This window comes from Electrona antarctica (assembly GCF_951216825.1).
Source record: "Electrona antarctica genome assembly, contig: scaffold_25, whole genome shotgun sequence".
NCBI classification, from domain to species: domain Eukaryota; kingdom Metazoa; phylum Chordata; class Actinopteri; order Myctophiformes; family Myctophidae; genus Electrona; species Electrona antarctica.
Window position 1 is genome coordinate 3,317,020 of NW_027637034.1, and position 72,089 is coordinate 3,389,108.

Genomic DNA, 72,089 nt, shown 5'->3' on the forward strand with positions numbered 1-72,089 from the left:
TTTCACCCACTCTGTTTGCAAAGAAGCTTTGGTACCCATAACTGTCTCTCTGGATTGCTCCCAGGACTGTTTGACTGTCCAGCAGATGGAACCATCTCTCGATCTTCATTCGAGCATGCTTTTCCACATACTTCCTGATTCTGGCTGCGAAGACTGCGCCACAGATCTCAGCTTTTACAGCTTCTCCCTTTTGATCCAGAGGTGTCAGTTTGGCTTTTGATTCCACAAACCGAACTTCAATGCCATGACTTGTTTCCCACCTTAAGTACATCACAGCTCCAAAGGTTTTGTCACTTCCATCAGAGAATGTGATGCCCCAAGGGTTTCCTTTCCAGTCAGCTGGTGTGAGGCTTCTGTAGAATTTCACTTGACCAAGCTGCACATATTCTTCAAAAAGCTGTATGGCTTCTTCCCTGATGCTATCCGAGAGTGGTTGGTCCCAGGTTTCTTGGGTCAGCTTGCCACCTCCTCCCTCTTGGAATGCCTTTCTGACAAGAATTGCTCCCTTCTGTTTGACCGGTGCTACTAGGCCAATTGGGTCGTACAGCCCAGCTACTTGGCTTAAGAGAGCCCTTCTAGTCAGTGGATTTGGTGTTTCGGTTCTCACTTCTTCTTTGAGAAGATCTTTGCCAACTCTCATTTTTTTCTTCCTTTTGGAGAAGTTAACTGAGGTTAACATGTAGAGCTTGTCTTTGTCCACTTGGTAGCCGATGCCCAGTGCTTTGTTGTCTTCTTCCCTCATTTGATTTGGGAGAATGAAGGTTTTCCCTTGTTCCTCTTTTAGGACTTCTTTGTCTGTTCCTTTCCTCCCACTTTGCCCTGACCGGACCCATGGTTTGAGGAAGAAGCCTCCAGCTTCCAAAATCTCTTCAACTTTTGCAGTGATTTTGTTGAGTCGATCCAGGTCATTGTGGGCTTGCTGTTTCCCTCATAGCCAACTGAGCGATGCAACCAGCAGGTTTGTCCCCGATGTTGACTCTGGTGATTGCATATTCACTGATCTCCTCTTCTGGGCTGTCTCTCCAGAGGAATCTGTGTAGATGCATCTCACGCTGCTCCAGCCACACAGAGTTGTACATCTTCTTTATGTCTCCTAGAGATGCATGCACACCTTCTCTGAACCGTAGCAGTACAGCTCTAATAGGGTTGAGTACATCTGGTCCCTTAAGAAGGATATCATTCATGCTCACGCCTTTGTATTTCTGGCTGCTGTTCCATACAATACGAACTGGTGTTGTCACTGAATGAGGGTTTGGCGCCACCAGGTGGCTCACATACCACACTGGTCCATTCCACTTGTCAATGATTTCATTGGTGAGTTTTATGGCTGCTCCTCGTTCGACCATTTCATGGATCTGGTTTGCATATGCGACTTTCCAATCTGGCTCTTTGCTCAGTTGCTTTTCCATCCTTAAGAAACAAGCCTGGACTGCATTTTTGTTGTTGGGGAGAGAGGCAGGATCTACGGTCCAAGGATATTTTGCATCCCAGTGTGGTGATGGGGTGTGAGCATCCTCCTTCTTGTAGGTGAGGCCTCCTTTAATGATCTCATACTCTCTCTCCTCTGCCAGGGTCATTTATTTTCCTCCTGGTGGACAGTTTCCACATCGACATCCTCCACATCTTGGCTCACATGCAGCTCCGATGCTGTCCCAGTGCCACCACTCAAGGAACTCACGGTTACTGGCAACTGTGAATGTGGTCTGAGCATCATCCTTCCCTGGATCTGAGATCTCTTGATATTTGACTGCTGCTGTTCTCATGGAGCGAGCAAAGTGGGTTCTTGATCCGTATGCTTCCACGTCCACCTCTTCATGCAGATCAGGATGTGCTCCGCCCACTGTCTTCCCCAGTGGACTCTCCCACAAGACAAGGTCTCCAATTACTTTTACTCTCTGGGGAGCGAGTCTTCCCTCTCGGTGGCTTATGAGTAGCTCAACCTCTTTTGGCCTTTCCAGCTCTTCAAGCTTGACCTCCGGGAAGAATCTCTGCAACCTCTCTGGTTGAATCACTTGATGGACCTTGGCTATTTCATCCAAGCCATAGCAGACCAGTTCATGAGCTCTTTCAGTGCCTTTAGGAGTCTTCACTCTAACTTTGAGGAGGTATCTCTGAGTGTCCACCTTCATGGCCATTCCTCCGACCCCATGCACAACCAAGGTTATCTTCTCTCTTCTTAACCCCAGTCTTTCAGCAGCCTTATGAGTGATGTAGTTCGTATCTGACGCTAGGTCAATCAATGTCCCAATCTTCTGACCAGCATTTGCCGTGACTTTCATCAGCATCATGATGACAGGAATCTCGGAGAGACCATTTCCTTGCAGTAGTTCAGACTGGCCTGAGGTTTTGAGTGACACTGTGGTTTTGTTTGTAAAAGCCCTTCTGCCTCGATCTGCCATTACTGGGGAGAGTTCAGACAGGAACGACTCTTGTTCCTCTGTGAGTTTGCTTTTGTTGCCGTCTCTTCCACCTCTTCCCTCTTCTCCTCGTGGCTTGACTTCTCCTTTTGGGCAGAGGATATAATGGTGGTCTGCGGCATTTCCTCCCTTCTTACAGTCTGCATTTCTGCATAGGAAAGTGTCTCTGCAGTATGCATTTCCGTCATGGCATCCGAGGCATTTCCTGCATGCTCCCAGCTTCTTCAAGGCAGCCGTCTTTTCTGATAGCTTCAGTCCCTTGAACTTCCGGCAAAAGAACAATTTGTTGTTATGTCCACTGTCACCACAGACAACACATCCGTCAAGCTCTTGTCTCCTTGTGTTCTTTGTCGAGGCAAACTTTCTTTCACTCTTCTTGCCCGAGCGATCTGGCTTGTCGGTCTTCTCCACAATTCGGAGTTGTTCAAGCCTCTCCAGTATGTCTTCCTGGTTCTTCAAATACTTCAAGAGCATGTCAAAATGGTTCTCTGCTGTGACATCGTTCCTGGGATCTACCATGAACATCAACCAGTCTCTTTTGATAAAGTCAGGCAACTTGCTCTCAATCGATTTGATCACAAGTGGGTTATTTATGGCCCCAGAGTTCCCCAATTCAGTGAGATCTGACAGAGCCTTCTCCACAGTTTGTATGAGGTTGATGACCTCTCTTGGCAGGTGCCCTTTTGCATGTGGTATCTTGTCGAGCTCTTCTAGGATTTCGACAGTGATGCTTGATTTGTTGCCATGCCTGTTCTCTAAGACTCTGAATATGTCTTTGGCTGTAGTGTAGGTAGAAAGTCTAAGGTCTTTGGAGATTTTCTCCTCCACACTCTCCAAGAGCTGAATCTTTTTTACTTCAGGGGATCCGGATGGCTCTCCCTGCCTTTGCAGGCTTTCCCAATCTTTCCTCCATCGGTGATATTCTCTCTTTTCGCCAGAGAAGGTAGGTAGGGTGGTTGGCTTTATCCTCACCATTGGTGTTGTCGGATGGGGTGGTATGACTCTTGTGCCTTGCTCAGCAATCCTCAGGCTGCGTGCCTCTGCAAACTGAGGTTTCCTCATCTTCAACCTGAGAATGGTTTCTCCTAGGCCCTCGAGCCTCGCCTTCACTCCATCAATGCTTTCCACAGGTATCCATTTCTCCCACGTGGACATAGCAGAGATGGCCTCATCTCTCATCTCATCTGAGAGGGTCAGGTGCTCTTCATAGCACTCGAAAGATTCACTTCTTGCTGGCACATGTCCTGCTGCGTCACTTGCTCTCTCAGCTCTAGCAATAGCAGTTTCCAGCTCATATCTTCCATATTTGGACCACAGGGTTGACTGCACAATGTCTTTGATCTCTGCCATCTTTGTTTCGGCTTCTCTTGAAGTATTTTTGAGGTCGTCCTCTTGCTGCTCGTTTAGCTCTGCCTTTTCGTCCTCAGTTTTAACTTCAGCCTCCAGCCCAAGCCTGAAATCATAATTTGTCTCAAGCACTGCTCTATGACAGAGTGAGAGTGTGCTGAACTCATCAATCAGCTCGGATCGCAGCATGGCGTCTGCTCCCCTGGAAATGTGGTTGGCTTGTTTGGTGAAGCGGCTCTTTGCCGTGGTCCTCTCCTTCTTTAATTCTTTGACCGTCTCCACTTCAGCCATCTTTATCCTTCCGTGTCAGCAGTATCAGGTCGAAGCCGTTTATCCTCGTCCTCCAGCTGCTAGCACTTGGTTTTCAACTGTTAGGTCAACCCCAATTCCACTCCAAAATGACATGTAAGGAAACAACTCTAAGATCCAACTCAGGTCAACTTTTATTTTCCAACTTTTTTATCCACAGTTGCTTGTTTGTTGACTGGTTGGTATCTTCAATTAGGTTGAAAACCTTTGAAAACAAAGAAATAAGGTTTAACACCAATGTCAACCAATCAAGACAAACATCTTTTCAAAACAATAGGTTCTCTTTTAAACATGCTTGATTTTAAACATATTTTTAACTAATCACATGTCTTTAACTAAGTGTTTTTACAATAAAGTGTTTTTACACTAAATGTAATGTCTTAAATTAACTTATTGAAGTCAACATTTTAATCAAATTATTAAAGTAATTTTAATTTAAACATTTCAGGTTACTGCAACCTTTAAGCTTGAATAAATTAGGAAACAAGCATTTTAAATGTAATAAGTATTAAAGGGAAAAACTGAACTTTGAGCTTGTAGATCAGCTCTAAGCCAAATAGGCATTTAACATACCTTTAAACATGGTAAATTGTCAGTTTTAGTAGTTCAAGTATAAATAATGTAAATCATGTTAACATCTTTAACTACATTAAGTAAGTAAGTAAGCACAAAGTAAATAGAAGAAACATAACCGACCATTGGCGTCTTTGGAGGTAGAGCTCATGGGTAGACCTTCATCTTTGGTAGTCTGATATTTGTTTGACCACCACCAGCAGCCTTTAACAGGTGTTCAATCAGGCAAATGAGCACCAGCAGCCATCTTGCAGCTGATGCACTCTGGGAGATGTAGTTGTCTGAGAGGTCTGAGGTGTCTTGTAGAAGATCCAGCTCCATTTATGAGATTCATGCTCCATTTATGAGTTTTAACTCGACAAACACATAAAATACAAGGGGTGCTGTATATAGGCTACTTGTAAAAGACAAGATGTGAAGGCTTGTCTACTATTTATAAATATTGTTTGAAACAAATAGGCCTAACTGTTTTACTTCCGTTTTCTTGTTTTTAATAAATGTTTAAAGTCAAGATTTGTTTTTTATCTGTGGTTTGTAAGTGTTCCAAGATAAATTAAGATAAATGGGATGTAAATCACAGTATGAGCAGTTGTTTCTTCACCAGAGCTGGTTCTCCTTGGTTCTGATGTTACTGAAATAATGTGGAGAAATCCTCAAGATGAATGGCTCTGCTGCAGTAACAATTAATTCATATCCACTTATTCAATAGTTAGATTGTACATATTTATCCAGATACTGAGTAAGTCATTTTTGGATGAACTACTATACTGCTTTTTAAGGTTTATTATAAACCAGTAGTTGTTATGCACCACATGTGGAAGAACTCCCAGAAAACCGCAGGTATGCTGGCACTCTTATTTATTTTACATCACAATGAAATACTGTTCTGTTTCCCACTGCATTTGATTGAGTTTTTCTTTCTCTTCTGCACTGTAATGTTTTATGTATTTTTGTTTTAGTTATGATTTTATATATGTTTCCTGATGTGTGCAAAGCACATTGAAATGCCTTGTTGGAATTTGCTATACCAATAACGTTATTTTATATGTATGCTGGCTCCTGCTTTGACTTTAAGAAACTCCTCAATGGATCACTAGACTAGTAGACTAAATATTGTTCAACCAAAGTGGACTGTTATGTTCAAGTGGACTCTGTTTTCGACCATTGAATGGTTTTTCTCCAGATTAACTGGAAAACCAGTTCTTAAAGGGGCATTCCACTCATTTTCAACATTTTACTATGTCATTATATACCTTAGAGCTGTTGTGTGGAAATAATTTTAAAAAAGTCACCCCATTCTGTTTCCTAGAACTGGAGGTCTGAAAAAAACACCATTAACGTGGTGACATCTTGGTGATGTCATCAAGCTTTATTTAAAATCCAGCTTTTAGCAGTGCTTCAGTTGTGCCAATACAAATATTTGTAACAACAATAATAATAATACACAAAACCAAAACTAATAGACATCAACAACAACAGGGGACAACTAAGCTCTTTCATGTAGGCCAATGGGGGCCACGGCCCAATACCCCACCCCCCCCCCACCCCCTCCCTGCCTCCCCCTTCCCCTCAACAACAAACACCTTGTGAAAGGTGTTACCTGATTGGCCAGAGAGGGCCGTGCTACTCTGACCAACCAGGTTACAGCTTCACTAAGTACCCTGACTTGACTGCATATATAGTGTTGGTAAATCAGTGTTTTCTTCAGAGCAGATCATTTGAACCTACAGAAAGCAGCAGGAGAAAGATAGAGGACAAACACACCATGACTACATTAATGACCAGGAGACAACAGCAGAGCAAAGGATTAAAACTCAAAGTAGGAGGTCTGAAAAAGCATCGCTTTGAACCATACCAGCGCTCTTCAAGGACATGCACAGGTAAGCATCAACCACACAGTACACTTCTCGTCTTATCTTATCTTGAAATAAAATGTATTATGCAACTTGAGTAAATACATGTGAATTACACATGTTTCCATTTACCTGCAGTTTTATTTCTATATATTACTTACTGTCAAGGCTAATGTGAAACTATTAGCCTGCTAGTCAAACTTGTACATAATCGTAGCTTGATGAATTCATTGTGTTAGTGATACAATTAATGTGTAACTCAGCTCATGTATTTGTTGAGCCGAGCGTATCAATCACAGATTTAATAGTTCACAGCTTTAATTGATCATGTTTGGGGAGTATTATTTTGTGTATGATATTCCATGAGTCACTCACAAGGGTCTAAAATTATCTCTCTTCTCTCTGTAGGTGCTCAGAAGAAGCAGTTGCCTTTTCAAAAACCTTCCGTGGGCAAATCCGTCGAGGTCACCACCCCAATGGCCGACGTCCTGACTACGATCGTCCCCCGACACTCCATAATGTCCTTCCCCACTAGCTCTGATCCAGAGTGGGACAGAGTCGAGCAGGACGCAATGAACTGCTTGTTTAGCTCGGATCCAGAGGGGGGCAGAGTCAAGCTGGACGGCGTGTTCAACGCTGTTGATGTCCCGTCCCCAACACCACTGGTCATGGTGACCTCCAACTCCTCCCAACACTCGGACGGTCCAGAGAGTTACATGGTGTCTGAGATGGACCTGCTGGACAGAGGCCAGTACCTGGTCCAGAGCTTCATGGGGGAAGGAAGCTTTGGGACGGTGGCCAAAGCCATCAGCACGTTCACCGGTGACACAGTGGCCATCAAGATATTGAAGAATCGCCACAATCACGATGAATTGGCAGCACATGAGGTAAGCAATAGCATTGTTCTTGAAGATTTTAATATTTGGCTCTGATTTATCATTAAGTTATCTAATCTAAATCTTTCTTGTATTCCTAGATGGCTGTGTTGCAAATGATGAAAGTCCTGGACCCTGACACGTGTGGAACAGTGAGATTTTACGACAGCTTTGTGCATAAAGGATTGAGATGCATGGTGTTTGAGTCTCTGGATGTTAATCTCCTGGATTTCTTGAACGAGAGACATGCCCCTATGTCCATGATGGAGACGAGATGCATCATACAGCAGGTATGGCTTTGACAATTACATTTTGAAGTGATGGAAAAAATATTGATACAAAGATACTGAGTTGAATTTCTGAATTTCTGATCATGCTCTTTATTCTTGTCTTGCAGCTTGCCATTGCACTCCAGGCCCTGAAGGGAATCGGTCTGATCCACACAGACATCAAACTAGACAACATCATGCTGGTGAACCAACGACAACAACCCCTCAAAGTCAAACTCATTGACTTTGGTCTGGCCGTTCCTGTCTCTGAGACCAAGCAACGGAGGATCAGACCTCCTCTTGAGTATAGGTGAGCCTTATTATCTGCTTCACTGAAAGCTCAATGCAAACAAATATTAAAATGGAAAGTGTAACGAGTGCAATTGAGAACTTGAAGAAACTTGAAAGTTGCTAACATTATCCTTTTCTTTTACAACCCACAGATCACCAGAACTCTTCCTGGGCCTCCCGATCACAGAGGCACTTGACATGTGGTCACTGGGCTGTATGGTGGTTAATGGGATGCTGTTCCGTGATCTCTTTGGCGGGAAGACTGAATATGATGTGGTGAGTATTGTGCTGATGCACTGTACATTACTACATGCATCCTGACTGTACTCTTTAATCCATAGTTATAGCCTAACACTGTTAATGAAATATTCTCAATATGTGAAATATCCTGTGTTTTTTCTACAGGTTCAATCCATCCTCTTGACACTTGGTATGCCAGAGCAATCCCTCTTGGATGCTGGACAAACAACCTGCAGCTATTTCATTCAGGAAGACGATACATGGAGATTTAAGGTATGACTGCAACTAATATTGGAGTAACAACTTCATCTCTGAAATGTTCAAGAATAGGCTGTCTTTGCACGTCATTCAATCAGATCACTAAAAATGTTTTGTTTTGTGTTTTCCAGGAACCAGAGGAGTATTACACAGTGCAGGAGTTAAAGGCAGAACTGCTAATAGAGGATGTTATGTATACACTTACATGTGTGATTTGCTCACTGGAAGAAGTGTTCTCCTCCCTGCGTTGCGATGCTGATGAAACATCTTGTGACGTCTTCATGGACCTGTTGAAACGAATGCTTCATCTGGATCCAGAGGGGAGGATAACACCTGACCAGGTGTTGGACCATCCCTTCATCACCATGCCTCACCTATGACCGTCTCAAGGTGTTTGTGGGGTCAACCATTGCAAATGTAATGCACTCCCAGTTATTGGTATTGGATTTTGTGTACAGTACATGTTTGACAATGACAACGCCACAATATGGTGATGTCGGCCAACACTGATCCAGACAGGACACTATGCTACCTAAGACACTTCAGTCAACTGAAACTGAGATCATGTGTGACCCATGGGGTGTACCATTTGTGATCACAGTACTCTTAGTAGTTATACTGTAAGAACACATGCACTATCACTGACTGTTACTATATGACTATATACTATACACACTGCTGTTGCAGTGCTGCTAATAGATGATGGTATGTATACACTTACATGTGTGATATTATCTGCTGCTAAGTGTTGTCTCTCACCTGCACAACAGACTGTGATTCTATATTAGTATATTATATACATTTCATGTGTTTATTTTACATTTTGTATTTAATATTGCACTTGCAAGTTTATATTGTACATACCAGTACTGTATATGACATCACATCAAACTGCATTTGATTGAGTTTTTCTTTCTCTTCTGCACTGTAATGTTTTATGTATTTTTGTTTTAAAATAAGCATTTATAATTGTATGTATTATTCCCTTGCACATTATGTAGGCCTATATTAGACATGTTATATTAGACATTGTGTTATGTTCACATCATTGGCTGCATTCCAACTGAGAAGAAATTAGCACAATACATTTTGTAAATAATCGTTCTATTGATATATGTTTTAAGTTGTAAACATGGTTGAAATAAAACGTGTTACCTTGAAATATGCGTTGTGTACGTTCTTAAATATGGCCCAGAACAGGTTTTAAAACATTCATATTTTCCAGTTAACTTATATCTCTACATTTATTGATTGTATACTAGATAGAACGTCCTTGCGGTCATGTTTCCATCCATCCATGTCCTATATATGTATTAGTAAAGGCTATTAAATTAGTGTCTATTTGGGGGTCCTTGGCGTGACGTTTGGGAACCACTGATATACAGCAGGGTATAAAGCCTTTTAAAACAAACAGCAGCATGTTGTGCACTCACTGTAAGTAAACATTGCACTTTAACATTGTCACCACAATCAATAATAGCAATGATTGTTACAAGAACATATAGCCATTTTAACACACCTGAAACATTGCACACTAGAAAGCTGAAAGAGTGATAACAGTTCCATGTGATGATAGACCTATTACTGTAGTTCTGCTGAAACTCATCAGAGTCAAAGAGGTGTGAAATGGTCTCAGTTCATCCAAAATGTGATCATTAGCAGGTGATCTGTCCAATGCCAGACAACGAGTGACCATTAACACGTTAATCTCTGCATTTGAATGCATATAGTGAATGAAGCATCAGCCATCATCATTTAGCATGTGTACATTTTAACATGGGGAAAGAATGTGGGGTTTGTTCATTATTTAGCATTTGAAAAACATTGAATAAAAGTGCATTCATCACCACCATATTGAGAGAGAACCCTGCAAAAATGTATCAGCTTATGTTTTTGTCCAGTGTATTTTCATTCAATCCCTTCCAGTTTCACTATGACTTATATGACTGGATATGGAGACAGTAACCTCTGTTACTGAACAAACAAATAATTAATATAGGATATAATTGAATAAGTATAATGATATATCCTGATTTATCTTGACTTATCCTGATCATTTATTAATACTATGGACACATGTTTCTGCACACAGGCCTACACATTACACAATGGGATTTCACTGTAAATATAGATAAGAAATGAAATGAAACCAATAGCGCACAATAGGATATGAGACTTTGATTTGACAATATACTTATTTGCTGTTCCAGTCCTGTACAGAAACCAGACCACTGTCTTCTATACTAAAGTGGAAACAAATTGAACTACATTACAACCTAACACATAAAATACAAGGGGTGCTGTATATAGGCTACTTGTAAAAGACAAGATGTGAAGGCTTGTCTACTATTTATAAATATTGTTTGAAACAAATAGGCCTAACTGTTTTACTTCCGTTTTCTTGTTTTTAATAAATGTTTAAAGTCAAGATTTGTTTTTTATCTGTGGTTTGTAAGTGTTTGTAAGTTGAAGATTTTAATATTTGGCTCTGATTTATCATTAAGTTATCTAATCTAAATCTTTCTTGTATTCCTAGATGGCTGTGTTGCAAATGATGAAAGTCCTGGACCCTGACACGTGTGGAACAGTGAGATTTTACGACAGCTTTGTGCATAAAGGATTGAGATGCATGGTGTTTGAGTCTCTGGATGTTAATCTCCTGGATTTCTTGAACGAGAGACATGCCCCTATGTCCATGATGGAGACGAGATGCATCATACAGCAGGTATGGCTTTGACAATTACATTTTGAAGTGATGGAAAAAATATTGATACAAAGATACTGAGTTGAATTTCTGAATTTCTGATCATGCTCTTTATTCTTGTCTTGCAGCTTGCCATTGCACTCCAGGCCCTGAAGGGAATCGGTCTGATCCACACAGACATCAAACTAGACAACATCATGCTGGTGAACCAACGACAACAACCCCTCAAAGTCAAACTCATTGACTTTGGTCTGGCCGTTCCTGTCTCTGAGACCAAGCAACGGAGGATCAGACCTCCTCTTGAGTATAGGTGAGCCTTATTATCTGCTTCACTGAAAGCTCAATGCAAACAAATATTAAAATGGAAAGTGTAACGAGTGCAATTGAGAACTTGAAGAAACTTGAAAGTTGCTAACATTATCCTTTTCTTTTACAACCCACAGATCACCAGAACTCTTCCTGGGCCTCCCGATCACAGAGGCACTTGACATGTGGTCACTGGGCTGTATGGTGGTTAATGGGATGCTGTTCCGTGATCTCTTTGGCGGGAAGACTGAATATGATGTGGTGAGTATTGTGCTGATGCACTGTACATTACTACATGCATCCTGACTGTACTCTTTAATCCATAGTTATAGCCTAACACTGTTAATGAAATATTCTCAATATGTGAAATATCCTGTGTTTTTTCTACAGGTTCAATCCATCCTCTTGACACTTGGTATGCCAGAGCAATCCCTCTTGGATGCTGGACAAACAACCTGCAGCTATTTCATTCAGGAAGACGATACATGGAGATTTAAGGTATGACTGCAACTAATATTGGAGTAACAACTTCATCTCTGAAATGTTCAAGAATAGGCTGTCTTTGCACGTCATTCAATCAGATCACTAAAAATGTTTTGTTTTGTGTTTTCCAGGAACCAGAGGAGTATTACACAGTGCAGGAGTTAAAGGCAGAACTGCTAATAGAGGATGTTATGTATACACTTACATGTGTGATTTGCTCACTGGAAGAAGTGTTCTCCTCCCTGCGTTGCGATGCTGATGAAACATCTTGTGACGTCTTCATGGACCTGTTGAAACGAATGCTTCATCTGGATCCAGAGGGGAGGATAACACCTGACCAGGTGTTGGACCATCCCTTCATCACCATGCCTCACCTATGACCGTCTCAAGGTGTTTGTGGGGTCAACCATTGCAAATGTAATGCACTCCCAGTTATTGGTATTGGATTTTGTGTACAGTACATGTTTGACAATGACAACGCCACAATATGGTGATGTCGGCCAACACTGATCCAGACAGGACACTATGCTACCTAAGACACTTCAGTCAACTGAAACTGAGATCATGTGTGACCCATGGGGTGTACCATTTGTGATCACAGTACTCTTAGTAGTTATACTGTAAGAACACATGCACTATCACTGACTGTTACTATATGACTATATACTATACACACTGCTGTTGCAGTGCTGCTAATAGATGATGGTATGTATACACTTACATGTGTGATATTATCTGCTGCTAAGTGTTGTCTCTCACCTGCACAACAGACTGTGATTCTATATTAGTATATTATATACATTTCATGTGTTTATTTTACATTTTGTATTTAATATTGCACTTGCAAGTTTATATTGTACATACCAGTACTGTATATGACATCACATCAAACTGCATTTGATTGAGTTTTTCTTTCTCTTCTGCACTGTAATGTTTTATGTATTTTTGTTTTAAAATAAGCATTTATAATTGTATGTATTATTCCCTTGCACATTATGTAGGCCTATATTAGACATGTTATATTAGACATTGTGTTATGTTCACATCATTGGCTGCATTCCAACTGAGAAGAAATTAGCACAATACATTTTGTAAATAATCGTTCTATTGATATATGTTTTAAGTTGTAAACATGGTTGAAATAAAACGTGTTACCTTGAAATATGCGTTGTGTACGTTCTTAAATATGGCCCAGAACAGGTTTTAAAACATTCATATTTTCCAGTTAACTTATATCTCTACATTTATTGATTGTATACTAGATAGAACGTCCTTGCGGTCATGTTTCCATCCATCCATGTCCTATATATGTATTAGTAAAGGCTATTAAATTAGTGTCTATTTGGGGGTCCTTGGCGTGACGTTTGGGAACCACTGATATACAGCAGGGTATAAAGCCTTTTAAAACAAACAGCAGCATGTTGTGCACTCACTGTAAGTAAACATTGCACTTTAACATTGTCACCACAATCAATAATAGCAATGATTGTTACAAGAACATATAGCCATTTTAACACACCTGAAACATTGCACACTAGAAAGCTGAAAGAGTGATAACAGTTCCATGTGATGATAGACCTATTACTGTAGTTCTGCTGAAACTCATCAGAGTCAAAGAGGTGTGAAATGGTCTCAGTTCATCCAAAATGTGATCATTAGCAGGTGATCTGTCCAATGCCAGACAACGAGTGACCATTAACACGTTAATCTCTGCATTTGAATGCATATAGTGAATGAAGCATCAGCCATCATCATTTAGCATGTGTACATTTTAACATGGGGAAAGAATGTGGGGTTTGTTCATTATTTAGCATTTGAAAAACATTGAATAAAAGTGCATTCATCACCACCATATTGAGAGAGAACCCTGCAAAAATGTATCAGCTTATGTTTTTGTCCAGTGTATTTTCATTCAATCCCTTCCAGTTTCACTATGACTTATATGACTGGATATGGAGACAGTAACCTCTGTTACTGAACAAACAAATAATTAATATAGGATATAATTGAATAAGTATAATGATATATCCTGATTTATCTTGACTTATCCTGATCATTTATTAATACTATGGACACATGTTTCTGCACACAGGCCTACACATTACACAATGGGATTTCACTGTAAATATAGATAAGAAATGAAATGAAACCAATAGCGCACAATAGGATATGAGACTTTGATTTGACAATATACTTATTTGCTGTTCCAGTCCTGTACAGAAACCAGACCACTGTCTTCTATACTAAAGTGGAAACAAATTGAACTACATTACAACCTAACACATAAAATACAAGGGGTGCTGTATATAGGCTACTTGTAAAAGACAAGATGTGAAGGCTTGTCTACTATTTATAAATATTGTTTGAAACAAATAGGCCTAACTGTTTTACTTCCGTTTTCTTGTTTTTAATAAATGTTTAAAGTCAAGATTTGTTTTTTATCTGTGGTTTGTAAGTGTTTGTAAGTTGAAGATTTTAATATTTGGCTCTGATTTATCATTAAGTTATCTAATCTAAATCTTTCTTGTATTCCTAGATGGCTGTGTTGCAAATGATGAAAGTCCTGGACCCTGACACGTGTGGAACAGTGAGATTTTACGACAGCTTTGTGCATAAAGGATTGAGATGCATGGTGTTTGAGTCTCTGGATGTTAATCTCCTGGATTTCTTGAACGAGAGACATGTCCCTATGTCCATGATGGAGACGAGATGCATCATACAGCAGGTATGGCTTTGACAATTACATTTTAAAGTAATGGAAAAAATATTGATACAAAGATACTGAGTTGAATTTCTGAATTTCTGATCATGCTCTTTATTCTTGTCTTGCAGCTTGCCATTGCACTCCAGGCCCTGAAGGGAATCGGTCTGATCCACACAGACATCAAACTAGACAACATCATGCTGGTGAACCAACGACAACAACCCCTCAAAGTCAAACTCATTGACTTTGGTCTGGCCGTTCCTGTCTCTGAGACCAAGCAACGGAGGATCAGACCTCCTCTTCAGTATAGGTGAGCCTTATTATCTGCTTCACTGAAAGCTCAATGCAAACAAATATTAAAATGGAAAGTGTAACGAGTGCAATTGAGAACTTGAAGAAACTTGAAAGTTGCTAACATTATCCTTTTCTTTTACAACCCACAGATCACCAGAACTCTTCCTGGGCCTCCCGATCACAGAGGCACTTGAAATGTGGTCACTGGGCTGTATGGTGGTTAATGGGATGCTGTTCCGTGATCTCTTTGGCAGGAAGACTGAATATGATGTGGTGAGTATTGTGCTGATGCACTGTACATTACTACATGCATCCTGACTGTACTCTTTAATCCATAGTTATAGCCTAACACTGTTAATGAAATATTCTCAATATGTGAAATATCCTGTGTTTTTTCTACAGGTTCAATCCATCCTCTTGACACTTGGTATGCCAGAGCAATCCCTCTTGGATGCTGGACAAACAACCTGCAGCTATTTCATTCAGGAAGACGATACATGGAGATTTAAGGTATGACTGCAACTAATATTGGAGTAACAACTTCATCTCTGAAATGTTCAAGAATAGGCTGTCTTTGCACGTCATTCAATCAGATCACTAAAAATGTTTTGTTTTGTGTTTTCCAGGAACCAGAGGAGTATTACACAGTGCAGGAGTTAAAGGCAGAACTGCTAATAGAGGATGTTATGTATACACTTACATGTGTGATTTGCTCACTGGAAGAAGTGTTCTCCTCCCTGCGTTGCGATGCTGATGAAACATCTTGTGACGTCTTCATGGACCTGTTGAAACGAATGCTTCATCTGGATCCAGAGGGGAGGATAACCCCTGACCAGGTGTTGGACCATCCCTTCATCACCATGCCTCACCTATGACCGTCTCAAGGTGTTTGTGGGGTCAACCATTGCAAATGTAATGCACTCCCAGTTATTGGTATTGGATTTTGTGTACAGTACATGTTTGACTATGACAACGCCACAATATGGTGATGTCGGCCGACACTGATCCAGACAGGACACTATGCTACCTAAGACACTTCAGTCAACTGAAACTGAGATCATGTGTGACCCATGGGGTGTACCATTTGTGATCACAGTACTCTTAGTAGTTATACTGTAAGAACACATGCACTATCACTGACTGTTACTATATGACTATATACTATACACACTGCTGTTGCAGTGCTGCTAATAGATGATGTTATGTATACACTTACATGTGTGATATTATCTGCTGCTAAGTGTTGTCTCTCACCTGCACAACAGACTGTGATTCTATATTAGTATATTATATACATTTCATGTGTTTATTTTACATTTTTCTCTTCTGCACTGTAATGTTTTATGTATTTTTGTTTTAAAATAAGCATTTCTAATTGTATGTATTATTCCCTTGCACATTATGTAGGCCTATATTAGACATGTTATATTAGACATTGTGTTATGTTCACATCATTGGCTGCATTCCAACTGAGAAGAAATTAGCACAATACATTTTGTAAATAATTGTTCTATTGATATATGTTTTAAGTTGTAAACATGGTTGAAATAAAACGTGTTACCTTGAAATATGCGTTGTGTACGTTCTTAAATATGGCCCAGAACAGGTTTTAAAACATTCATATTTTCCAGTTAACTTATATCTCTACATTTATTGATTGTATACTAGATAGAACGTCCTTGCGGTCATGTTTCCATCCATCCATGTCCTATATATGTATTAGTAAAGGCTATTAAATTAGTGTCTATTTGGGGGTCCTTGGCGTGACGTTTGGGAACCACTGATATACAGCAGGGTATAAAGCCTTTTAAAACAAACAGCAGCATGTTGTGCACTCACTGTAAGTAAACATTGCACTTTAACATTGTCACCACAAACAATAATAGCAATGATTGTCACAAGAACATATAGCCATTTTAACACACCTGAAACATTGCACACTAGAAAGCTGAAAGAGTGATAACAGTTCCATGTGATGATAGACCTATTACTGTAGTTCTGCTGAAACTCATCAGAGTCAAAGAGGTGTGAAATGGTCTCAGTTCATCCAAAATGTGATCATTAGCAGGTGATCTGTCCAATGCCAGACAACGAGTGACCATTAACACGTTAATCTCTGCATTTGAATGCATATAGTGAATGAAGCATCAGCCATCATCATTTAGCATGTGTACATTTTAACATGGGGAAAGAATGTGGGGTTTGTTCATTATTTAGCATTTGAAAAACATTGAATAAAAGTGCATTCATCACCACCATATTGAGAGAGAACCCTGCAAAAATGTATCAGCTTATGTTTTTGTCCAGTGTATTTTCATTCAATCCCTTCCAGTTTCACTATGACTTATATGACTGGATATGGAGACAGTAACCTCTGTTACTGAACAAACAAATAATTAATATAGGATATAATTGAATAAGTATAATGATATATCCTGATTTATCTTGACTTATCCTGATCATTTATTAATACTATGGACACATGTTTCTGCACACAGGCCTACACATTACACAATGGGATTTCACTGTAAATATAGATAAGAAATGAAATGAAACCAATAGCGCACAATAGGATATGAGACTTTGATTTGACAATATACTTATTTGCTGTTCCAGTCCTGTACAGAAACCAGACCACTGTCTTCTATACTAAAGTGGAAACAAATTGAACTACATTACAACCTAACACATAAAATACAAGGGGTGCTGTATATAGGCTACTTGTAAAAGACAAGATGTGAAGGCTTGTCTACTATTTATAAATATTGTTTGAAACAAATAGGCCTAACTGTTTTACTTCCGTTTTCTTGTTTTTAATAAATGTTTAAAGTCAAGATTTGTTTTTTATCTGTGGTTTGTAAGTGTTTGTAAGTTGAAGATTTTAATATTTGGCTCTGATTTATCATTAAGTTATCTAATCTAAATCTTTCTTGTATTCCTAGATGGCTGTGTTGCAAATGATGAAAGTCCTGGACCCTGACACGTGTGGAACAGTGAGATTTTACGACAGCTTTGTGCATAAAGGATTGAGATGCATGGTGTTTGAGTCTCTGGATGTTAATCTCCTGGATTTCTTGAACGAGAGACATGTCCCTATGTCCATGATGGAGACGAGATGCATCATACAGCAGGTATGGCTTTGACAATTACATTTTAAAGTAATGGAAAAAATATTGATACAAAGATACTGAGTTGAATTTCTGAATTTCTGATCATGCTCTTTATTCTTGTCTTGCAGCTTGCCATTGCACTCCAGGCCCTGAAGGGAATCGGTCTGATCCACACAGACATCAAACTAGACAACATCATGCTGGTGAACCAACGACAACAACCCCTCAAAGTCAAACTCATTGACTTTGGTCTGGCCGTTCCTGTCTCTGAGACCAAGCAACGGAGGATCAGACCTCCTCTTCAGTATAGGTGAGCCTTATTATCTGCTTCACTGAAAGCTCAATGCAAACAAATATTAAAATGGAAAGTGTAACGAGTGCAATTGAGAACTTGAAGAAACTTGAAAGTTGCTAACATTATCCTTTTCTTTTACAACCCACAGATCACCAGAACTCTTCCTGGGCCTCCCGATCACAGAGGCACTTGAAATGTGGTCACTGGGCTGTATGGTGGTTAATGGGATGCTGTTCCGTGATCTCTTTGGCGGGAAGACTGAATATGATGTGGTGAGTATTGTGCTGATGCACTGTACATTACTACATGCATCCTGACTGTACTCTTTAATCCATAGTTATAGCCTAACACTGTTAATGAAATATTCTCAATATGTGAAATATCCTGTGTTTTTTCTACAGGTTCAATCCATCCTCTTGACACTTGGTATGCCAGAGCAATCCCTCTTGGATGCTGGACAAACAACCTGCAGCTATTTCATTCAGGAAGACGATACATGGAGATTTAAGGTATGACTGCAACTAATATTGGAGTAACAACTTCATCTCTGAAATGTTCAAGAATAGGCTGTCTTTGCACGTCATTCAATCAGATCACTAAAAATGTTTTGTTTTGTGTTTTCCAGGAACCAGAGGAGTATTACACAGTGCAGGAGTTAAAGGCAGAACTGCTAATAGAGGATGTTATGTATACACTTACATGTGTGATTTGCTCACTGGAAGAAGTGTTCTCCTCCCTGCGTTGCGATGCTGATGAAACATCTTGTGACGTCTTCATGGACCTGTTGAAACGAATGCTTCATCTGGATCCAGAGGGGAGGATAACCCCTGACCAGGTGTTGGACCATCCCTTCATCACCATGCCTCACCTATGACCGTCTCAAGGTGTTTGTGGGGTCAACCATTGCAAATGTAATGCACTCCCAGTTATTGGTATTGGATTTTGTGTACAGTACATGTTTGACTATGACAACGCCACAATATGGTGATGTCGGCCGACACTGATCCAGACAGGACACTATGCTACCTAAGACACTTCAGTCAACTGAAACTGAGATCATGTGTGACCCATGGGGTGTACCATTTGTGATCACAGTACTCTTAGTAGTTATACTGTAAGAACACATGCACTATCACTGACTGTTACTATATGACTATATACTATACACACTGCTGTTGCAGTGCTGCTAATAGATGATGTTATGTATACACTTACATGTGTGATATTATCTGCTGCTAAGTGTTGTCTCTCACCTGCACAACAGACTGTGATTCTATATTAGTATATTATATACATTTCATGTGTTTATTTTACATTTTTCTCTTCTGCACTGTAATGTTTTATGTATTTTTGTTTTAAAATAAGCATTTCTAATTGTATGTATTATTCCCTTGCACATTATGTAGGCCTATATTAGACATGTTATATTAGACATTGTGTTATGTTCACATCATTGGCTGCATTCCAACTGAGAAGAAATTAGCACAATACATTTTGTAAATAATTGTTCTATTGATATATGTTTTAAGTTGTAAACATGGTTGAAATAAAACGTGTTACCTTGAAATATGCGTTGTGTACGTTCTTAAATATGGCCCAGAACAGGTTTTAAAACATTCATATTTTCCAGTTAACTTATATCTCTACATTTATTGATTGTATACTAGATAGAACGTCCTTGCGGTCATGTTTCCATCCATCCATGTCCTATATATGTATTAGTAAAGGCTATTAAATTAGTGTCTATTTGGGGGTCCTTGGCGTGACGTTTGGGAACCACTGATATACAGCAGGGTATAAAGCCTTTTAAAACAAACAGCAGCATGTTGTGCACTCACTGTAAGTAAACATTGCACTTTAACATTGTCACCACAAACAATAATAGCAATGATTGTCACAAGAACATATAGCCATTTTAACACACCTGAAACATTGCACACTAGAAAGCTGAAAGAGTGATAACAGTTCCATGTGATGATAGACCTATTACTGTAGTTCTGCTGAAACTCATCAGAGTCAAAGAGGTGTGAAATGGTCTCAGTTCATCCAAAATGTGATCATTAGCAGGTGATCTGTCCAATGCCAGACAACGAGTGACCATTAACACGTTAATCTCTGCATTTGAATGCATATAGTGCAATAGTTAGATTGTACATATTTATCCAGATACTGAGTAAGTCATTTTTGGATGAACTACTATACTGCTTTTTAAGGTTTATTATAAACCAGCAGTTGTTATGCACCACATGTGGAAGAACTCCCAGAAAACAGCAGGTATGCTGGCACTCTTATTTATTTTACATCACAATGAAATACTGTTCTGTTTCCCACTGCATTTGATTGAGTTTTTCTTTCTCTTCTGCACTGTAATGTTTTATGTATTTTTGTTTTAGTTATGATTTTATATATGTTTCCTGATGTGTGCAAAGCACATTGAAATGCCTTGTTGGAATTTGCTATACCAATAACGTTATTTTATATTTATGCTGGCTCCTGCTTTGACTTTAAGAAACTCCTCAATGGATCACTAGACTAGTAGACTAAATATTGTTCAACCAAAGTGGACTGTTATGTTCAAGTGGACTCTGTTTTCGACCATTGAATGGTTTTTCTCCACATTAACTGGAAAACCAGTTCTTAAAGGGGCATTCCACTCATTTTCAACATTTTACTATGTCATTATATACCTTAGAGCTGCATTAAACATGCCAAAATATTAGACAAGTTGTTTTGATTTTGTACCAAAACTCCCCAGCCACATAGACAAAGCCAACACTCAATGGAAATCAGACTTTGAATAGGGGACACATTAGCACATTCCAAACCAGCCTGGGACAAGAAGCATAGAGGTGTCACTGACACCAAATGGGCCATTAGACACCGGGCTCAGGAAACAAAAGAGAAACACATTTTCTTTGTTGAAATGGAGCCATGGGGTGAATTAACCCCAATAAGGCTAAATAAACCAAAAGTCCTACAACAATAAGGTAAACTTAAACTCTTAAACTTAAACTGGAGATAATCTAAGAGTGATTGGATTAGGCTTCCTTCAAGTACATGGCGAATGCACTCATTCCTTGCAATGTACTTACATACACTTACATATGTTGCGACCTTCGGTCGCAACATATGTAGGTACATTGCACTGAAGTCCCCAGGTCCCCCCAGTCGAGCTTGTACCTGTAACTTGGGGGAAGTCTATTATAATTATTACTGATTCTCCAGTAAAGACATGTTGCCTCTACAAAAACCACACTACAAATGAAAGAAACCAGAACAAGAGAACACACACCCATTGATTCTGATTGGACGGAATGAAACAATGGCCAAGTAAACCACACCCATCAACAAAGCTAATTGGCCGAATGACTATGAGTCACGCCCACCATTAGGAACACATAAAACCAGGGCTCCAGCACAACTAATCATTCTCCTAACAGAATCTTGCCTGAGGAAGGACCAACCAGTCCGAAACGTCTACTTTTCCAGCTCTCCTTTATATTTGATTCCGTCGTGAGTGAAGCGCCACCGTCGAGTCATGAGAGGTATTCTGAAAAGAAAGTTTGAGGAGGTCGACGATGAAGACCATTCTACTCCTCACCTCCATCATCGTCCCTGCCTTCTCCTGCCTCCACGGAATGGGATTCTGATGGGGAGAGCAGCTCCTCAGAAAGCCAGGACTTTACAACTAATGGTTCTGCTTCACCTGCTGCCAGTCAACCCATCCAGTCTATTCTGAAGAGGCCAAAGCTGGAAGGGAGGCAGAGCAACGTGCGCTTTGATCTGGTGACGGTGTTCTACTTCCCACAATGCCAGGGTTTCACTAGCGTACCCCTTCGCGGGGGTGCCAGTCTGGGCATGTTGCACAGGCACAGCACTCTCCGCAGGTACACAATGGCAGAGCACGCCCTGGAACAACGGAGTTGGCGCAGAGAGAGACTACGAGAGAGACGGAGAGAGGAGAAGCTTGAGGCTTTGAGACACCAGTTGATGGCCAATGGTACCATTGACCAGAGAGAATCTGAGCGACTGACTGCAGACCAGGTCCCAGACGGAGACACTGACGTCCACATCACCGACGCCGAGCTGGAGGATGGGAACAGCTTCCTGCAGCCGTACTCCTACAAGCACAGACAGGCACTCCTGCGAGCAGCAGGTGTGAAGCACATTGACAAAGAGGAGAAGAGACAGCTGCATTCCCTGCGTGTCTTCAGGGAGGACTCTGGATGCAATTGCCAGGGTTTCTGTGAGCCAGAGACTTGTGAATGCAGTCTGGCAGGAATGAAGTGCCAGATGGACGCATGCCTCCCATGCTGCACTAAAGACGGCTGCGCAAACATTCAGGGACGCGTAGAGTTCAACTCCAGACGCGCGCAGACCCACTACATCGACACCGTCATGAGGCTAGAACTAGAGAGGCTACTACAAGATGATACGCCTGACCAACTGGACCACCAGAGCGCGGCTCCAGAAGATCTCCAGTTGGATGTGGACCAGGGACCCCCAGCAGGGGATGCCCCGGAAAAAAGCTGTCCCTTCGGGTTTTCCGCCGAGGACGAAGGGCTTCCTCTCACCATGCCCCCCACCCCTTCCTACCATTTCAGTCCAGAGCGCTCCGTGGTGGAGGAGAACAGCTGTAGCAGCGACATGACCGACTCCTCGTGCTCCCCTTCCCAAAGCGAAGACTCGGATGACGTCGGGGGAAGCCCGGGTCTGGTTGACATGGACGATGGAGCTGCAGGGCTGGCCCACGCCCTCAGCCTCTGTGACAATGACAATGACAATGACACATATAGGGCCTTGTTTGCAGACTGGAACGGCCAGACCAAAGTCAATGAGTTTGACTTTGAGGGGTTGTTGTCGTTGGTTCACCAGCATGATGTTGTCTAGTTTGATGTCTGTGTGGATCAGACCGATTCCCTTCAGGGCCTGGAGTGCAATGGCAAGCTGCAAGACAAGAATAAAGAGCATGATCAGAAATTCAGAAATTCAACTCAGTATCTTTGTATCAATATTTTTTCCATTACTTTAAAATGTAATTGTCAATAAAAATGTTTTGTTTTGTGTTTTCCAGGAACCAGAGGAGTATTACACAGTGCAGGAGTTAAAGGCAGAACTGCTAATAGAGGATGTTATGTATACACTTACATGTGTGATTTGCTCACAGGAAGAAGTGTTCTCCTCCCTGCGTTGCGATGCTGATGAAACATCTTGTGACGTCTTCATGGACCTGTTGAAACGAATGCTTCATCTGGATCCAGAGGGGAGGATAACACCTGACCAGGTGTTGGACCATCCCTTCATCACCATGCCTCACCTATGACCGTCTCAAGGTGTTTGTGGGGTCAACCATTGCAAATGTAATGCACTCCCAGTTATTGGTATTGGATTTTGTGTACAGTACATGTTTGACTATGACAACGCCACAATATGGTGATGTCGGCCAACACTGATCCAGACAGGACACTATGCTACCTAAGACACTTCAGTCAACTGAAACTGAGATCATGTGTGACCCATGGGGTGTACCATTTGTGATCACAGTACTCTTAGTAGTTATACTGTAAGAACACATGCACTATCACTGACTGTTACTATATGACTATATACTATACACACTGCTGTTGCAGTGCTGCTAATAGATGATGTTATGTATACACTTACATGTGTGATATTATCTGCTGCTAAGTGTTGTCTCTCACCTGCACAACAGACTGTGATTCTATATTAGTATATTATATACATTTCATGTGTTTATTTTACATTTTGTATTTAATATTGCACTTGCAAGTTTATATTGTACATACCAGTACTGTATATGACATCACATCAAACTGCATTTGATTGAGTTTTTATTTCTCTTCTGCACTGTAATGTTTTATGTATTTTTGTTTTAAAATAAGCATTTCTAATTGTATGTATTATTCCCTTGCACATTATGTAGGCCTATATTAGACATGTTATATTAGACATTGTGTTATGTTCACATCATTGGCTGCATTCCAACTGAGAAGAAATTAGCACAATACATTTTGTAAATAATTGTTCTATTGATATATGTTTTAAGTTGTAAACATGGTTGAAATAAAACGTGTTACCTTGAAATATGCGTTGTGTACGTTCTTAAATATGGCCCAGAACAGGTTTTAAAACATTCATATTTTCCAGTTAACTTATATCTCTACATTTATTGATTGTATACTAGATAGAACGTCCTTGCGGTCATGTTTCCATCCATCCATGTCCTATATATGTATTAGTAAAGGCTATTAAATTAGTGTCTATTTGGGGGTCCTTGGCGTGACGTTTGGGAACCACTGATATACAGCAGGGTATAAAGCCTTTTAAAACAAACAGCAGCATGTTGTGCACTCACTGTAAGTAAACATTGCACTTTAACATTGTCACCACAAACAATAATAGCAATGATTGTTACAAGAACATATAGCCATTTTAACACACCTGAAACATTGCACACTAGAAAGCTGAAAGAGTGATAACAGTTCCATGTGATGATAGACCTATTACTGTAGTTCTGCTGAAACTCATCAGAGTCAAAGAGGTGTGAAATGGTCTCAGTTCATCCAAAATGTGATCATTAGCAGGTGATCTGTCCAATGCCAGACAACGAGTGACCATTAACACGTTAATCTCTGCATTTGAATGCATATAGTGAATGAAGCATCAGCCATCATCATTTAGCATGTGTACATTTTAACATGGGGAAAGAATGTGGGGTTTGTTCATTATTTAGCATTTGAAAAACATTGAATAAAAGTGCATTCATCACCACCATATTGAGAGAGAACCCTGCAAAAATGTATCAGCTTATGTTTTTGTTCAGTGTATTTTCATTCAATCCCTTCCAGTTTCACTATGACTTATATGACTGGATATGGAGACAGTAACCTCTGTTACTGAACAAACAAATAATTAATATAGGATATAATTGAATAAGTATAATGATATATCCTGATTTATCTTGACTTATCCTGATCATTTATTAATACTATGGACACATGTTTCTGCACACAGGCCTACACATTACACAATGGGATTTCACTGTAAATATAGATAAGAAATTAAATGAAACCAATAGCGCACAATAGGATATGAGACTTTGATTTGACAATATACTTATTTGCTGTTCCAGTCCTGTACAGAAACCAGACCACTGTCTTCTATACTAAAGTGGAAACAAATTGAACCTACATTACAACCTAACACATAAAATACAAGGGGTGCTGTATATAGGCTACTTGTAAAAGACAAGATGTGAAGGCTTGTCTACTATTTATAAATATTGTTTGAAACAAATAGGCCTAACTGTTTTACTTCCGTTTTCTTGTTTTTAATAAATGTTTAAAGTCAAGATTTGTTTTTTATCTGTGGTTTGTAAGTGTTTGTAAGTTGAAGATTTTAATATTTGGCTCTGATTTATCATTAAGTTATCTAATCTAAATCTTTCTTGTATTCCTAGATGGCTGTGTTGCAAATGATGAAAGTCCTGGACCCTGACACGTGTGGAACAGTGAGATTTTACGACAGCTTTGTGCATAAAGGATTGAGATGCATGGTGTTTGAGTCTCTGGATGTTAATCTCCTGGATTTCTTGAACGAGAGACATGTCCCTATGTCCATGATGGAGACGAGATGCATCATACAGCAGGTATGGCTTTGACAATTACATTTTAAAGTAATGGAAAAAATATTGATACAAAGATACTGAGTTGAATTTCTGAATTTCTGATCATGCTCTTTATTCTTGTCTTGCAGCTTGCCATTGCACTCCAGGCCCTGAAGGGAATCGGTCTGATCCACACAGACATCAAACTAGACAACATCATGCTGGTGAACCAACGACAACAACCCCTCAAAGTCAAACTCATTGACTTTGGTCTGGCCGTTCCTGTCTCTGAGACCAAGCAACGGAGGATCAGACCTCCTCTTCAGTATAGGTGAGCCTTATTATCTGCTTCACTGAAAGCTCAATGCAAACAAATATTAAAATGGAAAGTGTAACGAGTGCAATTGAGAACTTGAAGAAACTTGAAAGTTGCTAACATTATCCTTTTCTTTTACAACCCACAGATCACCAGAACTCTTCCTGGGCCTCCCGATCACAGAGGCACTTGAAATGTGGTCACTGGGCTGTATGGTGGTTAATGGGATGCTGTTCCGTGATCTCTTTGGCGGGAAGACTGAATATGATGTGGTGAGTATTGTGCTGATGCACTGTACATTACTACATGCATCCTGACTGTACTCTTTAATCCATAGTTATAGCCTAACACTGTTAATGAAATATTCTCAATATGTGAAATATCCTGTGTTTTTTCTACAGGTTCAATCCATCCTCTTGACACTTGGTATGCCAGAGCAATCCCTCTTGGATGCTGGACAAACAACCTGCAGCTATTTCATTCAGGAAGACGATACATGGAGATTTAAGGTATGACTGCAACTAATATTGGAGTAACAACTTCATCTCTGAAATGTTCAAGAATAGGCTGTCTTTGCACGTCATTCAATCAGATCACTAAAAATGTTTTGTTTTGTGTTTTCCAGGAACCAGAGGAGTATTACACAGTGCAGGAGTTAAAGGCAGAACTGCTAATAGAGGATGTTATGTATACACTTACATGTGTGATTTGCTCACTGGAAGAAGTGTTCTCCTCCCTGCGTTGCGATGCTGATGAAACATCTTGTGACGTCTTCATGGACCTGTTGAAACGAATGCTTCATCTGGATCCAGAGGGGAGGATAACACCTGACCAGGTGTTGGACCATCCCTTCATCACCATGCCTCACCTATGACCGTCTCAAGGTGTTTGTGGGGTCAACCATTGCAAATGTAATGCACTCCCAGTTATTGGTATTGGATTTTGTGTACAGTACATGTTTGACTATGACAACGCCACAATATGGTGATGTCGGCCGACACTGATCCAGACAGGACACTATGCTACCTAAGACACTTCAGTCAACTGAAACTGAGATCATGTGTGACCCATGGGGTGTACCATTTGTGAACACAGTACTCTGCTGATATACAGCAGGGTATAAAGCCTTTTAAAACAAACAGCAGCATGTTGTGCACTCACTGTAAGTAAACATTGCACTTTAACATTGTCACCACAAACAATAATAGCAATGATTGTCACAAGAACATATAGCCATTTTAACACACCTGAAACATTGCACACTAGAAAGCTGAAAGAGTGATAACAGTTCCATGTGATGATAGACCTATTACTGTAGTTCTGCTGAAACTCATCAGAGTCAAAGAGGTGTGAAATGGTCTCAGTTCATCCAAAATGTGATCATTAGCAGGTGATCTGTCCAATGCCAGACAACGAGTGACCATTAACACGTTAATCTCTGCATTTGAATGCATATAGTGAATGAAGCATCAGCCATCATCATTTAGCATGTGTACATTTTAACATGGGGAAAGAATGTGGGGTTTGTTCATTATTTAGCATTTGAAAAACATTGAATAAAAGTGCATTCATCACCACCATATTGAGAGAGAACCCTGCAAAAATGTATCAGCTTATGTTTTTGTTCAGTGTATTTTCATTCAATCCCTTCCAGTTTCACTATGACTTATATGACTGGATATGGAGACAGTAACCTCTGTTACTGAACAAACAAATAATTAATATTGGATATAATTGAATAAGTATAATGATATATCCTGATTTATCTTGACTTATCCTGATCATTTATTAATACTATGGACACATGTTTCTGCACACAGGCCTACACATTACACAATGGGATTTCACTGTAAATATAGATAAGAAATTAAATGAAACCAATAGCGCACAATAGGATATGAGACTTTGATTTGACAATATACTTATTTGCTGTTCCAGTCCTGTACAAACCAGACCACTGTCTTCTATACTAAAGTGGAAAAAATTGAACCTACATTACAACCTAACACATAAAATACAAGGGGTGCTGTATATAGGCTACTTGTAAAAGACAATATGTGAAGGCTTGTCTACTATTTATAAATATTGTTTGAAACAAATAGGCCTAACTGTTTTACTTCCGTTTTCTTGTTTTTAATAAATGTTTAAAGTCAAGATTTGTTTTTTATCTGTGGTTTGTAAGTGTTCCAAGATAAATTAAGATAAATGGGATGTAAATCACAGTATGAGCAGTTGTTTCTTCACCAGAGCTGGTTCTCCTTGGTTCTGATGTTACTGAAATAATGTGGAGAAATCCTCAAGATGAATGGCTCTGCTGCAGTAACAATTAATTCATATCCACTTATTCAATAGTTAGATTGTACATATTTATCCAGATACTGAGTAAGTCATTTTTGGATGAACTACTATACTGCTTTTTAAAGGTTTATTATAAATCAGCAGTTGTTATGCACCACATGTGGAAGAACTCCCAGAAAACAGCAGGTATGCTGGCACTCTTATTTATTTTACATCACAATTAAATACTGTTCTGTTTCCCACTGCATTTGATTGAGTTTTTCTTTCTCTTCTGCACTGTAATGTTTTATGTATTTTTGTTTTAGTTATGATTTTATATATGTTTCCTGATGTGTGCAAAGCACATTGAAATGCCTTGTTGGAATTTGCTATACCAATAACGTTATTTTATATTTATGCTGGCTCCTGCTTTGACTTTAAGAAACTCCTCAATGGATCACTAGACTAGTAGACTAAATATTGTTCAACCAAGGTGGACTGTTATGTTCAAGTGGACTCTGTTTTCGACCATTGAATGGTTTTTCTCCAGATTAACTGGAAAACCAGTTCTTAAAGGGGCATAAATCAAGCTTTATTTAAAATCCAGCTTTTAGCAGTGCTTCAGTTGTGCCAATACAAATATTTGTAACAAAAATAATAATAATACACAAAACCAAAACTAATAGGACATCAACAACAACAGGGGACAACTAAGCTCTTTCATGTAGGCCAACGGGGGCCACGGCCCAATACCCCACCCCCCCCTCCCTGCCTCCCCCTTCCCCTCAACAACAAACACCTTGTGAAAGGTGTTACCTGATTGGCCAGAGAGGGCCGTGCTACTCTGACCAACCAGGTTACAGCTTCACTAAGTACCCTGACTAGACTGCACATATAGTGTTGGTAAATCAGTGTTTTCTTCAGAGCAGATCATTTGAACCTACAGAAAGCAGCAGGAGAAAGATAGAGGACAAACACACCATGACTACATTAATGACCAGGAGACAACAGGAGAGCAAAGGATTAAAACTCAAAGTAGGAGGTCTGAAAAAGCATCGCTTTGAACCATACCAGCGCTCTTCAAGGACATGTACAGGTAAGCATCAACCACACAGTACACTTCTCGTCTTATCTTATCTTGAAATAAAATGTATTATGCAACTTGAGTAAATACATGTGAATTACACATGTTTCCATTTACCTGCAGTTTTATTTCTATATATTACTTACTGTCAAGGCTAATGTGAAACTATTAGCCTGCTAGTCAAACTTGTACATAATCGTAGCTTGATGAATTCATTGTGTTAGTGATACAATTAATGTGTAACTCAGCTCATGTATTTGTTGAGCCGAGCGTATCAATCACAGATTTAATAGTTCACAGCTTTAATTGATCATGTTTGGGGAGTATTATGTTGTGTATGATATTCCATGAGTCACTCCCAAGGGTCTAAAATTATCTCTCTTCTCTCTGTAGGTGCTCAGAAGAAGCAGTTGCCTTTTCAAAAACCTCCCGTGGGCAAATCCGTCGAGGTCACCACCCCAATGGCCGACGTCCTGACTACGATCGTCCCCCGACACTCCATAATGTCCTTCCCCACTAGCTCTGATCCAGAGTGGGACAGAGTCGAGCAGGACGCAATGAACTGCTTGTTTAGCTCGGATCCAGAGGGGGGCAGAGTCAAGCTGGACGGCGTGTTCAACTCTGTTGATGTCCCGTCCCCAACACCACTGGTCATGGTGACCTCCAGCTCCTCCCAACACTCGGACGGTCCAGAGAGTTACATGGTGTCTGAGATGGACCTGCTGGACAGAGGCCAGTACCTGGTCCAGAGCTTCATGGGGGAAGGAAGCTTTGGGACGGTGGCCAAAGCCATCAGCACGTTCACCGGTGACACAGTGGCCATCAAGATATTGAAGAATCGCCACAATCACGATGAATTGCAATAGCATTGTTCATATTGTCATATTGTCATGTTTTTCATATTGTCATGTTTCATATTGTCATATTGTCATATTGTCATGTTTTTCATATTGTCATGTTTCATATTGTCATATTGTCATGTTTCATATTGTCATGTTTCATATTGTCATATTGTCATGTTTCATATTGTCATATTGTCATGTTTCATATTGTCATATTGTCATGTTTCATATTGTCATATTGTCATGTTTTTCATATTGTCATGTTTCATATTGTCATATTGTCATGTTTTTCATATTGTCATGTTTCATATTGTCATATTGTCATGTTTTTCATGACAATATGACAGAGAGAGAGAGAGAGAGAGAGAGAGAGAGAGAGAGAGAGAGAGAGAGAGAGAGATAGTGGACCAGTGTTTCTCAAAACAGAACACTTTGATACCATGTATAGAATGAATCAAAGTCAGTCTATACTTTGGATGCCAAAGGAGAGAGTTCGTCTTTTTGTCCTCACCTGCTTTGAATGCTATGCTATAATCACCAGTATGTTATTATCAACATTCGTCATATTGTCATGTTTCATATTGTCATATTGTCATGCACATATTGTCATGTTTCATATTGTCATGTTGTCATGTTTGTCATATTGTCATGTTTCATATTGTCATATTGTCATGTTTCATATTGTCATGTTGTCATGTTTTTCATATTGTCATGTTTCATATTGTCATATTGTCATGTTTTGACTGTACAGTCTTGCCGTCACTGAAGAAGCCCATCAACGTTGAGTCATCTGCATGGTCCCCGGCAGCAACTGCATCAGGAGAGGAGAGGTGTCACTGTCACAATCAAGGAGAAGACTTTTGGTTTCTCATCATGTAGGACTTACCTGTTAGAGCCGACTCATATGCCTGGCCAGTAATTCCTGCAGTGGAGGTGCAGGTGTCGGAGCAATGTTGGGTGGAAGATCTGGTTGAGGCTGATCAAGTGAGGATGTCGGGGCTTTGTACTGCACATCTGGGTCCTGACGGCGCTCATACACCATGTCCATGAGCCGGTGTCTGAAGTTGGTGGTGCGAGGCTTGTAAATCTTTTTTATGACCCATTTGCCTGAGCGCCTGCAAGCGACCCTCTTGTGACGCAGTGCACCTAAAATGAAGGAGAAAAAAGTTTTGAGAAGGACTCACCATTGAAATTATGCAGCAAGTGTAACAAATACAATGTTATATATCTGCTCCCAAAACACACCTGTAGTAGTAGTGGCTTGCCTCCTCTTTACAATATTTTCATTGTGCTCCATAATGGCAAGATGAGATCTCTCCTGCATCCCCATATAGGAGAAGTGTTGGCGCTTAGGCATGTACTTCAGAAGAGCACTGTGGAACACCTCCAGCTCACCTGTGTGTTGCAGCATGAAAGCACATAAACATCTAGGGCTCCATCTTGCGCCACCCTTATCCCTAAACTAATTTTCCATTTTTACTATTTTAAAAAAACCTTTTAAAATAGTTCAACTAGCCATCTACATTGAGACATTGTGAGCTTGTAGATCGGCTATTTGAACTATTTTAAAAGGTTTTTTTAAATAGTAAAATATGGCAAATTAGTTTAGAGATAAGGTGTTGCGCAAGATATAGCCCCTACTGTAAAACAGTATGTATCATTTGAAAATTGGAACTTACCAGTATGCATGAAGAGCCCCATTTGACCAAGGTCCTTCAGAAGCCTACCATCCTGTACCAGTGAGGCCAGCGTCCTGAAGGATGCAGAGTCACTCTTCAGCCACTTCGTCTTCCGCCGCTGATCTGCACTGAGTGGAAGATGACAGCACCGGTACGTGTTGCCATCCTCTATCCACGTGTGCTCATCACACACATGGTGAAGGACAGACAGCCAGCGCTGCTGCAGTAGCTACAGTAGTGTGAATATCAGTTACACTGCTTGGTAATGACTGGCACAATGGAAAGAAATTGCAACTGTCTGAGAACAATCCAGAATATTATAGATGCACAGATCCCTCACCTCTGTGTCACCCTCACAGGTTCCACAGGAAAACCACATGTGGTTATAAATGGACCTTTGAAGAACATACATCAAGAAAAAGTGATTAGACATCCCGAACAAATGGCATGTTTGAAATGTGTCTACTTTGACGAAACACTCACATTGTCCAACCGCGCAATAGCTCCATGCATTTTTTCTGGCTTCTGGATTTCAACTTTTTTAGGAAACCTGCAAAAACAACACACACACAGTGCACTGTATTGCATCACAGTATATAAGCATAATATGAGCTTAGTATATAAACAGCTTTGAACCAGAGACATTATTTTCTCACCGTTCTACACAACCAATACCCGCCATAAATAAAGCTAACCTTTAGCAGTATGCCATATATCAAACTCGTGTTTGATCTCGGGGTGTTCAATCCTCATCTTCCTGATTGAGGGAGAGCGGTCTGTGGCTATCACCTCCACATCTAGCCCCATACCAAGCAGCACTGCAAGTATGGAAATTTTATTTATGAAGTGCCTTTCAAAACATAGTTACAAGGTGCTGTACAATTATCAAAATGAAACAAACAAGGCAACATAACAGCAATAAAGCATAATGAGGACCTGTCAGTCCACGCTTGAAGCCCTTTGGTTCCATCATAACGGAGCTGGATGCTTCTGTGACGTGGAAGGAGGAGCAAGAAACAAAACGCAGCAGAACCGAAAGTTATTTCAATAACAGCATGCTACTACACTCGACGATCCTGCTGTGAACACAACATTTAAAAACCTAAAAATTACCAACATGAAGGAGTAATGGCAGTATTTTGCACTGAATCCAGGTGAGTCACATCTGGCATCACACAAGAGTTGGGGCAGTTGTTGGGGCCACATATCATCATCCTCTGGTGCCTGCTTCTGGAAGACTCGTGCCAGGAGTTCATTCCGCTGTTGCTGGTACAGTGCCTCAATGGCAGGGTGTAGATATGCCTTTTGGATTGCATGGAATGTTGTGGTACCAATCATATGCAACTTCATTGCCTTAGACCACTCTGAAAGCTCAGTGAAGGTGCCCCCCGTAAACAGAACAGAGGCAGCAGCTTGCAGGTTGACCTCTGGCATTCCCCTGACATCCGGCGATGACCTCCATGTGTCCTTGTGGCCGCCATTGCACTGCCACTTGACTTTCAGCTGTGCACCAGTATAGAACTTGTGCACATTTGTGTCAAGGATAGCTTCTCCACAGACCTGGCAGAACTTGAAGAGGGACATTATTCTCTCCTCATCCACAAGGACCTTCCCAGTAAATCTCACGTCGTCGTCGTCGTCCTCCTCCTCCTCCTCCCCAGATGAGGTTGTCTCGGGCTGGAAGCTGTCATCCCCTGGGTCATCAGCCTCCACACTGGTCTGAGAAGAACTCTCAAATTCACTGGAACGATATCCTGTGGTCTGAATGAAAAACAGAATTTGATAGCAATCTCTTTCATATGAAACTTTTAATTACATATGCAGCTAGAAATGGATGACAACCTATATTCTCAAGTGAGTTTTTTTTTTTTTTTTCAAACAGCAAGGCTAACTTACAGATTGACCTGGCCCTGCCACTGCCACTGGAACGCTGTACGACGGTTCCTCTGGCACTGCCACTGCCATTGGAACGATGTACGACGGTTCCTCTGCCACTACCACTGGAAGTTCTGGAACGCTGTGCACCGGTTCCTCTGGCACTGCCACTGCCACTGGAACACTGTGCGACGGTTCCTCTGTCTGGTTGAGAGTAGAAACAGTTACTACAAAACATTTCTACATCTGGACAGCTGTATGAGGCCTGGTGAGGAATGGTTTAGTCCAGGGTTAGACAAGGTTATATTTGTGTACAATCAAAATATGTTGGAATTATCTATGTGGTGTCATTAAAATTAACGTTGACAATTGACATGGCACACTGCCTATTTAGAAAATACAAACATGGCACTTTCTAAAAGGTTGTAGACCCCTGGTTTATTTAAAATAGTTTCTCAGACTTGTTGTCCAAGCAATATACACATTTGTTTTATTTTGGCATTATATAAATTTGACTCGTTTCTTTTCCTGACTAACACTAATCATGTGAGGAATATGAGAAGTGTAAGATCACAATAAATGGCATTACAGCAGTGCTGTGAAACATCTGGCCCAGTCTGTGACCAGTTTGGAGGGAGGGAGGCATTATTGAACTATATTTTCCAACGTTGAAAAGTGAATTTGAAAGGAACTGACATGTTCCTCCAAATGTTTACAGTTGTGGGTTTTGATAGCGAAAATACGTTTATTAAAACGCCAAACAAACAACAAAAAATATTGGGCCACCATGGCATGGCAGCCAAATGTATAGACCCACATTTATGCTATGTTATAGCCATGTTTTCTCAATGACTGAAGTCATGTTTCATACTGTATACTAAATACTACCACGATTCGATCAAAACAGTACTATGACAATTATTATGGCCACGCTACACCAGGCTTTTCTCGCACGTTTACCCTAAACGCGCGGCGAGCGTTTTGTGCGCGAAAAGCCTGGTGTAGCTTGGCCGTTACTGTAAATAACTTTATATGAGTACCTCTGTGCGACTCCTTTTCGCTGGCGGAGGTTCAACGGCCTCTGCTTGTTCCTCCAGGTTGATAGAAGGAACCGCGGTGGTCGACAGCACGGCTCCAGGCTTTCTACCACCCATAAGACGGTACCTCGTCATGTCGCCCCGTTCAAACTCCTCCGGTTGGAAGTGCAGACTACACACACGCTCATTCTGTAGCTCCATGAGTGGCGTGTTCTCGTTGTACTTCGGGTTCCTGATTGCTCTGACCCATTCCCTGCAACGCTCTGGGTCGTTGACTGGGAATTTGAAAGAGCTAACTTCACCAGGATGATCCCTCCGCTTCCGAGCTGTACAGTGTGGTACCGCGCAACGTCGACACACTGACATGATTACACTTCCAAAAAGTCGCAAATACAAATACTACTCAAGAAACAAATCTGATAACTCAAGACTGCTCTGAACTCCTACTCTACAAAGTGAATATGGCGCTCCCGAGATTTTATACCCAGCACCTGGGCGCTAAGCATGCCCAGCTGTGTTGACAGGTGTTGTGTGTATAGCCTGGTGATGTTATTGTCTATTCAACCTGGGTGCAACCAGCGTGGATCACAGGGTGGATGTGTTTGGGAACCGCGCCCCCTCGGGGAGGTTGGCTGCGCAAAGCATTCTGGTAGTTGACGTTATTAAGGAACACGGAAGAGTGTCTCTGACGTCAAAGCCACTTCGATAATATCAAATATCTAAAACCAGAGATTACACAAAAAATAACGCCAGGAAAGGGTTCTAAATCTTATAAAGGTCATTGATATATATTTTTTTGCTAAAAGGGTGAAGTGTCCCTTTAAAAGATCTCGCAGAGTACAACAATAATGCAAAAGACTGTGTAAAGAAATGGGAAACTGTCATCTAACCACATGCTTCAAAGACATGAAAAGAAGAAGAAGACCCCGAAAGTCCGGACATCTCACCCCTGGTGAGTAGTCTGGACGTTCAGGGTGAGATGTCCGGACAACTCACTTGGAGGGGCAAAAAGGGTGAGTTGTCTTTTTACCGATAGATTACCCATCGCCTGTGGAGGGCAGCATTACACTCGCCAGTGTATAGCCTGCCGGAAACCAAACAAAGAAGAAGAAAAAGAGTGTGTTGCTGCACAGACGAAAGGAAGTGAGACACAGTTGGAGGAGAGATGATGCAAGATATGGAACGAGTGAACAGTAATTCAGATAAACTGTGTTTTATATTATAAGGTTGCAGTACACAAACTGCATATTTTGTGTCTTAAGAGTGTTTACACAACAATCTGAGTGAGAGGACAATCTGCACGTTTGGAGCAACTGAATGTCTACACGAAATTCAGGGACTGTTTGGTTTGTGACATGCTAACGCTAGCTCAGTGAGTTTAGAGCCTGTTCATTGCACGTGGACAGATGTTTTCTAGACATAGTATAACTTCCACAGTTGGACTATTGATGTGGTAGTCTGTTTGTTTTCGACTGGAAGACACAAAGAGGACATTCCAGTTGGGAAGAGAAGATCGTGTCTGGACTCAGTGATGTAAATAGGTTTTCAATGTAATGGGTCCCGGGATGCACAGGTGATCATTCAAATGAGTCCCAAAAAATTCTTATGAGTCCCAAAAAAAATCACACCTGTGTGAAGTGAGTGGTGCAACTCCGTGTGGGGGTTCGCGGGGCGGGGGGAGGACGGGGATGTTCCAGACCCCCAGGAACACGCCCAGGGGGGCGGGCCGGTTCTGGCATGCCGCGTCGCGTCCGAAACGGTTGAGAATGACAGAATTACCGTGTGGCGGCCCCTCTACTGTACCCTCTACTGTACTGTAATGTACTGGCACCCCCGAAAGCATACAGTTAATACGTGCGTGTGTGTTTGTGTGTGCATTAGGTTGCGCACAGATGGTGAAAAACAACCATGCTGTTTTCGTGCTCATACCCAGACACCCAGACACCCAGCCACCCACCCACACACAGCTCCGTAAGGGAGTGGTTGCACCACTCAAAAATAATAATTAAAAAATATATATTTTATTTTATAAAAAAATATATATAAACATATCAAATAGGCCTATACAGTATATTTTTAATGTAGGCTAGTAGTATTAGCAAGCACAACTCAGTAAGAAATACTAATAGTGGGCAAGAGTGGATTTAACATAGCTTGCCTTAAACCAACCAAAAGTTGTTTGCAGTTGCAATTATTGTACTTAGTCAAAATATCGGCGTGTGTTACACAATGTGTGTTTCCCATTGAATCGGGTCTGCTTGTCACGCTAAAACATGTTCCCCTAAATATTTCTGTCGGAGGCAGCGCCGTTTAGTTGAGAGAGTTGCGACATCTCCATTCACTGCTTATTCGTGGGGCTGCATGCGTCACTGATCACTCCATTGTCGTCACTCTCTGTCTCTAAACAGCTCTAGTCTAGAGGCTGCGCTCAGTCAGAGCCAACATGGCGGCGCACAGCGCGCTGTGTTGACAATGTTGTTACAGACTAGTGGTTCTACAAGAACGATTCCTACGTGGATTTTATTTTTTATAACATAGGATGAGGTCGGATGCGGGCATGCAAAATGATCGTGTCCGTAGATTATTGTTTTACCACATTTTTTCCCCCCGCGATTTCTTTTTTTTCACGTGGATTGTTATTACTGTGTATGCTGAGTACAGTAGTCACTACTAGTCACTCTGCGTCCACGGGACGCAGAGGTTGAGCGGAGGTTGCGGCCCAAAACTATAAAGTGCGTTTTGGGACGCAAAACGCAGCCTATTTACATCACTGTGGACTGCACAACTGCTAGGCTGCTGCTGTACCTGCAACTGTGAGTTGCAGGTTGGAGCTACAGAAACATATCATCTTTTATTTTGCTCACCGAGGAGTGAAGGGGTCATTCTTGGTTTGAGGCCACAACGCACACAAGCAACGACCAGGCCTGCAACTTAAAGGTTTTGGGGAACTTAGAATAGTTTTGCCGGCTTTAAGGGACTGTCTTTGTGTGAGTGTGTGTGTGTGGGCCCACAACTTATAATAGGCGTCCTTAAGTGACTCAGAAAGAAAGAGTGTTTACATTTTGAGAAATATCTTTGAAAGGGTATTATTTATTTAATTTTGTATTTTACAATAAGAGTATTGTGTCATTACTGGTATTCCCGAACCTTTAAGACTTTAGACTTAATCCTACCATGTTTAATGTAGCAATACTGTTTAATGTGACAATACCGTTCTTGTCACTATTGCTCACAGCACAAGACGTCCATACTTAAAGGAGGTGCAACACATGTGGATGAGCTTTCTGTAATGAACACACATAAAGGATCTGTAGCTGTCAAACCTGTATTTGAAAAAAGACAGTCAGTGTTTTTACAGGTATGACAGAGTAAATATTGTCTTTTACAATGCATTCTATGAAGACAAAATACTACAGAGAATCTAAACAAATGATCAAACTAAGTGATCAAAATACACTATGCTAATGTTAGTCGAAACAACACATGTCAACACACAGAGACGAGTTACAATTGCACCACTATAGTGCATTAATTCCTGATGACATGTGGACAAACACTGATTCTCATATTGTTATATTAGTATCAGCAAATTATAATGCCTTCTTTGAAGAAAAAGGAAAAACACTCATCATTTAATTAACAGATTTTTCTGATGTATGTGTCTTCATGTGTGTATTTAGACTACCATTTCGACTAAAGCCTTTTTCACAAACTTTACACTCAAATGGCTTTTCCCCTGTATGAGTCCTCATGTGTGTGTTTAATTCCCCATTATGAGTACAGCCCTTGCCACAAACTGTACACGTAAAGGGCTTTTCCCCTGTGTGAGTCATCATGTGTAATTTTACATGACCCTTTTGACTAAAGCCCTTGCCACAAACTGTACACGTAAAGGGCTTTTCCCCTGTGTGAGTCATCATGTGCAATTTTACTTGACCCTTTTGACTAAAGCCTGTGCCACAAACTGTAGATCACTATTTTGACTAAAACATGTGCCGCACACTGTGCATGTAAAGGGCCTTTCCCCTGTATGACTCATCATGTGTCTTTTTAGATCAGCTTTTTGGCTACAGCCCTTGCCACAAACTGTACACGTAAAGGGCCTTTCACCTGAATGAATCATTGTGGCAAAATGTTCAATCGCAAAGAAAATCTGAAGACACACACAATCTGCACAACTAAAACTCCCTGTGGAGTGACTTTGTTTTGGTGATTTGAGTGTATGAGTCATCATGTGTCTTTTTAGATCAGCTTTTTGGCTACAGCCCTTGCCACAAACTGTACACGTAAAGGGCTTTTCCCCTGTATGAGTCCTCATGTGTGTTTTTAGATTATTGATCCGACTAAAGCCTTTTTCACAAACTGTACACATAAAGGGCTTTTCCCCAGTGTGAGTCATCTTGTGGCATCTTGTGGCAATCATGAAAAATCCCTAGTTTGACCCTTCAAAAGTTACCCAAGTCCAATTCAAGCAATTTCGAAGATCGGTTATCGGTACCCCGACTTTGATGCGTTTAAATCCATGATCGAGGTTTCTCCACGGGAGTTGAATTTCAATATTTTAGTACATGTTTAGACACCTTTAGAAGCACATTGGTTAAGACATTTCTTGGTAACGGTTTAGTTCCCAGATTGGTCAAATACCTGATAAAAAATGTCCTTACTCTATGGCGTGGAGATGCCACGCGTCAGTACTCCCTGGTCCATGGGGCAGCAAGCCACTAACGATCAGGAGTTAACATACCAGCAGCTCTGCATGCAAATCCGCATACAAAGCAGTATAGGCCTACAACAGGTGGGGGGAATAACGCAGCCTATCCCAGGGTGGGATTCCCACTGTCAGATGCCTGCAAGATATAACACTCAGATTTTACTCTTCACATTTAGGAAAAATACATGAAACCATATACTGCATAACATCAATGACACTCTTGCACCAACAACCTCAATACACCACCAGGAACACACAAGCCAGCCAGCTACTCTGATGGCTGGGTGTGGCTCCCTTTTATTTAGTCAGCAGCGCTGAGGGGTCTCAGCTGTCCTGAATATGGGTGATTGGGGCGTCACATGACAAGGAAAGCTCAACCCACTACAAGGGGATAGATTGCTGCCTATAGTATATTGTATTTTTGTGAACTGTAATGATTATTTATTAATATTGTCCCTTTGTTTTATTAGGAGTAACCTCTGCTAATTTTGTCCTTTCTTTTGATTTAAGTGTATTTGATTTTGTTTAGGTGTATTATTTATGATGCAAACCAACATTGTGGCTTTAGAGGGCGTAGTTATTAGGCTGCTATCTTCCCAGTTACAGTTAGTGTGCCATAGTCCTACAGGAGGTTTGTCACAGGCGTAGGCTGGTAATTGGGGTTAGTGCATGTTAACTCTTGTTCCAACTTTGCTGTGCCTGCTTTTGTGTATTAGTGCATGCTTTTGTGTATTATAACCATATCGTTATCGTCTGAGAATTTCTGGAGATGGCATGTTCCGGAGTTGTAGCTGAAGTCAGAAGATGAAGATGGTAAACAGGAAGGGTGACAGAACGGTTCCCTGGGGTATATTTAATGTAGCAATACTGTTTAATGTGACAATACCGTTCTTGTCACTATTGTTCACAGCACAAGACGTCCATACTTAAAGGAGGTGAAACACATGTGGATGAGCTTTCTGTAATGAACACACATAAAGGATCTGTAGCTGTCAAACCTTTATTTGAAAAAGAAAGAAATTACAGACAGTGTTTTTACAGGTATGCCAGAGTAAATATTGTCTTTTACAATGCATTCTATGAAGACAAAATACTACAGAGAATCTAAACAAATGATCAAACTAAGTGATCAAAATACACTATGCTAATGTTAGTCGAAACAACACATGTCAACACACAGAGACGAGTTACAATTGCACCACTATAGTGCATGAATTCCTGATGACATGTGGACAAACACTGATTATCATATTGTTATATTAGTATCAGCAAATTCTAATGCCTTCTTTGAAGAAAAAGGAAAAACACTCATCATTATTTTAACTAACAGATTTTTCTGACATGTGTCTTTATGTGTGTATTTAGACTACCATTTCGACTAAAGCCTTTTTCACAAACTGTACACTCAAATGGCTTTTCCCCTGTATGAGTCATCATGTGCAATTTTACATGACCCTTTTGACTAAAGCCTGTGCCACAAACTGTACATGTAAAGGGCCTTTCCCCTGTATGAGTCCTCATGTGTCTTTTTAGATCAGTCTTTAGATTACAGCCCTTGCCACAAACTGTACATGTAAAGGGTTTTTCCCCTGTATGAGTCCTCATGTGTCTTTTTAGATCATGCGTTAGCCTACAGCCCTTGCCACAAAGGGTACATGTAAAGGGTTTTTCCCCTGTATGAGTCGTCATGTGTCTTTTTAGATCACTCTTTTGACTACAGCCCTTGCCACAAACTGTACATGTAAAGGGCTTTTCCCCTGTATGAGTCCTCATGTGTAATTTCAGAGTACCCTTTTGACTAAAGCATGTGCCGCACACTGTGCAAGCAAATGGATTTTCCCCTGCATGAATCATTGCGTGCCTCTCCAGAAATACCTTGCGATTAAACATTTTGCCACAATCTGCACAACTAAAACGTTTCATACCTATGTGACTCCTCGTGGAGTGACTTTGTTTTGGTGATTTGAGGTCATGGAGCAGCTTGTTGCTCAAACACAAACTATTTCCTCCCATGTGTTGTGTATTATGTGATTTCAGTGTGTTTAAACCTGAGTGGTCATCCGTGGTCTCATCCCACTCATCACTGTCTTCAGTGATATCAGATTCAGAATAGTGTGAAGAGAGGAGCTGATCATCACTAGTTGGTTGTGATGTTCCACAGTCCACTACATCAGCTTGTGTTTCCATGTGTTGAGATGAGGTGCTGGCTACAGGTTCTCTTTGTACGTTTTCATCATGTTCATGTTTCACTGACAGTGATATCTCTGTTGATCCACCATCCTCCTCTGATCTTTGAAGTAGCTCATCATGTTCCTCTTTAATCTGTAGAGACTCTGGTTCCTCTTTGACCAGACTGGAGGTTATCTCCTCCTGTTCCTCTTTAATCTGTAGAGACTCTGGTTCCTCTTGGACCAGACTGGAGGTTCTCTCCTGCTGCTCAGGGAATACCTCCTCTTTACACACAAGGAGGTGTATGGCGTCTAGACAGAATATATAAAAGAGAAACCCAATTATTACATGTTTGAACATGACCTACAGTCTATCATAGATATGTATTTGTAATGTATTAGTCAAGAGTTGGAGTGCTCAACCAGTTATGTAGTTGTGGTTGGAAGGAATTAACTTCTGCTGTTAGTTAATATCTGTCCTAACTTCAAATGATTGTTTTTGAACTCAACACTGCCTTTTTTCTAAAACAAGACACTCCTTGTTTCTCAAATGTAAGTAGCTACAACCTACTGCTATCAGACGTTGTTTTGGAATGCAACACGTTTATTGAATTTCTTCCTTAAATAGTCTATGATTATACACGATCAACAGTTTATTTAATTCTTCCTTACTACTTGATTCCGTTGTCAATATTTGTTTAACAGACATGAATGGAGGAAACTACAACTAGAATACTATTGACTAATATCAATGCAAACTCACAAAGTTTCAACCAGTTCCTCTTCCATTCCAAATAGTCACCATTGCTGTTTAAGAAATTAAACAGCAATGGTATCTCTCTCTCTCTCTCTCTCTCTCTCTCTCTCTCTCTCTGTAAATGTTTTACCAACCTGCTCTGTGTAGTTTGATGATTGGTTGTAAAACCTTATCTAGTAGTCTGCGTTAGCGGTCAGTTTCTTGCTTGATGTGGAAAGCTTCATCCTCGTACTCTGTTAGAATTCTTCCAACGACCCCAAATATCTCTTCAGCAGCAGCAGATAGTCTCTGGTTGACCAAGGACTTCAATGTTTGTAGTAAAGCCATAACTCAAGTCAAAACCTGTCCAAATAGATTTTTAAATAGGCCTAGAGCGAAGTAATAAAGTAGAACCAAAACTAGACGCTTCAGCTGGTGCAGAAAGGAGAAGTTCAGCTCTTAACAACTACCAGAGTTAAAGTGATACCAGGCAGAACAAACTATTGTTAAATACTAACAGAGGGCCCTGGTCATCCAATCAGAGTGAGGGGGGGCGTGACACACCAACAATGGAACACAACTGGCCAATCACTGCTCACAACAACAAGACAATTCAATGTGTTTTATGTAAAACATTAAGAAAAGAAAATATGAAATCATAAAAGTGCAATTAGATTCAGTAAAAAATATAAAGTTAAAGCTGCACTGTGTAACTTTCCTATTCTACCCTGGATTTGAACAATGTTGCCATAATATAAATCACATATTCAGGACACAGAGCAAAGGCAATAGTACAAGAACAAAAACAATCAACGGAAATGAATGAAATAAGTTAAATAAATTATATTAAATGTCAGTGTAGAATAATAATTACACCATCTCAATTAAGGCAGCAGCAAACATGCATGCGTGGTTTAGCTGTGATTTAAAATAACAGAGTAGTTGCAGAGCTGCAATTTTCAGGGAGTTTGTTCCAGATATGTTACACATTAAACTGAATGCTATGTTTTTATTTCAGGTTCATAAAGCAAACCTTTCCCAAATGACCAAAGGTATGAATGGTGGTTGATAACACAAGATCAGAGGCCCCAAGCCATGCTTTTAGACCAAAAGTAGTATTTCAGATTTTACGGGGGCCAGTTTGGAATTGCAGCCGTCCGTAGGTGCCTTTTGAGAGCAGTTTTGAAGGAGTCAAGGGATTTGCATGTCTTAATGACTATTGGTAGGGTTTGTTGAAAGACATGTTTGTCCACTTCTGATTTCCCAAACCTTTTCAGACTCTTTGAGTGTATTCAATTGGTTACTATGAATACCAAACGACTCAACAGCCCTGCCAACTGGGCTCAGCCCAAGCTGAAGCTGGGGAACAATGGACTGTAAGAGCGGGGAAGAAGAAAAATGGAGGGGGAAGAAGGGGGAGAAGAAAAAGAGAAGAAACTAGAAAAAGTGCCCTTCTGGGCACAGGTCTCCACCAGGAGGATAGGAGCGTGTGTGATGTATGGCAAAATGTTTGTGTGTGTGTGTGTGTGTGTGTGTGTGTGTGTGTGTGTGTGTGTGTGTGTGTGTGTGTGTGTGTGTGTGTGTGTGTGTGTGTTTGATAAAATCTGAAGGAGTAATATTAGAACAATATTAGAGGTTCAGCTTTGGCATTGTGTGGAAAAGTGTGGAAGGCATTTGCATGGAGGACCCTGAATGGCATGGCCAGTATATGGAACACCAACCTTCCCCGACAAACCAAACTCAACTTCTTCAACAAGACTGTAGAATCTGTTCTCCTATACAGCAGTGATTGCTGGACCCTGAAGCCAACTCTGCAAACGTCTCTAGACGGGTGCTACACCAGAATGTTACATGTAGTGCACAACATCAGGAAGAGTACACATGTTATCAACAAGAATCTGTATGCTGTAATATTCAGGGTGAGCGACAAAAAAGCAGCCAGGACAATGAGACTTGCAGGACACTGCCAAATACACCAGAACAAACACTTGGGCATCAGTCACAAGGACATCTCATAATAACATGTATGGATGAGAAGAAAGATGCAGGAGCGCAAAGCACCAACAGGCTGGCCGAATGTATGGAGAACCGGGATGACTGGAAGCAACGATGGAAAGCTTGTCTAAGGACAACCTAGAGAGAGAGAGAGAGAGAGAGAGAGAAAGAGAGAGAATTACAAGACACAGACCTGGTATCTCGTTCATTTCATCATAAGCAAAAAAGATGACCAAATAAAAAATACAAAAAATGGCAGGCCACAACAATGATAGGTATCACAGTGAATGTTAATTATCTATAATGATTATAGCTAACATAACTCGTTCTACATGTATGCAAACTCTTGACAACTGACGTAAAGTGTCAGCACAAGAAGCAGGCAACTGAAAATGTCCCTTACTGACAGGATAATAGACAGGATAATAGATATTTCTTGTGCAACACATCACAATAACCACTTATACATGCACACGTCTCTCACACACAGAATATGTACATGCCTCTACAACAATATTCAAAATACTCACCCATACTTGGCCTGTGTGGCCTAGCGTGGACTAGAGGTGACCTCAGGTGTGGAGTAAGTAGGACTTGAAGGTGCTGAATCCTCCAAGGCGGGTGATGCTGGTCTGTATTTGTATTAGCAGCCATGCTCCCATGCCAGCTGAAAGGCAAGCCTCCAAACCTGATGACATAATGTAAATGGAAAAAGTGGGTTCATTGTACATGTCATAAGTCATAATTGTTATGCATCTGGATTTATGCTTTTGATTTATATTTTAATTATTTCTTGTCTAACATGTTTGTAAACAGCTGAAGAACAAGACAACGGACAAAATAATTCCCACAATGCATTCATATAAGTTGTCGAAACTGAAATGAAAACAAAGTAAAAAAAAAAACATTTTAAGGAACTATGCTTAGGCCTAGGCTTATAACATTTTTGGTTCCTGGCCATCATTTGGCTGAGGGCCCCCTGGAGCTCCCTCTGACCCCACTTTAGGATACACTGACCTATAGGCCTATATAAATATAATATAAATGTATAAAAATATATACATATGTAAATGAAATCTATTTATAAATATGCATATGTATACATGGGCCGGTGGTTCCCGGGGTGGGGTCTGGGGACCCCCGGGCGTCCTTGGAGGAGTTCCGAGGGGTCCCCAGCTGGATGATGGTTAGGAACCAAATGGACCCTTATTGATCTGTAACTCAGAGAGTGGACAAATGGAATCCCATTTGTACACTCTCACAATTAAAACATTGATTTTAAAATAGGGTCTCAAAAATAGAAATACCACTAAATGGGGATCCGTAGACCAATGCATGTCAAACTGGAGGTCCTTGAAATTAAACAGGTTGAGAATTACTGCCTTAGCTATAAACATCTTCTCTAATGGAGGTCCCTGGCATATCTTTTCAAATGGGTGACAATGACAATGGCACATCTTAGCATTAAAACTGGCTTATGGCCAGCCTAATTAACAGTGGATTGTGCCTTCTGCCTGCACTATTCATATGTTTAATTTGTCATTTTAATGCCAATAGAAAAATCAGTGATATACACACTCCAACTCATTTTCACACGGAAATCCTATAGTATTATACCCAGTCCTGATGGTGGCGGTAACGTCACCATCATGTCGATTTTGACCAAATAGAGCGAATCTAGCGATGCCACTTCCGGTTCAAGGAATCACAACATCCGGGAATAGTTTGGACTGGTGCAGCAATATCAAATGTCCGGAATGCTAAGCGATCATTGTTTATTTTAATAACTAAGACAAATTAAACTCTAATCAAGCCCAAAATATCGCATTTTACGCGGCGATGCATGCGCGATCACACGCGTGCGTGATCGACCGTGCACGCGCGGATTTCGGCCGGTTTTAGATAGATTACATCAGCCGTTAGCCAAACAAGCTAATAGTTGCTACATTTGGTTATATTAAACTCTCGATTACAGGGGATTAAACTATTACGTCAATAGCGTCAGTGGCCATAAGGGATTTATTGATTCAGATACGTAACTGGCCATAAGGGGGTTTTAATGTAAAGGCGCACTGATGCGCCGTTCGTCGTGAGGGTGTCTGTTGTTATGTTTTGCTAGCTAGCACAAAAGCTAATGAATCTTTGCCTGGATTTAGCATACAGATTGACCTAACAGATGAAATCCATTCACAATCGTCAGCAAAGAAATACAGCGGTACAAACAGAAAACACTCAAATAGGCGTTTTTGTACTTACAGTATGCAAAACACAAAAGAGCCTGTATCTGCGTCAATCTTGGGCAGAAATGGGGAAGAAAATCGCCTGCATGCTTTGGACTTTAGATAGTAGATACGGAAGCGAATTCCGTAACCGGAAATATGCGTCAAATTATAAACCCCCCAACAACTAGTCGCGGATCTTCAAAATAAAAGGTTAAACGGTGAAATCATAGCAATACGAGGAATTAATCAATAAATCCTTGCGATGAGTCGATTGAACCTTATTGAATATATGTCAGTGCAATGGATCACAGTATGTCAACCTACTCATTGTTGCATACAGTACCAATGTAACCTATCTAAGATAATGATATTAAAAAAACAAAGATTGTTTGATTCAATTATAGAATCAGAACATATATGAACATATACACATGAACATATACACTTTTTAAATGTAAAACCATTTGCATTGTTGATAAGAACATGTTTTAAGAAAGACACATTTGAAAGTTGACAAAGACCTTTAATTATAACAGGTCTTGGAGACCATGTTGGAGACTGGCAATGAAAATGTCATTGCCCTTCGTTGAAAAATGAACACCGTCCCTTAAAAAAAGGTCCTTGTGGTGACTAAGAATGTCTCTGTGCAGAATCACTGCCCCATTATTGTTCTGCAGAAATTCTTTCACCTTGCCATTCACCCAGATGCGGGTTTTATTCATGCTTTGGGCACTCCTGACCCTTCTCCAATTGCATCTGGCAGCTATGCCAGAAAATACAATGATTGTGTCAGGACACATGTCCTGAATGAGGCGCAAATCCCGCTTCATGCTGTTGAACAGGGACAACCGTGGCACTGCTCCCAAATCGTTTCCACCAACATGGAGAACCAGGAGGTCAGGAGGGTGCTGAGTTCGGAGTTCCAGGTTCATCTTAGGGAGCACGTCTCCCCAGCGCATCCCACCTTTACCCATCCAAACAATATCTGCTGGCAAGTGAAGGTCTGGCCCAATGGTTTCACATGCTCGGGGGTAAGCCCGAGCAATTAGGCTGGACCCCACAATCCAGATAGATTCCTGCACTATTCATATGTTTAATTTGTCATTTTAATGCCAATAGAAAAATCAGTGATATACACACTCCAACTCATTTTCACACGGAAATCCTATAGTATTATACCCAGTCCTGATGGTGGCGGTAACGTCACCATCATGTCGATTTTGACCAAATAGAGCGAATCTAGCGATGCCACTTCCGGTTCAAGGAATCACAACATCCAGGAATAGTTTGGACTGGTGCAGCAATATCAAATGTCCGGAATGCTAAGCGATCATTGTTTATTTTAATAACTAAGACAAATTAAACTCTAATCAAGCCCAAAATATCGCATTTTACGCGGCGATGCATGCGCGATCACACGCGTGCGTGATCGACCGTGCACGCGCGGATTTCGGCCGGTTTTAGATAGATTACATCAGCCGTTAGCCAAACAAGCTAATAGTTGCTACATTTGGTTATATTAAACTCTCGATTACAGGGGATTAAACTATTACGTCAATAGCGTCAGTGGCCATAAGGGATTTATTGATTCAGATACGTAACTGGCCATAAGGGGGTTTTAATGTAAAGGCGCACTGATGCGCCGTTCGTCGTGAGGGTGTCTGTTGTTATGTTTTGCTAGCTAGCACAAAAGCTAATGAATCTTTGCCTGGATTTAGCATACAGATTGACCTAACAGATGAAATCCATTCACAATCGTCAGCAAAGAAATACAGCGGTACAAACAGAAAACACTCAAATAGGCGTTTTTGTACTTACAGTATGCAAAACACAAAAGAGCCTGTATCTGCGTCAATCTTGGGCAGAAATGGGGAAGAAAATCGCCTGCATGCTTTGGACTTTAGATAGTAGATACGGAAGCGAATTCCGTAACCGGAAATATGCGTCAAATTATAAACCCCCCAACAACTAGTCGCGGATCTTCAAAATAAAAGGTTAAACGGTGAAATCATAGCAATACGAGGAATTAATCAATAAATCCTTGCGATGAGTCGATTGAACCTTATTGAATATATGTCAGTGCAATGGATCACAGTATGTCAACCTACTCATTGTTGCATACAGTACCAATGTAACCTATCTAAGATAATGATATTAAAAAAACAAAGATTGTTTGATTCAATTATAGAATCAGAACATATATGAACATATACACATGAACATATACACTTTTTAAATGTAAAACCATTTGCATTGTTGATAAGAACATGTTTTAAGAAGTCATTTGAAAGTTGACAAAGACCTTTAATTATAACAGGTCTTGGAGACCATGTTGGAGACTGGCAATGAAAATGTCATTGCCCTTCGTTGAAAAATGAACACCGTCCCTTAAAAAAAGGTCCTTGTGGTGACTAAGAATGTCTCTGTGCAGAATCACTGCCCCATTATTGTTCTGCAGAAATTCTTTCACCTTGCCATTCACCCAGATGCGGGTTTTATTCATGCTTTGGGCACTCCTGACCCTTCTCCAATTGCATCTGGCAGCTATGCCAGAAAATACAATGATTGTGTCAGGACACATGTCCTGAATGAGGCGCAAATCCCGCTTCATGCTGTTGAACAGGGACAACCGTGGCACTGCTCCCAAATCGTTTCCACCAACATGGAGAAGCAGCTAGGAGGTCAGGAGGGTGCTGAGTTCGGAGTTCCAGGTTCATCTTAGGGAGCACGTCTCCCCAGCGCATCCCACCTTTACCCATCCAAACAATATCTGCTGGCAAGTGAAGGTCTGGCCCAATGGTTTCACATGCTCGGGGGTAAGCCCGAGCAATTAGGCTGGACCCCACAATCCAGATAGATTTGGCTGTTAACAAAGACAACAGACATATGCAATAAGATTAGTACAAATTACATGTTTAAATTCAATTTATAATTGAATATAACTTTATATTTTTCTTCTAATAACTGGATTATTATACTTCAATAAACATATTATTTAAAAATAAACATTTCGTTTTCCTATGATCCTATATTTGAGCATATTTACATAATGTAGGCTACATCATAAAGACTATTTGAATGTTACAAAACGTACACAAATCCTCGCAATCTATTAAACAAAGAAATATAAATAAGGTTACCTGCATGTTAAGACTTTGTCAAATCCATTAAAAGTTGAATAGTTATTTATTTGTATGCCACTGCATGGTGAAGCTCTAAACTAAATTTCATTGTTTCATGCAAGCAATGACAATAAAGATCTATCTATCTATCTAATTAGTTCTAGGAAGTTATGTCGAGTTCCAAACATTTCATTTTGCACATTAATTAAAATATATCATTAAGCTGTAAGTTCTAACAAACCCAAAAATATACCCTTCCACAACCTTTTCAAATCTCCATTGTTGTATTTTTGTCCACCAACCCTTAACCATTGTAAAGGTGGATGTACAACCATCTTTACACCCTTAACCCTGGTTAAGGGTTATATCATGGTGGACAAAAAACGGACACGTTTTTCGGAAAACCGATGGAGAAACTCCGTTTAAAAATTCGAATTTGCTTTAATTTAATCTAGATACGTATACCTTCTTTCCAAAATATTACTATTGCATGACCTATAAGCCTAATTCATTATTTGTAGTACTTACATCTCGCCTCCCGTGATTCCAACGCCATACTTTCTGTTGTTAGCAGTATTGCAGTAGCGATACAGTCACTGACGGTCAGTTCAGCAACACTGAAGTAAAGACACGGGCACATTTCAAATGTTCCCGCACTTGAAAAGTAGGTCAAAATGTTCAAATGTCATTGGTTGTAACATTTTCAACGTCATATCAACGGACTAAACAATTGGCTATAGGTGTGTACGTGTTGGGGGGCGGGGTGGGTGATTCTGGGCGGGTTCAAAAATGCCACACCGGAGCGCACTCGCCTATTACTTTCTATTGCGCAGTGGGCTCAGTGCGCTATTTCCGAACGCGCCCACTTGTGTACGTTTTATAGGGTGCAAGGGTGGGGCTTATTGCCAACCGGGAACTGACACCATATGACTGACACTACCAACCAACTCATCATCATCTCATCATCACCAACAACCAACATACAAAGAAAAGAAAGAAAAATGACAACTCCAACCAAAATACCGAAGGCCATCTCCGCTGAAGGAGAAGAACTCCTGGATCAAATAACACTAATCAATGTAAGTGATATTTAACTAACCGATACACGTACGTGGGTCATGCTCGGTGCCATTTTAGCCTATAGTAAACTTTTCAACACATTTATTTTATTGTTTTTTTAAATTCCAAGTATCGATGCCAAACGCTGCCCAAAGCTGAATTGCGGAAGCAACTGGAGACGGTGGGCAGTCAGGTCGTGGACACCCTCTCCAACCTGGAGGCAGAGAGAGATCTCTGCGCCAGACATTGGCCGGCCTGGCCAAGAACAATGTTGAGCTGCTAAAGCAGAATTTTTTTTGGAAAAACCAACCTGTCCAACCTGTGGATGGTTCGGCATGGACGGTGAGTAAATAATAGGCCTATAGCGTATTCACCATGTATTCATGAACTTAAATGTAATGACTGTATATGTCTGAAGACTGAAGGTAATCACAATAAATGATATATTATGTATTTTATATACTCTTACAGAAGAAAAGGCAGAGGATCCAGCTGGAGAATAAAAAATAAATAAAGTTTGAGAAAGTAAACACATGATGTTCTGTTTGTTATTTCTTACACACCCGTATTGGGTATTTTTGACCTCAATATATACGATGTATTATTTTCTAGAACAAGTAGGCTACTTTCTACTTATATTTGATAAATCAACACTAGATGCTGCTGCGTGCATCACTCCAAGATATGTACTCGTTTTTGCTTTGATAAATATGATAAATGCATTAATAGATGAGAGTACAATAGTGTAAAAAACAGAAAACTGTTTGTTTGATACAACATACATTTTAATGATTTTTTTTAATGCAAAAGGAAGTGACATGAGATATTTCTTTAATTTATTTTTAAAATCTGATTTGCTTGTTGCCTGTCTGATTTGTGAAGACTATGCAGCTCTTTCATTGCTCTATATATTACTGTGTTGCTTTGCATTAGTTTTAAAAAAAAAATCTTTATTTATCTTTATTATTTTTGTGTAGGCTATTTTGAAGTGAATACATAACTGTTCCCAGTTGTGCTTCAAGTGCTATTGATGTAATCAGTGTCACCTTTTCAACTTTTGATGATTGGAACAGCGAAGTATTGGTGACAGAAGATCATAAAGTATTCTTGTAAACACATTTGCTCCATATATACTGATATTATCAAAGAACGTGAGGATTGCTAAATGAGGATCAAATTATTTGATGCCTTGATCATTTTGATAAATAAAGATCATTTTTATAAATACAAATTCATCATCAAGTCATCAAATAATTATTATATCATTATTAATAATGATATAAAAATGAAAGACAAACAGATCCAACACTGAAATATCATTTTAATAAGTAATCAAAACAAGAAAAGGAAATAGTCTTGAGACTGATAAAACCCGCCAGATATGTTAAAAACAAGGACAACATTTGAAGACACCGCACAATGTTACTCCAGCCAATGCATTTTAAAAGCCCAATAGGTGGAAATAACCCAATGTGGCAACACTGCTGATTAACTCAGCTCAATGCTGCGTGCACATTCTTATTTGTTTGACATGTGACAAAAACAACCAATAGCAGCATTCTCTGACTCTGACACGCCCATCAATACTTTGGTTTAAAACCAACCTAACCTAGCCTCAGTCACAACTGGCTTTCCACAAACTCGAGACCATGACGAGACCATGACGAGCACCATGAAACCTTTTTGTGTGGACCCCAGGAAGACTAGCTGGTTGCTATGCCACCAATCCTTAATAAAAATAAAAATCAAAAAAATCAAATCAAAGCAGACGACCACCTTCAAAAAATAAAAAATAAATTTGAGCTCCTCATGGTACAATTATCTACTAAATGTTGATTTTAAAATATGTTCGTAATTCAGACGACACTCGAGACAGTTGACCATGCCTACACCTTGTATATGGCGGTTTAATATATCATATTTTTATTTTGTTTTTGTTTCTCTTACAGCACCAACTCGAAGATGATGAGGTATCTAAGGCTGACCTGCAATGCTGAATAAAAAATGTTGGTAGTGTTGTGGTGACACACGCCAACACACTGCATCGCCAACAAGGTTTTCTGCAACGAAGCATTAACCAAATGCTTCAAGACAACGCGGTGGTGGCCAGGAATATAAAATTCCTCCAACGGAAACCACCGGCACCGCTGACATGTGCCTCATGTCTGGCAATGTTTGAAGAAAGTAAGATGTATTTATAATTCCTAATAATAGGTTAGCAGAATAGATCGTATTACTTTTCAATATAACGTAATTAACACGATGATTCTATTTATTCTATTTATCTATGCGGCCAAATACATACATATTTGTGTGGCTCCTTGACATGAAAATGTTTGAGAACGACTGACACATGCAGAAACATGAGGGTGTTTGTCCGTTTGTGTGACTATGTGTGTGACCAGTACCAATGAGTACCAAAATGTTGCCTGCTAATGAGAGAGAGAGAGAGAGAGAGAGAGAGATAGAGAGGGGGGGGGGGGGGGGGGGGGGGGGGGATTTTCACCACTCAGTTCACACGGGTGTGATTTTTAGAAAACGGTCAGGATTTAGAAAACATTTGTAGAATCTGGCCTCAGGTCTAAATGGGCTTATTTATGTTCTGTAGGTGCGGGCAGCCACAGCTACTGGGTGTGGGCCATGTTCTGCTGGGCGTTCTGCCCGCTGGTCACTCTGGTCATCACCGTCATCGCGCTGTTCAAACTGGACGTGATCCTGGACCTGTTCTGTCTGGACTGGGCCGACCTGGCCACGGGCGTGGCCATGAGCTCCGCCCTGATGACGCTGGCGTCCGCCACCGCCTACGCTAACTTCTACCTGTGCTGGAGCTGCGTCTACGCCTGGCTGATGACCACGCTCGCCTTTCTGTGTGGCGCCGCCTACCTGCTGGAGGTCGTCAAGGACAAGGTATGATTTGGTTGGTTGGTTGATTTGATTGATTGCTTGATTGATTGATTGATTGATTTATTAGTTTATTAGACATAAATGTATAAACAGCAACAGGGTACAGGATAATTTACAGTGTAGTCAGAGATATTTACAGTAAGCAGAACAACACATGGTGATACATCACATACATAGAAATAGAACAATAGAACAACACATGGTGATACATCACATACATAGAAATGGAACAATAGAACAACACATGGTGATACATCACATACATAGAAATAGAACAATAGAACAACACATGGTGATACATCACATACATAGAATTAGAACAATAGAACAACACATGGTGATACATCACATACATAGAAATAGAACAATATAACAACACATGGTGATACATCACATACATAGAGATAGAACAACACATGGTGATACATCACATACATAGAAATAGAACAATAGAACAACACATGGTGATACATCACATACATAGAGATAGAACAACAAGAACAACATGGTGATACATCACATACATAGAAATAGAACAATAGAACAACACATGGTGATACATCACTTACATAGAAATGGTCATCTAGAATCATATAAGAACTTAACAGTGGAATATCTATATTCTATATATTATACACTATAGAGTGTTATGTCTACATAAAATACTTTTAGCATTGCCCCGGTTACTATGGAGAGCCTCCGTCCCCACCAGCTATGGGATCTTTAAATCCAGCTCCGTTGAGCCTCCATTATAACAGGATTTTCAAAGCGCCGTATCTCTAAAGGTTCGAGAGCTGTCCATGGTGAGCCGCCGTGCATCCCGACGATCGTAAATCATTTGTGAGTTTGTATCGCATCGCTGAGCACATGTAACTGGTTGTAATGCTAGCTAAGGGCTCTGAGCTAACGCGACTGACCACTCTGCTCATAACAACAGCCCCCACCTCCCTGAATAACCCGGAAGAGGAAACAAGGAGCGTAGAGTTAGAGCGGACGGGTGGCATTCCTTAGGTGTGCTTATGCTGCCACCTAGCGGCAGCAATAGATTTAACAAACAATTGATTGTGTCCTTTTCTTGTTGTTGTTGTGGTTGACAGATCCTGGACAGGAAGAAGGGCAGCTACCTGGCGGCTCTGCCCGGCTTCTGGAAGGTTCTGGAGGTGTTCGTTTCCTGTCTCATCTTCGTGTCGCTGACGGGATACCACGGCAAGCCCTGGCTCACGCTGTGAGTTGGTTGTTTATTGGCTCGCGCAAACTATGGCAAACTAGGGATTTTTTGCAAGCATCATTTTTGCACGAAAAACACTTCTTGGTAAATTCGGCCATTTAGGCACATGGCAAATGTGCTGACCTCATCACATTTGTGACGATGGCGTGTGGAGAGTTTTTCGTGCAAAATTAATGCTTGAAATGGATTCAGAATCTTGAAAAACCCCTCGTTTCACATGCTGCTTCAAGCGTAATGATAATTTGAAATGTTGAAACATAATGCAAGTTAGCATCTGGCAGTTTCTAGATGCTGGGGACCCATACTAAAAAAAAAAGTGGCGCAAATTAATATATAGGGGGGGGGGGGGGGGGGGTCCCTGGAACAACATATTTTCAGATGGGGGTCGGCAGCCAATTACATATCATTTTGGGGGTCCTTGACATGTTTGAGAACCACTGACATAGAAACATCCATCCATCCATCCATCCATCTTCAACCACTTATCCGTAGTCGGGTCGCGAGTGCTCCAGACTTCCTCTCCAGAGCAACATTAGTGACTTCCTCCTTGGGGATTCCGAGACGTTCCAAGGCCAGTGAGTCGATGTGTTTCCACCAACTGCGCCTTGGTCTGCCCCGGGGTCTCCTCCCAGTGGGACGTGCGTCGAGGACCTCCCTAGGGAGACGCCCGAGAGGCATCCTAACCAGATGCCCGAACCACCTTTCCAGGCGAAGGAGCAGCGGCTCTACTCCGAGTCTCTCTGGTGTGACTGAACTTCTCACCCTATCTCTAAGGGAGATGCCAGGCACCCGTCGAAGAAAACTCATTTTGGCCGCTTGTATTCGCAACCTTATTCTTTCGGTCATGACCCACACTTCATGTGTTTTGTGTGTGGTGCTGTACATCATATAATATATATTTATAAATATGTTTCTCCAGGTGTGTGGTGCTGCACATCATATAATACATATTTATAAATATGTTTCTCCAGGTGTGTGGTGCTGCACATCATACAATATATATTTATAAATATGTTCTCCAGGTGTGTGGTGCTGTACATCATATAATATATATTTATAAATAATGTTCCTCCAGGTGTGTGGTGCTGCACATATATATATTTATAAATATGTTTCTCCATGTGTGTGGTGCTGCACATCATACAATATATATTTATAAACATGTTTCTCCAGGTGTGTGGTGCTGCACATCATACAATATATATTTATAAATATGTTTCTCCAGGTGTGTGGTGCTGCACATCATACAATATATATTTATAAATATGTTTCTCCAGGTGTGTGGTGCTGCACATCATACAATATATATTTATAAATATGTTTCTCCATGTGTGTGGTGCTGCACATCATATAATATATATTTATAAACATGTTTCTCCAGGTGTGTGGTGCTGTACATCATATAATATATATTTATAAACATGTTTCTCCAGGTGTGTGGTGCTGCACATCATATAATATATATTTATAAATATGTTTCTCCAGGTGTGTGGTGCTGCACATCATATAATATATATTTATAAATATGTTTCTCCAGGTGTGTGGTGCTGTACATCATATAATATATATTTATAAATATGTTTCTCCAGGTGTGTGGTGCTGCACATCATATAATATATATTTATAAATATGTTTCTCCAGGTGTGTGGTGCTGCACATCATATAATATATATTTATAAATATGTTTCTCCAGGTGTGTGGTGCTGTACATCGTCCCCTTCCCCATCATCCCTCTGATCATCGCCGTCAACGTGCTGAAGAAGCTGAGGAAGTGCGTCCCGTTCGACCTGGACCGCGCCTCCTTCATCTTCCTGGCTCTCTCTGTGGCTCTGTACGCGCTGGCGGCCGTCTTGTGGCCCGTGTTCATGTTCCGCGGCCCTCCGAGTGCCCGCCCAGCTACTGCGTGTGGGCCGTGGAGCTGATGGTGGTGCTGTTCACCTTCGTCAACCTGGGCCTCTTCGCCACCGACCTAGCCTTCACGCTGCTCGGGCTGTTCGGCTTCAAGCGTGGATGAGTCGACGCGGTCGTGGTGGTGCTGTTTGTTTACCATTCTTTAACAGGGTGGTGCTGTTTGTTTACCATTCTGTAACAGGGTGGTGCTGTTTGTTTACCATTCTGTAACAGGGTGGTGCTGTTTGTTTACCATTCTGTAACAGGGTGGTGCTGTTTGTTTAACATTCTTTAACACTCCCATCGCCCAGGACGAAGTTCTTTGTCCTTTCTATTAGTAACGCCCAACGCCCAGGACGAAGTATTGTCCAAAAGACGAAGTTTATTGATATGAGAACGGATCGCATGGCTCCACAGGCTAGGAGCGCCTGTTGGGCAATCCTCGGTGACGCGCAAGAGTGAGACGTCATCGAAAAACTCCCTCCCCTGTTTAGCTGATGAAAACGTAAATCTTAAAACGTTCATAACTCGCGATCTAAATCATCCCGTCTAATTATGAAAAAATATCCTGTGTTAGACGGCGCTCCGTGGTCCAGTCGCTAGTCGCTATAGATTTATTCTTGTCTCCCGTTGTTGTCGATGGACTCTAGAGTGGTGTGGCTATTGTTAGCTGCTACACACACATCACTAGAGTGGTGTGGCTATTGTTAGCTGCTACACACACATCAACCACTTCCGCCGGTCCGTCCGGAAAAGGGGTCCGTGTTATAAAGGGGTCCGGGCGCTATAATGTAATGGATTAAATAACCCTGAGCGATTAAAGTGTTAACTCTGGACCCCCCAAAAAATGTGTGCGTGCGTGTGTGCATGTGTCTGTGTTTGATTGATTGAATAGTCTATTAGACATGAATGTATAATCAGCAACAGAGATATTTAACACCACAACACTCAGTCCAACAGAGATATTTAGCACCAAAACAAAGTCCTTGCGGACTGGTTTCCATTTAGGCCCTAAATGTGTGGCGTGTGCATGCGTGTCTGTTTGTGTGTGTATGTGTGTGGGTCTGTGTACGTGTGTGCGTGCAACGTACGTGTGTGCGTGCGTGTGTGTGTGGGTCCGAGTCCGACCCAAAACTTACAAAAATGCTTTATTTATGAATGCATACTTAATATTATGCAGATGTGCTATTTTTAATGTGTTGTAAAATAATTGGTATACAGTATGTTTCTGTGTGGAATTCTTACAAATGTGGGATTTTTGAAGGGCATTTCTTCTATTATTGAAGTTGTACAAACACTTAAAATGTGCTTAATTTATGAATAAACTGTCTTGCGTGCGTGCACACCTGTGTGCGTGCGTGTGTGCGTGCGTGTGTAGGCTACATTGTACTTTCAAAACTTGTATAAAATGTCTGTCGACTTGCATCCATTATGACACATATTTATTCATATGTATGTATTGATGAAGTATTACAACACTTCGCTCTTTTAAAATGTGCTTTGTCTTGTGCTTGTGTGTGCATTGTGTGCGTGTGCGTGTCAATCAATAATGTGTACCGTACGCGTGTCTCTCATAGTTAATTGTACGTGTGCGTATGAAAATGCATGTAAAGCAGAGAGACAGTTAATTCAAATCTACACACAATGGCAGTTGGAACAGTATACGTGGAGGTTTGTCTGGTCTCAACTTTGACTAGAGTCAGCCTGTGTGTGTGTGTGTGTGTGTGTGTGTGTGTGTGTGTGTGTGTGTGTGTGTGTGTGTGTGTGTGTGTGTGTGTGTGTGTGCGTGTGTGCGCGCGCGCGCGTGCGTGCGTGTGAGTGCACGCGCGGGCATGTCCTGAGCATGACGTTAAACTGCTCCGTTGTAACCACCTAGTAGATAATAGTAGTAGTATTAATAGATGATAATAGTTTGCTGTTTAGGTAATAAAGGGCGCATGCTTGACTGCATTCCATTGTCACTGTGCCTGCATGCCGACAATGTGCGCGCGTGAACTTAGCCTACATTATAACGTGACATTTATTATACACCTGGAAAATATAGCCACTCTACAAGCTCACAAGTGGTTGTGGACACTTCTATAGGTCTGACTCTGCTATTATTTTCTGTGACCTTCTACACCCGCCTTCTAGTGAGAGCGCAGAATCTGTCTTAAGAGCCACCCATCGACTGATCTAATATACGGCAACCTTCCCCGTGTTTCTACACTAGTCCACCCATCGACTGATCTAATATACGGCAACCTTCCCCGTGTTTCTACACTAGTCCACCCATCGACTGATCTAATATACAGCAACCTTCCCCGTGTTTCTACACTAGTCCACCCATCGACTGATCTAATATACGGCAACCTTCCCCGTGTTTCTACACTAGTCCACCCATCGACTGATCTAATATACGGCAACCTTCCCCGTGTTTCTACACTAGTCCACCCATCGACTGATCTAATATACGGCAACCTTCCCCGTGTTTCTATACTAGTCCACCCATCGACTGATCTAATATACGGCAACCTTCCCTGTGTTTCTACACTAGTCCACCCATCGACTGAACTAATATACAGCAACCTTCCCCGTGTTTCTACACTAGTCCACCCATCGACTGATCTGATATACGGCAACCTTCCCCGTGTTTCTACACTAGTCCACCCATCGACTGATCTAATATACGGCAACCTTCCCCGTGTTTATACACTAGTCCACCCATCGACTGATCTAATATACGGCAACCTTCCCCGTGTTTCTACACTAGTCCACCCATCGACTGATCTAATATACGGCAACCTTCCCTGTGTTTCTACACTAGTCCACCCATCGACTGATCTAATATACGGCAACCTTCCTCGTGTTTCTACACTAGTCCACCCATCGACTGATTTAATATACGGCAACCTTCCCCGTGTTTCTACACTAGTCCACCCATCGACTGATCTGATATACGGCAACCTTCCCCGTGTTTCTACACTAGTCCACCCATCGACTGATCTGATATATGGCAACCTTCCCTGTGTTTCTACACTAGTCCACCCATCGACTGATCTAATATACGGCAACCTTCCCCGTGTTTCTACACTAGTCCACCCATCGACTGATCTAATATACGGCAACCTTCCCCGTGTTTCTACACTAGTCCACCCATCGACTGATCTAATATACGGCAACCTTCCCTGTGTTTCTACACTAGTCCACCCATCGACTGATCTAATATACGGCAACCTTCCCTGTGTTTCTACACTAGTCCACCCATCGACTGATCTGATATATGGCAACCTTCCCTGTGTTTCTACACTAGACAGTCCACCCATCGACTGATCTAATATACGCCAACCTTCCCTGTGTTTCTACACTAGTCCACCCATCGACTGATCTAATATACGGCAACCTTCCCTGTGTTTCTACACTAGTCCACCCATCGACTGATCTAATATACGGCAACCTTCCCCGTGTTTCTACACTAGTCCACCCATCGACTGATCTGATATATGGCAACCTTCCCTGTGTTTCTACACTAGTCCACCCATCGACTGATCTAATATATGTCAACCTTCCCTGTGTTTCTTCACTAGTCCACCCATCGACTAATCTAATATACGGCAACCTTCCCTGTGTTTCTACACTAGTCCACCCATCGACTAATCTAATATACAGCAAAATTCCCTGTGTTTCTACACTAGTCCACCCATCGACTAATCTAATATATAGCAACCTTCCCCGTGTTTCTACACTAGTCCACCCATCGACTGATCTGATATATGGCAACCTTCCGTGTTTCTACACTAGTCCACCCATCGACTGATCTAATATACGCCAACCTTCCCCGTGTTTCTACACTAGTCCACCCATCGACTAATCTAATATACGGCAACCTTCCCTGTGTTTCTACACTAGTCCACCCATCGACTGATCTAATATACGGCAACCTTCCCTGTGTTTCTACACTAGTCCACCCATCGACTAATCTAATATACAGCAACCTTCCCCGTGTTTCTACACTAGTCCACCCATCGACTGATCTGATATATGGCAACCTTCCCTGTGTTTCTACACTAGTCCACCCATCGACTGATCTAATATACGCCAACCTTCCCTGTGTTTCTTCACTAGTCCACCCATCGACTGATCTAATATACGCCAACCTTCCCTGTGTTTCTACACTAGTCCACCCATCGACTGATCTAATATACAGCAACCTTCCCTGTGTTTCTACACTAGTCCACCCATCGACTGATCTAATATACGGCAACCTTCCCTGTGTTTCTACACTAGACCACCCATCGACTAATCTAATATACAGCAACCTTCCCTGTGTTTCTACACTAGTCCACCCATCGACTAATCTAATATACGGCAACCTTCCCCGTGTTTCAACACTAGTCCACCCATCGACTGATCTAATATACAGCAACCTTCCCTGTGTTTCTACACTAGTCCACCCATTGACTAATCTAATATATGGCAACCTTCCCCGTGTTTCTACACTAGTCCACCCATCGACTAATCTAATATACAGCAACCTTCTCCGTGTTTCTTCACTAGTCCGATCCAGAAGAACACAGTTTTCCGGCCACTGCTACAGAGCTGACAATGAGGTTATATCTTCCCTTCTTCTCTGGAGTCCTGCCTCAAAGCAGACCAGAGGTAGAAAACTGTGGTTCCCTGATGTCATCGCTATAGGGACACAGGCATCAGTAAGCAGGAACGAGAAGTCTGGCGTGGCATTGTGAAATCCATGATCTCGACCGTGGTCGAAAAATTATGATGATGATGATTCTTTTCTGTGCAGGACTTGCCAAGTCGCCAGATCGAGCAATATGGTAAAATGTCTATCATTTTTAAATTATATGGAGAGAAAAGTCGAGTCGGGATTTGGAGATTTACGCACATAGTGTGTAAATCTAAAATCAAATATAATATAGCCTACAATTGAAACATGCTACTGCAGTGATTTTATCCTGTGTTCAATGTGTTTCTGCGTTTGTGTCACTGCGCAAAAAGCATGGAATACGGATGTGTATATTACAGGAAACTCCCATTAAACTTTTCAACAAACTCCGGTAAACTCCCGAATTCTACCATCACACCTGTATATTACCGTAACTGTATATGCTGCTAAATTTGAGGTTTACGGGCAAAATAGTGCCCATAAATGCCCGTTAACTCCTCTTTTCACGCAGTGTGTGTGGACTCGGATATCTCTGTCGTATGGGCAGGGATTTTTTCTTTAAATGGAGGACGAAAATATCCGTTTTGCAAAAGATCCATATACGTGTAGCCTGCATGGCCTGAGTCTATCATATCTAAACTAATTCCTGTAAGTGCACTGAAAAAAGCGAGAAATGCACTCCGTCGAGGTGCCTACTTGTGCGCAAGCAGAGCGCGCAAGTACTGCTACTAACTAATGTATATTACTAGTACTGCTGCTAACTAATGTCTATTACTAGTACTGCTACTAACTAATGTATATTACTAGTACTGCTACTAACTAATGTCTATTACTAGTACTGCTACTAACTAATGTCTATTACTAGTACTGCTACTAACTAATGTCTATTACTATTACTGCTACTAACTAATGTCTATTTAACTGCTGTTCTAAATCCTTTGGACAGGTTGATCACCCTGCAAGATTCACCTCCCACTTTAGCCTCGGGTTTCCTTGGAAGTAAAAGTATTGAATATTGGACATACTCAAGTAAAAGTACCTCAATCTTGAGTAAATGTACCCGGTTACTTTACACGCACTGGTAATTACAACGGGCGTGGTCACCAAGATTTACAAAACAACAACAAGAGTGGCTTTCACCTCAGCCCTGGCACGGTGCCATCTGGCACACCACGCACACACACGCACACATGCACGCAGGCACGCACACACACACACACACACGCACGCAGGCAGGCAGGCAGGCAGGCAGGCAGGCAGGCAGGCACGCACGCACGTACGCACGCACGCACGCACGCACGCACATGCAGAGAGAGAGAGAGAGAGAGAGAACTACATGTCCCAGCCTGCCTTGAGGCTATTTCCTCTGCTCTTGTTTTCACAGAAACGAAACCCATGTGTGCTGTTGCTTCATGTCCGCTTCTCTCTCTCTCTCTCGCTCTCTCTCTCGCTCTCTCTCTAGCTCTCTCTCTAGCTCTCTCTCTCTAGCTCTCTCTCTCTCTGTGTGTGTGTGTGTGTGCCGTGTGTGTCAGTGTTAATTTTGACAGCAAATCCTGATTTAGTCTTAGTCTATAGCCTTAGTCGACTAAATATAGAAAATCCTTGTCTTTTAGTCTTAATAGTCTTAATGCAGTGTTCGTTTTGACAGGTAAGATTTAGTCTTAGTCTTTTAAATAACACTGTTTTAGTCCTATTTTAAATAACACTGTTTTAGTCCTATTTTAGTCTTATTGTAGTCCTATTTTATCCATCTGAAATTGTTTGGTCTCAGTCTAGTCTTATACTTAAGCCGACTAAATATCACAATCTTAGTCTTTTAGTGTTAGAGTCAACAGAATTAACACTGTGTGTGTGTGCGCGTGTGTGTGTGTGTGTGTGTGTGTGTGTGTGTGTGTGTGTGTGTGTGTGTGTGTGTGTGTGTGTGTGTGTGTGTGTGTGTGTGACAGCGTGTGTGTGTGTGTGTGTGTGTGTGTGTGTGTGTGTGTGTGTGTGTGTGTGTGTGTGTGTGTGTGTGTGTGTGTGTGTGTGTGTGTGTCAGTGTGTGTGTGTGTGTGTGTGTGTGTGTGTGTGTGTGTGTGTGTGTGTGTGTGTGTGTGTGTGTGTGTGTGTACAAACACAGCAGTGATGTCTGAGGAGCAGCAAGCCAACAACATCTGCGCTCCACCCGTGGAGCCACGAGAAGCTGTCCCAGCTCCCAGCGAGGAGGTGGAGGAGGAGATGGTGGAGGAGGAGGTGGTGGAGGAGATGGAGGTAGGGCTGTCATGATTATTACGGTCATATTATGGGGCGGCAGTGGCTCAGGGGTAGAGCGGCTGGATGGTAACCGCAAGGTTGCCAGTTCGATCCCTGTGGGCTTGAGCAAGACACTGAACCCCTAATTGCTCCTGATGTGCAGGTTGGTGCCTTGCATGGTTTCCGCTGCCATTGGTGTGTGAATGTGTGTGTGTGTGAATGGGTGAATGTAATGCACAATCTATGTAAAACAGTTTGAGAGGGGGAGAGGTGGTGGAGTTAGCTGCTTTATAGCAGACAGTTTGAGAGGGGGAGAGGTGGTGGAGTTAGTTGCTTTATAGCAGACAGTTTGAGAGGGGGAGAGGTGGTGGAGTTAGCTGCTTTATATAGCAGACAGTTTGAGAGGGGGAGAGGTGGTGGAGTTAGTTGCTTTATAGCAGACAGTTTGAGAGGGGGAGAGGTGGTTGAGTTAGCTGCTTTATATAGCAGACAGTTTGAGAGGGGGAGAGGTGGTGGAGTTAGCTGCTTTATAGCAGGCAGTTTGAGAGGGGTTAGAGGTGGTGGAGTTAGCTGCTTTATAGCAGACAGTTTGAGAGGGGGAGAGGTGGTGGAGTTAGCTGCTTTATAGCAGACAGTTTGAGAGGGGAGAGGTGGTGGAGTTAGCTGCTTTATAGCAGACAGTTTGAGAGGGGGAGAGGTGGTGGAGTTAGTTGCTTTATAGCAGACAGTTTGAGAGGGGGAGAGGTGGTGGAGTTAGCTGCTTTATATAGCAGACAGTTTGAGAGGGGGAGAGGTGGTGGAGTTAGCTGCTTTATAGCAGGCAGTTTGAGAGGGGGAGAGGTGGTGGAGTTAGCTGCTTTATAGCAGACAGTTTGAGAGGGGGATAGGTGGTGGAGTTAGCTGCTTTATAGCAGACAGTTTGAGAGGGGGAGAGGTGGTGGAGTTAGCTGCTTTAGCAGACAGTTTGAGAGGGGGAGAGGTGGTGGAGTTAGCTGCTTTATAGCAGACAGTTTGAGAGGGGGAGAGGTGGTGGAGTTAGCTGCTTTAGCAGACAGTTTGAGAGGGGGAGAGGTGGTGGAGTTAGCTGCTTTATAGCAGACAGTTTGAGAGGGGGAGAGGTGGTGGAGTTAGTTGCTTTAGCAGACAGTTTGAGAGGGGGAGAGGTGGTGGAGTTAGCTGCTTTATAGCAGACAGTTTGAGAGGGGGAGAGTTGGTGGAGTTAGCTGCTTTATAGCAGACAGTTTGAGAGGGGGAAAGGTGGTGGAGTTAGTTGCTTTATAGCAGACAGTTTGAGAGGGGGAGAGGTGGTGGAGTTAGCTGCTTTATATAGCAGACAGTTTGAGAGGGGGAGAGGTGGTGGAGTTAGCTGCTTTATAGCAGACAGTTTGAGACGGGGAGAGGTGGTGGAGTTAGCTGCTTTAGCAGACAGTTTGAGAGGGGGAGAGGTGGTGGAGTTAGCTGCTTTATAGCAGACAGTTTGAGAGGGGGAGAGGTGGTGGAGTTAGTTGCTTTAGCAGACAGTTTGAGAGGGGGAGAGGTGGTGGAGTTAGCTGCTTTATAGCAGACAGTTTGAGAGGGGGAGAGGTGGTGGAGTTAGCTGCTTTATAGCAGACAGTTTGAGAGGGGGAGAGGTGGTGGAGTTAGTTGCTTTAGCAGACAGTTTGAGAGGGGGAGAGGTGGTGGAGTTAGCTGCTTTATAGCAGAAAGTTTGAGAGGGGGAGAGGTGGTGGAGTTAGCTGCTTTATAGCAGACAGTTTGAGAGGGGGAGAGGTGGTGGAGTTAGTTTCTTTATAGCAGACCGTTTGAGAGGGGGAGAGGTGGTGGAGTTAGCTGCTTTATATAGCAGACAGTTTGAGAGGGGGAGAGGTGGTGGAGTTAGCTGCTTTAAAGCAGGCAGTTTGAGAGGGGGAGAGGTGGTGGAGTTAGCTGCTTTATAGCAGACAGTTTGAGAGGGGGAGAGGTGGTGGAGTTAGCTGCTTTATAGCAGACAGTTTGAGAGGGGGAGAGGTGGTGGAGTTAGCTGCTTTATAGCAGACAGTTTGAGAGGGGGAGAGGTGGTGGAGTTAGTTGCTTTATAGCAGACAGTTTGAGAGGGGGAGAGGTGGTGGAGTTAGCTGCTTTATATAGCAGACAGTTTGAGAGGGGGAGAGGTGGTGGAGTTAGTTGCTTTATAGCAGACAGTTTGAGAGGGGGAGAGGTGGTGGAGTTAGCTGCTTTATATAGCAGACAGTTTGAGAGGGGGAGAGGTGGTGGAGTTAGCTGCTTTATAGCAGGCAGTTTGAGAGGGGGAGAGGTGGTGGAGTTAGCTGCTTTATAGCAGACAGTTTGAGAGGGGGATATGTGGTGGAGTTAGCTGCTTTATAGCAGACAGTTTGAGAGGGGGAGAGGTGGTGGAGTTAGCTGCTTTAGCAGACAGTTTGAGAGGAGGAGAGGTGGTGGAGTTAGCTGCTTTATAGCAGACAGTTTGAGAGGGGGAGAGGTGGTGGAGTTAGCTGCTTTAGCAGACAGTTTGAGAGGGGGAGAGGTGGTGGAGTTAGTTGCTTTATAGCAGACAGTTTGAGAGGGGGAGAGGTGGTGGAGTTAGTTGCTTTAGCAGACAGTTTGAGAGGGGGAGAGGTGGTGGAGTTAGCTGCTTTATAGCAGACAGTTTGAGAGGGGGAGAGGTGGTGGAGTTAGCTGCTTTATATAGCAGACAGTTTGAGAGGGGGAGAGGTGGTGGAGTTAGCTGATTTAAAGCAGGCAGTTTGAGAGGGGGAGAGGTGGTGGAGTTAGCTGCTTTATAGCAGACAGTTTGAGAGGGGGAGAGGTGGTGGAGTTAGCTGCTTTATAGCAGACAGTTTGAGAGGGGGAGAGGTGGTGGAGTTAGTTGCTTTATAGCAGACAGTTTGAGAGGGGGAGAGGTGGTGGAGTTAGCTGCTTTATATAGCAGACAGTTTGAGAGGGGGAGAGGTGGTGGAGTTAGTTGCTTTAGCGGTTGAAGATGGATGGATCAACAGCGGAAATATCTGATCTACAAGCTTACAACTTGTAAGCTTGTAGATCAGATATTTCTGTTTTGTAGGGTATGCACATTCATAACGTGAGTGACAAATTGAGTTTAACATTGTTTAATACAATCAGATAGGACTTTTCTGATTAAATGTATGGGCTGTCAATCAGATAGGACTTTTCTGATTGGATGTATGGGCTGTCAATCAGAGCCTCCATAGCCTATATTGCGATCGTCTCAATTAATTGTGATTCAATGTAGAAATAAAAGTCCTGTATTGAGAATTTTACTCGAGTAAAAGTAAAACAAGTGTTGGCATCAAAATGTACTTAAAGTACCAAAAGTAAGCCTACTCGTTATGCAGATTTTCATTATTTATTTTTTGCCGATCAACAAGCTCACAGCATGTCGCATTGTCACACGTTGTGAGCTTGTACATCGGCTATAAAGGCTATGCACATGACATCATCACCAAACCCGGAAGTTATGCAGGAATGCCTACTGAGTGGCAAAAAACTACTTTCTGGCCTTGACAGCCCATACATCCACACAGAAAAGTCCTGTCTGATTGACAGCCCATACATCCAATCAGAAAAGTCCTATCTGATTGACAGCCCATACATCCAAACAGAAAAGTCCTGTCTGATTGACAGCCCATACATCCAAACAGAAAAGTCATATCTGATTGCATTAAACAACATTAAACAATGTTAAACTCACTTTGCATGTTGCTTTGCCACTCGATTTGCCACTCAATGTGCCATTCACTTTAAGCATGCGCATACCCTCTATTGTCTAAAGTATAAAATAGGGTGTTGCTTTAATTGGTTAATGTCTGTATGTTTAGTAATACTATTAAATCCAACTATCCACTATTAAATTCAGAATACTGTCTACTGTGTTTTACAGGCTGATCCAGGAAAGGCTGAAATGATTGGCGTCGATGCCAGTTCACCCCCGCGCCCTCTAGATGGTGCCGTTGCACTTCAGGAGGACAGCACCAGTGTACCTCCATCCTCACTGCAGACTAAGTTGTTTCAGGACCGTGACTATCCCAAGAAGGTGTTGGAGGGTCTGAACAGACTGCGTCTCAGCAACACCTTGTGTGATGTGATTCTGTGCTGTGAGGGAAAGGACTTCTCCTGTCACAGAGCTGTACTGGCCTCCGTCAGCTCCTACTTTGAGGTAAACGCGCATGCATAAAGTGAAATCGAGTGGCAAAGTGAATTTAAAGTGAATTTAAGCATTGCCATGCTTTTTGTTCTTGCTGTACATCGCTCTGGATTAAGAGCGTCTGCTAAATGCCTAAATTGTAAATTGTTGTTTAACATTGTTTAACGTTGTTTAACATTGTTTAATGTATGGGCTGTCCTCGACAGCCCATACATCCAATCAGACTTTTCTGTTTGGATGTCTGGGCTGTCGAGGCCAGAAAGTAGTTTTTTGCTACTCGGTAGGCATTCCCACATAACTTCCCGGTATGATGATGATGTCACGCACATACCCTCTATTCTGGATTAAGTAAGTGAGCCGGAGAGGCTTGTCGTCTGTTTCATCGAGTCTATCCCCGTTACAAAGCCCTGGGAGATGGACTGCTGAGGTTGTGCACCCCATAACTAAAAAAAAAAATACATCGCATGGATGCACCTGGGACGTATCTTCAGTGATGTTTCCTGAGGTCGACGGGGTTTCGGGTCTTCCAACATCATACCCCTCACTCAGGCGACCCAGCCGGGGTTGATCAAATCCCGATGTACGTCCCAGTAGCTACCCTACCCTACCCTGGCGCGTGGAAGGACAAGGCTCTGTGGGTTGACTCCTGACCGGGCCCCTCCTACGTCTTACCAGGTCCACTCCTGCTCTCACCAGGCCCAGGACCTGTGCGTTGCACCAGACTCCCAGTACCAGGCACTGCATTCAGTAGTGGTGGATTATAATGGCCCTCCTAAAGGCCTCACCGAGGTTTGTTGGGCTTCCTCCTCACGGAGGTCAACACCTGGGACGTATCTTCAGTGATGTTTCCTGAGGTCAACACCTGGGACGTATCCTCAGTGATGCTTTCTGAGGTCATCACCTGGGACGTATCTTCAGTGATGTTTCCTGAGGTCACCACCTGGGACGTATCTTCAGTGATGTTTCCTGAGGTCAACACCTGGGACGTATCTTCAGTGATGTTTCCTGAGGTCATCACCTGGGACGTATCTTCAGTGATGTTTCCTGAGGTCATCACCTGGGACGTATCTTCAGTGATGTTTCCTGAGGTCATCACCTGGGACGTATCTTCAGTGATGTTTCCTGAGGTCAACACCTGGGACGTATCTTCAGTGATGTTTCCTGAGGTCAACGGGGTTTCGGGTCTTCCAACATCATAATAATACTACCCCCGTTACAAAGCCCTGGGAGATGGACTGCTGAGGTTGTGCACCACATAATCAGTACTTACCTCACCGCACGACTTGCCACGCCCAAGCCGTGCTACTCACACGCTGAGTTGGCGGCGCACCGGATCTAACCATGCAGATCTACAAGCTCACAACGCGTTCAGTTGAAACGCGTATAGTAAACTTGCAGATCTATTTTTTAGTGAATAAGCATACGGTTGCAACTCGGGCCGTTTGAAGAAATATAGCGGGTTTAAGTGGAAGAGAATGACATTAAATTCTGTCGGGGCTTTCAGGTGAACTGAAGCTCATGTTATATCCAATTAACTAATATTAGACACATTAATGTAAATGAGAAAGGCCTAAATAACCGTGGACACTCCAAGTCAACCTTTCAATCTTTTCAACCGTCCTGCACAGGACCTGTTTACATCTGACACGGTGGAGTCCACACAGGAACGACTGACCATCTCTGGGTTGGAAGCTCAGACCATTGGCATGATGGTGAACTATGTCTACACTTCAGGGGTGTCCTTATCCACTGATAATGTGCAGGTAATGTAGTATTATCACCATAAACGCTATTCAACGTGTCCATTTTGCTTCTAAATACCATCGGTGCTAAATAAAGATAATTAAGCAATATTACACGAGAGGGTGTGGTTTAACGTGATTATTGCCGCGACAGTGATGCGGTCAGGAACGAGACGTAGTCGAGTTCCGCAAGCATCACTGAAGTGACAATAATCACGTTAAACCACACCCTCGAGTGTAATATTGCAAGTTAAACCACACCCTCGAGTGTAATATTGCAATTATACAACAGTTACCCTTAAAACTAAGAAAATCGCTGAAAAAAATGACAGATGTAGTCACTACGACCACAAATGTCCCAAGAAACTAGCTAGCCTAGCCACCAAGCTTGCTGCGCTCTGGGAAAACAGAGCAGCTGAATTATTTGTTTTGATTAGGTGTGGAGTGGTGCGTTTGATCCACGGCTAGAAGGCTGTTTCAACCAATCAGATTGCTTCCTCGAAACGACCTGTTGTATAATGTTGTTTATTTTGTCTGCAGGCCATGCTGGCAGCATCGACCTTGTGGAATGTCACGGCTGTTGGAAAGGCCTGCTGTGACTTCATGGAGAAGGAGATGATGGAGAAGGAGATGGACGCCTGCTGTGACTTCACGGAGAAGGAGATGATGGAGAAGGAGATGCACAAACGCAGATTGAAGCTGTCTGGGAGGGTAAAGGTGAGACTATTTCACAAGGTCACAAATACACATGGTGCAAATACAGTACCATATCCATGGTATGGTTCACATACCGTATCATCATTATTGGTTAATTGAATGCACAGGAACACAATGGAAAACTAGCCTTTCGGGCTTCTTGTGTTATCCTTTTAGCATCATTGCGTAATCGTACCACTGTACTATGTGCAACTGTAAAGTAATCAATCAATCAATCAATCAATCAATCAATCAATCAGCAACATAGATGGATAATTGCACAGGTTAGTTAGTTTGATTATGAATCTTAATTTTAAATGCAAATTAGATTTAGAGTTTTGACAAGGCATCTTAACCTGTTTCCACCCGACCCGAGACCATATGCAACCTATATCAACATGTCTTTACATTTAAAAAAAAAAAAAAAAAAAAAATCCAGACAATGTAGGTTAGGATTTAGAAGGCGTGTTTTTAAAATCGGCCTCAGGTCTAAAGGTGGGTTAAATCTAAGGTGAAAACAATCTTTACTATCTGACCGTTTATTCCATCCCCTCCTATTGTCATCTCAAGCAGGGCAGCAGGCCCTGGTCCTCCTGGTCTCCTGGTCCTCCTGGTCCTCCTGGTCCTGGACCAGGTCCTCCACCCTCACTGCAGACTGAGATGTTTCAGGACCGCGACCATCCCAAGAAGGTGTTGGAGGGTCTGAACAGACTGCGTCTCAGCAACACCTTGTGTGATGTGATTCTGTGCTGTGAGGGACAGGACTTCTCCTGTCACAGAGCTGTACTGGCCTCCGTCAGCTCCTACTTTGAGGTGAATACACACATTGACCTGCTCTATTTTAAAGGACAACTTTAGTTTTTTTCAACCAAGGTTCATGTTTTAGGTTGTTATTAGAGAAAGTAAAAGATGAGTGTTAATTCGTTTTCATTTGCTGCTTTCTTTAGTTTTAGGGATTTTAGCTGTTTTTGACAGGGGGGCGGGGGCATTCGAGCATGGGGCTAAATATGTTGGGTTTTTTTACAACATTTTATAGCGATTTTTTTTTTTTATTATTTACAATAGTCCTACTAGACCCCAAGAAATTACATCTGGCCACAAAAGATCACAGGATCTACTGAATGTGAAGGAGGCCTACTGGGGGGAAGCCACACTGTGTGTCGTAGGCTCAATATGTCAGTTTGACACATTCAGTAGACACAGGGATAAATTAGCCATTGGCCCAGTAGGGCCGTGGCCCAGGGGCCCTTGGCTCTCAGGGGCCCTTCAGGGAAATTGGACTGTCAGGTATAGGTTTGACACCCTGAAATGGGCTCCTGGGGCCCTTCATTGGCCATTTATTTTGTTAAATTTAGGTCAAAAAGGTGATAAAAACACTGAAAAACATAAAAATGTCGCATTCACGCGCGCTATGGGGGCCCTGCAAAGATTACCGGCCCTTGGGCCCTCGTGGGGGTTAATCCGTCCCTGAGTAGACACATTCAGGACTGTCGT

At 41.7% G+C, this 72,089-nt stretch overlaps 2 protein-coding genes and 1 pseudogene across 3 annotated transcripts; 2 read left to right on the top strand and 1 right to left on the bottom strand.

Moving 5' to 3' along the window:
• Positions 1-7,071: 7,071 nt before the first annotated feature.
• Positions 7,072-30,193, top strand: LOC306919407 (cysteine/serine-rich nuclear protein 1-like; the record flags this gene model as incomplete). Its single annotated transcript, XM_079532194.1, has 3 exons — positions 7,072-7,125; positions 22,415-23,044; positions 30,164-30,193. The coding sequence occupies 3 exons, from the start codon at positions 7,072-7,074 to the stop codon at positions 30,191-30,193; spliced, it is 714 nt and encodes a 237-aa protein (XP_079388320.1).
• A 1,170-nt stretch (positions 30,194-31,363) lies between these two features.
• Positions 31,364-35,442, bottom strand: LOC306919408 (uncharacterized protein; the record flags this gene model as incomplete). The annotated part of the gene is made up of 6 exons (XM_079532195.1): positions 35,069-35,442; positions 34,050-34,232; positions 33,267-33,914; positions 32,154-32,382; positions 31,720-31,869; positions 31,364-31,620 (listed from the first exon to the last, which is right to left on the bottom strand). Exons 1-6 carry the CDS (start codon positions 35,429-35,431, stop codon positions 31,364-31,366), a joined length of 1,830 nt encoding a protein of 609 aa, XP_079388321.1. The 5' UTR covers positions 35,432-35,442.
• Positions 35,443-51,413: 15,971 nt separating this feature from the next.
• Positions 51,414-57,224, top strand: LOC306919409 (myeloid-associated differentiation marker-like protein 2; annotated as a pseudogene). Its single transcript has 4 exons — positions 51,414-51,420; positions 53,687-53,985; positions 55,080-55,207; positions 56,904-57,224. The product of its transcript is annotated as a myeloid-associated differentiation marker-like protein 2 (transcript).
• The last annotated feature ends 14,865 nt before the right edge of the window (positions 57,225-72,089 follow it).